The sequence below is a fragment of the Uloborus diversus genome, unplaced genomic scaffold (assembly GCF_026930045.1).
Source record: "Uloborus diversus isolate 005 unplaced genomic scaffold, Udiv.v.3.1 scaffold_13, whole genome shotgun sequence".
Lineage (NCBI taxonomy): Eukaryota > Metazoa > Arthropoda > Arachnida > Araneae > Uloboridae > Uloborus > Uloborus diversus.
Window position 1 is genome coordinate 10,628,976 of NW_026557987.1, and position 59,423 is coordinate 10,688,398.

Here is a 59,423-nt window from a genome sequence, read left to right on the forward strand (position 1 = left end):
TAATGCTCAGGAGTTCACGTAGGGGGGTTTTTCGCGAGAAAATCCGTGTAACGGAATATTTACGCCTATTAATAACAATGACTGAATGTTTGGACCCAACATCTTAAGAGTAATTAAAGCCAATAGAATCAGATGGCTGGGGCATGTATTTAGGCGTGCAGATCTGGACCCGGTTAAAAAGCTAACTTTTTCAAGGATTGAGGGTACAAGGAGAAGGGGAAGACCAGCAACAAGGTGGCTGGATAGGACCTTAAAATTTTGGGAGTGAACAGGTGGAGAAACCTGGCAACGTGTCGTACCGCCTGGAGGAAGCAGACGGAGAAAGCCTTGGCCTGCACCAGGCTGTTGTGCTGATGAAGAAGAAGAAGAATGTTTGGATTTTTAAAAAAAACCAAAGGGATCTAAGTTTAAATTTCGAGTCATAAATTGCTCTTTTCTACTCGTTGCTGAGAAATTTTACTCTATTTTTTTTTTTTTGAGCAATCACATTGCTTATTGTTCTCACTTGACTGTTTTTGGCGTTCCTATGATTTTATTCCCCCCCTCCCCGCCTCCCTCTACAGCACCACCGTCGACCTGCCCATCCCGTCCCGATGCTGCTCCTCTAGCGAAACCCGTCTCCAGGTTGCGTCCATATCCTACACACACACACGCATACACTCACACACCTGCACACACAAATACACACACTCATGCCTGCACACAGACACAAACACGCATGCCTACATACACACACTCTTGAACGCCTACACACACACACACACCAACGCCTACACACACACACACCAACGCCTACACACACACACACACACCAACACCTACACACACACGCACCAACGCCTACACGCATACGCGCGTACATGCACAGCACTGCATACACAACACTCACACACATGCATACATACACTCACGCACGCACACGCATGCGCCTACACACACACACAAGCATACACCATCTACACACACATGCATATATACATACACTTTCGCACACACACATACCAACACACTCATGCTTGCACACACACACAAACACACACGCCTACACACATATACATACACAGACGCCTACACACATATGCACACACACATACTCACACACACAATACAAACACACACGCCTACCCACACATACCTACACACACATATACACATACACATACATACACACAAGCCTACACACACATACATACACATACCTACACACTCATGCCTGCATACAGACACAAACACACACGCCTACACACACATACACACATATGCACACACACATACAAACACACACGCCTACCTACACATACCTACACACACATATGTACATACACACACACAAGCCTACACACACATACATACACATACCTACACACTCATGCCTGCACACAGACACAAACACACACACGTACATACACACACGTCTATACACACACTCGTGATTGCGAAAAACATAATTTGAATTCAAGATGTCAAAATTCAATTTTTTTTTCCATTTTATTAAAACCTGATTGTTGATAATGCGTCACTTGATACAACTTGTATTTTCAAGGTAGACCGTGCAAAGCCGCGCAACGCTGTTAGTAAGTTAAAAACAGAAACATGACTTCATTTAGAACAAAAGGTAGTACTGGAACACTGTAGTCTTAGGAATTTAACTTTATGCACAAATAGCCTAGGAAACTCACGAGCTCCCATGCATCTATAAAGCCCAAATCAGTGGCGAGTTTTTTTTTTTTTAGTTGTGCATGAAACAATTTCGTCAATTTAGTTGGTAAAAAAAAACATCGCGGTCGGCTAGCTGATTGATCGAAAAAAGTGGCTTGAACGACAGTGAAAAGTTCTAAGAAAACTAAGGGGTCGTCCACAAATAATGTCACGCTTACAGAAGGGTTGTGAGTTTGTGACAAGGAGGAGGGGGGAAGGGGTAGCAAAAAATGTGACTCACCTTTTCATAACAATTTGTATGTGAAAAATAGTGTGGGGGGAGGGGGGAAAGGGGGATATATGTGACACTTCAGGACAAAAGGGGGAGGAGGTAAAATAACGAGCTGATCACATGACTTCCTTTTACCCCAATTTAATGTCACAGGGCTGCCACAGAAGTTCAGGAATGAAATTCCCTGACAATTCCAGGTTTTCCAGTTGCTTTTAGAAAACATTCCAGGTTAATGAATGTCGACTTGCGTTATTAAATACCAACACAACATATTTTTTAATGTAAATAAACCTCCTTTATGAATCAAATAATGCTTAAAAAATCATCAATAATTGTAATCAAATATTGTAAGTTAAGATAAACTAAAAATTAAATTACATTGATTACAAATGCTTTAAAATATCAGCAATTTCAAATTGGTACTTTTTTTTTTTTTTTGAAAAAAGACTGAAACTTCAAACGCACTAAGCAATTTTCAGATGCATCGCAGAAAATACTAGTAGTTTCTAGCTAAGCATGGCTTGATTTTTTTAATTTTTTGTCAGAAAAGGCAAAATAGAATGTAATGATACTAAATCAGATCTTTATGATTTTTGCATGGATATTTCTTTATATATATATATATATATATATATATATATATATATATATATATATATATATATATATATATATATATATATATATATATATATATATATATATATATATATATATATATATATATATATAATCTTTGTAGCCTAATCAGAATGAGTCTTCAAAAACGAGCTTGAATTTTCTTTCTCTCGACTATATTAGGAAAATTCGCATATCCGGAATGCGACATTTACCGTACAGCACCATCTTTGCCTGAATGAAGCAGCAGTTTTTCCCATCAGGCGGAAAAATTGGAAAAAAATTCCCTGACATTTCCAGAAATTTCAACCAATTTGTGATATTCCCTGACCATTTTAGCTGATTTTCATTTTCCCTGACAATTCCAGGTTTTCCATGTTTTCCAGGTGCGTGGCAACCATGTGTCATTTCCTTATTAGTGGCAATTTTAATGTAATTCAATAGTTTACTCTCTAAATATCACCAACAGTGGTCAAATTGAAACCAGATTTAGAAAAACAAATCGCCAAATTTGTCGCCAAGTTGGCAACAAAACTTGGCGACCAAAAGACTAGCGATATATTGCCAAGTGTCTTTTTGAGTGAAGAATTTTTCGCGAATACTATACTTCCTTTTTTGTAAAAGGAAGTAAAAAGGGTGACATCATTTATGGAAAGCCTATAAAATAATAAATGTCGAAAACAATTTTACCGCGACAAAACCAATTTTGCATTCCACCATTCATTGTGGCACTCATTATTCAATGTAAATTCAAGGTCAGTTGTAACTCCATTTGACTTCCTCCGTGGTGTACGTTCTTCTTTCTCACATTTGTCTCTCTTTCTTTGTTTATCTCCTTCCCTCTCCTCTTCCAGATTTCTAAGTTTGTCTCAAAATTGCTTCTCTATTAAAGTTTCTTTCAATCAAAAGTTAGAGCGGTGGTGTGGGTCAAAATCGCCTCATCCTATAGAAATTAACCTAGAGTAACTATCGCCCTTTTTTATTTCCTTTTACAAAAAAGGAAATATCGTATTCGCGAAAAAAATTTCACTCAAAATTCGACCTTAATTTTCATTTCGCTCACCCCTGAATGTATGATGTTTTTTGAGCAATCACGATTGCTTATTGCTTTCGTTTGACTGTTTTTGGCGGGCTATCATTTTATTTTCCCTCCAGCACCCTCTGCCAGCACCACCCGTTGCGTCGGCCGCCCTCACGATGCTGCTCCTATAGCGAACACCTTCTCCAGGTTGCATCCATGTCCTACACACACACGCATACATACACGCACCAACACACACGCACACACAAACACATACACAAACACCACCATACACAAACATACCCCTACACACATACACAAACACATACACACACGCATGCATACATACAGACACCTACACATACACACAACTGCCCACACATTCATGCCTGCACACAGACACAAACACATATGCTTACACACACATACACATACCCCGCCCCCACGCACACAAACACTCATACACACAACTACCCACACACTCATGACTGCACACAGACACAAACACACATGCCTACACACATAACACATATGCCTACACACAACTGCCCACACATTCATGCCTGCACACAGACACAAACACACATGCCTACACACATACACATACCCCCCCCCACACACACAAACACTCATACACACAACTACCCACACACTCATGACTGCACACAGACACAAACACACATGCCTACACACATACACATACCCCCCCCTCACACACACACACATACAAACACACACTCGTGATTGCGAAAATCATAATTTGAATTCAAAATGACAAAATTCAAATTAATTTATTTTATTTTATTTATTTATTTTTTTTTTTTGAGAAATCAGAAATTGCTTATTATCTTTACTTTATCATAGTTCATGATCCTTTGATTTCTCAGATTGTCATGACGACGAGAATAAGCTTTTTTGTAGACTAATTTTCTTCGTCACGGTTGCAAATCGTCTCAAAGGCAGGGGTAACTATTGCCTTCTTCTCACCCCCTTAAGGACAGTCCTGCGACCAGGGTTCGATTCTTGGATCGGATTTTTTTTTTAATGATTTTTTTTTTTTTTAATTTTGATTTATGGCCATCTTTTGTTTTCGAATACGTGGCTGTGCAACGGTCAAAAGAAAACTGAGATGGTCGCAGTAGGCCTTGGATACCAGGAGCTGTTGTGTCAATGAATTTAGTTTTTTACATAACATGGATTATTAGAACCTCAAAAAAAAAGTTCTTCTTAAGCCGCTGGTCCCTTTCCCTCAGTTCTTAGAATTTTTGTAATTATAATACTTCCCCCTTTCATGCGAATGCAATTAGTTTCGTGAAGTAGATCCTACTGAGGGATCTGAAGTAGGATGACCATACGACCTCGAATTGCAGAAGCATTCTTCAAATATGGATTTTTCTCTTAATTAATAAAAAATAAAAATAATAAATAAAGTATTTAATTTACTCCACGTTCCAAAATACTACATAGGTACTTGGGGACATAAAGTCGAATAAATTTGCATATTTTGTCACATGCATCGAATTTTTATGTCCCAAAATGAATCCCCCAAAATACTTTCAAGTGTCCTCAAATTATCTCGAACCTGTTGAGTCGTCATCAAGTTCATATTCAAAAGTACGAATTTGATGTCTCTACCTAACTCTAACCTAAAGTCGTTAAACACAATCGAGCCAGAGTCCAACCAAACGGATCCGGGTTCGATTCCGGCTACTATTGTAATGCATAACTACCCAAACTCAACACAACACGCATCCTCCTCCCCCCAACCCGATTTTTCCAGTAAAAACTGTCCACACAATGAGAAAAACCCTCCTTCATTACCACCAAAAACCACTTTCATCGGCCAAATTGCCTTCCATTGTTTTTCAATTTATCACCCGCCTTAAACGAAACGTGAATATCGCGAACTTTGAGCGCCCCCCCCCCCCCCCCAGATACAGGAGCGACACTCCAGAAAGGGCGGGTGCTCCCGAAGACAACACTCCATCCCGGGAGATAAGGCTCTCCGTATAAAAGATAGCGGCGAGATCGGCTTCAATTTATGCTCGTCTGCTCGCCCTCCTCTCTCCTTTTCTAGTGTCGTCTGAAAGCTCTCCGGGTCACCGGTTCGAGACACCAGCCCCTTTAACGTATGTGGAAACTGTATCGTCGTCGCCACCTGTGGCTCGTTCACGTCTACGGCGTCTTCTCCGCGCTTTATGGTAGCTTCAAGGAGGACGGGACAGCTGTTACGACACAGCAATCGCCGCATGGTCAGTAGCATTGTCTCCATATTTTTTCATGTCAGATTGCCTAATTTTATGCATGGTAGAATCTCGATAATCTGGAACTCTTTTATCCGGAACCCCGTTCGTCTACTTCAATGATGCTTTTATTATACTTGCGCCGTGGTTGGTTAATAGAAAAAGCTTTTTTCCGATGACAAAAACAAAAATGTACAGTCGAACCTCCATAGATCGAACTTCCACATATCAAAATTTTCTATATATCGAAATCCCAGCAAATTTCTATGTTCATTATATCGAAAAATTGTTTCTATATATCGAAAAAATCTCTATATATCGATTTTTTTTTTTTTTTTTTTGAGACATTCGTAGATTTTTTTCCACTATAAACTGTTTGTCTCATGAAAAATGAAGGTTAGAGGAGAAAATTACGTTCACTAAAGGTTGCTACGGAACTCAAAAGAAATCTGGGGTTGAAGGGTGTGTAGTTAAGTCGTTGTTTCGTTCTGAAGTTCTTAAATTCCCTCAAAGTTTATTTTAAATCTTAACTGTAACCAGTAACACTGTGAAATCAGTTTAAAATTATCCCTTTTGTTTGTTGATTATCATTTTTAGTCTTCTTATCTTCAGTAAAAATCATTCAGTTTAAGTAGATTGATTTCTTACTTTTCTCTTGATCGCATTGTTAAAACGAAAATCCCCTAATGTTGCGATCAAGTTGAATTGCCGAAGAATATGAAGATGTATGGTTGGCGTAAAACTGTAATTTCTGTTAATTTTTTAATCATTAACTTTCATTTAATCCGATACTCGTATAAATTATAAATTGGGTTTCATACACGAAAATTAGCTTTTATTTTAATGTTTTAGGATACTTTTATGATAAAATAAGATCGTTTCTATATATCGACATTTCTATGTATCGAATTTTTTTCTGGCAATTTGCTACTTCGATATATGGAGGTCCGACTGTATATTCTTTACTAATAGTAAAGCTGAACGTCTCTCTGTCTGGACATCTGGATCTCTCTCTCTCTCTCTCTCTAACTGTCTGGATGACTGTGACACGCATAGCGCCTAGACCGTTCAGCCGACTTTCATGAAATTTGGCACAGAGTTAGTTTGGAGCATGGAGGTGTGCACCTCGAAGCGATTTTTCGAAAATTCGATTTTGTTCTTTTTCTGTTCCAATTTTAAGAGCATTTTACCGAACCAAATTATCATAACATGGACGAGTAAATTACCAAATTATCATAACGTTTAACCGTAACATGGGCGAGCAAATTGGCGAAAAATTCATCATCCGTTATTTTTAAATATACAGGCGAACTAAATGACCTTTTAATTTTCTACTACGGGCAAAGCCGTGCGGGTACCGCTAGTAGCAATTATAAAATAGAATGTTAATAAAGTTAACAAATTAATTATAAGAGAGAGAAACTTGACAAACATGAAAGCAATCCGGGCATTCATAGCTTTCCTCATTTCAATAATTTAAATATTTTTTTTTACCTTATACATGTTTTGTTTCTTTATTTATTTACCAGAAAGTCGTCCGTCAAGGTATGAAAATTGCTTCTACTCTTCTACATTTGAACGAAGCAATTGCCTGTTTGGTGATATTTTGATATTTGAAATTATCTGGAGTTAAAGGTTAACCCTACCCCCAGTGGGTTAACCCTTAACTCCAGTGGTTAGCGTTAATTTTCAACCACTTTTTTTATTCTTCATTCCCCTGAAATGACAGTCTTACTAGTAAAACAATTAAGTGACCGGATCGAGTTCAGCCTTATCACAGTGAAGCTTTTCCCTGCATGTTAAACATTACCAAAACATATTATCAAATGATCATGCCCTGGCGCGAGTTTCATTGTTGAAATACGCGGGTTACTCGATCATCGGCCGAGGATTGTTTTGGTAAGTGAACAACATCACTTCCAGATACAGCCATTCCTATGGCAGGTACTGAATAATCCCTACACTTATATCCTTCTATTACAGCCCTTGTAAATTTTTGAAACATCAACTGATTCCAGTTTTAATAACGCCATTTAATTCAATACCGATCGAATCGGAGAGCAAAGTTTTATTTTATTAATCAATTTCTATTTAATTGCGTTTTTATGTTTAGAATAGAAGAACTAAGAAAAGAGTTAATAAAGATTTAAGTCTGCAACATTATGTTACTTGAAATTTAGCAGTACCCGACTCATTGACTGAAGAAATTTGTTCGCATTAAATGTAACACAGTAAAAAATCCCATGCAGTAGACATCTTGTAGATGTAGTACATTGTATATATGTTTAAACCAGTTTCTTCGATCATCCTCTAAGAGCCGTTTTCGAGTTCTATCTTTTGTACGGTATTTCCGATTTACCGAAGGACTTTCAGTAACGATCAATTCAGTTAATTGAGACTCGGCTGAAAATATATCATAAGCATAGAGCAAAAAAAGCAGAAAATATTTCAGGCACTTGTTTCGTAGTTGTAGCAACAATATCATTATTCTCTTATCACATTGAAAAGGGGGTTCCTTTTAACCCCGAAACACGAGTCTGATTTTCTTACGGCTATTTGTAAAGTTTGTCATTATGTTTGTAACGCATTGCAAAGGGGAACACTGCATGTGTACCCGAATTTTAGTGTACCTTAGCAAGTGTTACATTAAAAAAAAAATGGATGTAGTGAACCCTCGGTAATAGCGATCTCTTAAGCCAATCCACTGAAGGTTCATTACAGCGGGGTTTGACCGTATGTTCGAAGACTCTATAACAAGAGGTTGTACCCTATAAACAGGGGCCACCCAAACTAAAATTTTCGATGAAACTCCGAATTTTACCGAATGATAAAATATGAGAATAGCATCATTATAAATTGTTTAAAAGAATAATTTTGTTGTCTCCAAATTTACCGAGTCGTAAGACAAAATTTGCCGAATAAGAATTTTTTGTGAGGTCACAGTGCCTTCCCATAACCTCCCATCGGGGTGTGAGCCCAGTTCAGAATGCGTCCTTCTGTAACCAAATATTGTTAGAGTACCTAGGCGGTTGCAAAAATAATTCACCTTTAATTTCAAGACATTTCCGAGGGAGGGCCAAGATTCCCCCTCCTCCCTAATGTCACCTTTTCACTGTTCACTCCAGGGTCCCTCTCACCTACCACTACAGTGGGCGCCGCTTAATGTGGTCACGGTTAATGTTATCATTCGCTTAATGTTATCAGAATCACGAAGTCCCGGAACACTTGTATGTTAACAGACGTTAAAAAAGTCGGATATTGTAATCAGCGTCTTCGTTTATTGTTATCACTTTTTCATAAACTTTCATTTTTTCCCCCGTTTTCGTTCCTCAATTAACAGAAATACATAGGCAAACCCTGACGAGACTAACTTTCGGTGTAGCATTTTGTGGTTTTCAATAGCAGTTCAAAATTTTTCTAGGAATGAAGTCACAGAAAGTTCGCCCCCCCAGTGACCACAGACTCCTCCTAAGAAAACTTTCTTTTGCACCTAAAAAAAATTCAGTCGCTGGACATGTTGCGGGCATCGATGTAGAACCTCCATTGTTGATATTTCTTTGTAAGCTGTTAAAGAATTGTGTCGAAATTGAAAACAAAGCGAAGTTAAATTAAAATTGAAACAACAAGCAAAACCATGCTGGAAAAGATAGAAAAGCTGAATGTGCTTTGAAACTGGTTTACGAATGTCAGGGAAAACTGTCATATTTTTCTTTCACCTATTACTATGTGATTAAAAATTGCATAATTTAGCTTTAACTTTTTATAATTTCCATTCTGTTAATTTAATAATTTATAATTTAAAACTGCGTTCAGTTGAGTCATTGTGATTTTAATTTGAGGTTGCCAAAATAAATACACCGTAATTGGAAAAAAAATCATTATTTTGTGTCTCCTGGATTCTTTTCGGTTATTGTTATCAGTTGGTTATTGTCATCAAATTATATTTGTCCCAAAGTAATCACATTAAGCGGCGCCTACTATATTTGTGGTTCCCTAATGTCACCGAAGGTGACTTAAAATTGCATTTTGAGACTTCAATTTTGAAAAACTTCCAGATGGGATCCGCTTATCGTCCCCTTTTCTCTTGAAATGGCTTTAAGATTTCAATCCTGAAATGGTGTTAGGACTTCAATTTCAAACCACTTCTCCTCTCTCCCTGGTACAACATCGCCAAAGTTAGCTTAAAATTGTATATTTTTGTAGGGATTCTCGAAGCGTCCACTCGTTCTTTAAAATCACCAATAATAGCTTAAAGTTGAGTTTGTAGAGCCTCAATATAAAAAAAGGGAGAGAGGAGGAGGGAACCTCTTGCAGCTTATTATTTTCTTAGTTTCAGAATACTATACACTAGTGGTACCCCCGCACGGCCTTGCCCGTAATAGAAAAATTAAAAGGTCTTTTGGTTCGCCTGCATATTTACAAATAATATATGGTGAATTTTCTCGCCAACTGGCTTGTACCCATGTTACGGTTCCACGTTATGATAATTTCGTAATTTACTCGTCCATCTTATGATAATTTTGTTCTTAAAATTGGAATAGAAAAACAACCACATCGAATTTTCGAAAAATATGCTATAAACTAACTTTGTGCCAAATTTGAAATGAAAATCGGCCGAACGGTCTAGGCGCTATGCGCGTCACAGAGATCCAGACATACAGACAGAGAGACTTTCAGCTTTATTATAGGTGGCGGGGGAGGGAGAGTGGGAAATTTCACATCCTCCCTAGGTGGCAGAACTGAATTGATTTTCCGATTATGAATTATTTGTGGACTGACTAGAAAGCACAACCAATCGCGATTCTTAAAGGAATGTTGATTGCAAAAATAACTTGAATGAGAACCTGCCAGGAATTTTGTATATATAACAGCCAATGAACGAGTAACGCTCCTGACGTCATCAAGAATGAGCCTCGCGCCACGGCATGATCATTTGATAATGTGTTTTGATAATGTTTAACATGCGGGGAAAGGCTTTATTGTGACAAGGCTGAACTCGATCCGGTAACCTAACTGTTTCGCTGGTATGACTGTGTCATTTCAGGGGAATGAAGAAACGAAAAAGTGGTCAACAATGAACGCTACCTACTGGAGGTAATCCACTGGAGTTTCAATTTCCTTACCTTCAGAATATTATACACGTGTAAAAAAATATGATACTTTATAGGTGGTGGGAGAGGGAGAGTGGGGAATTTCACATCCTATCCGGATCAATTTTGGAATTTTCACATCCAAAAGATTGGAATTTCACATCCATCCCAGCGGAGCCATCCCATCTGGAAGTTTTTCAAAATTGAAGTCTCAAAATGCAATTTAAAGTCACCTTCGGTGACATTAGGGAATCACAAATAGTGGTAGGTAAGAGGGGACCCTGGAGTGAACAGTGAAAAGGTGACATTAGGGAGGCGGGGGAATCTGGACCCTCCCTCGGAATGAAGACGGTGAAAATACTCTGGGTTACAATTTCAACGATCAAAATTTCCCCAAACAGGCAATGGCTTCGTTCAAATGTAGAAGCAATTTCCACCCGTCATACCTTGACGGGCGATTTTCTAGTTTCGTTCTTAATATTAAAATCAGCATCAAATGAAATTGAATATGTAGTTACAAAAAAAAAAAGAACTGTTCCGTTCTGAAGTAAGCACAAATTGTGAAAAATATGCACTTTAAATTTATTTTATTTTATTTTTATTACTTTTTTTAATTGAAAAAGTGCTGTGGCCTAACACTGCTAAGTGTCCTCTTTGAGTAGGCTTGCCACATTTCTGAAATGTTCAACCGGGACACGGAATGCCAACCCCCCTCTCCTCCCCCAGCGTCGCTAGCACGCAAATCTGTACACACTCCTGGCTGATTTTTGGAGCGTTTTGTAGGGCAGTTTATTCTCAATGCTATGAATAAAAGCCTACTAATTATGAACCTAAAACAGGGGTAATAAAAAATGACATAAGCAGATTAAATTAGAAATTTCACTTCCGATATGTAAATATTTACAATTTATATCAGTCAGAAAAAGACAAACACTTTGAATAAGGAATAAAAAATTGAACAATATTACATATACTTTTCATTTCATAGGACTTTTTGAGTCTTTTTTGGTTTTAATCTTGTTGTAAAACCCCTCACAAGCTAATCCGTTATTAGTGTTACAAGTCAATGATACAAATGATGTACTAATTATCCGAGATAATCATTCAGTTAACTGTTTTTAGACCTTTTTGGTCATTTGTAATCAAATTTGTCTTTTTCCGAAACCTGAAGTAAACCGGCCGGGACACCGGGATTTCGTTTGAAAACCGGGACGTCTGGCAAGCCTATCTTTGAGGAAGGCGCGTATCTGAGAGATACACGAAGATGTGTCATTTCGTTTTAAAGACTTTTTACTTCCTTTTACAAAAAAGGAAGTATTGTATTCGCGAAAAAATTTTCACTCAAAAATCGCCCTTAATTTCCATTTTGCTCACCCCCAAATGAATGTTGAGTTTTTTTTTCGATTCGACCACATGCGGAAAAGTGCCTAAGAATGTATAGACACGCGAAATATCCATTTTGACCATCACCGAGGTAATTACAACGACTTTTCTCGTGACGTCTGTATGTATGTGCGTATGTGTGTATGTGCGTATGTGCGTATGCATCTCGCATAACTCAAAAATGGTATGTCCTAGAAAGTTGAAATTTGGTACATAGACTCGTAGTGGGGTCTAGTTGTGCACCTCCTATTTTGGTTGCATTCGGGTGTTTCTAAAGGGGTCTTTTGCACATTTTTGGGGGGAAATCATTGTTAATTTCGATGCAAACTCAAGTGGTGTTATAATTTGGCGGTCACTTGGCGATATATCGCCAGTCTTTTGGTTGCCAAGTTTTGTCGCCAACTTGGCGAAAAATTTAGCGATTTTTTTTTTTTTTTTTAAATCTGCTTTCAATGTGGCCATTGCTAGTGATATTTAAAGAGTTAGAGAGAGAATCCCATTAAAATTGCAATAATAGGGAAATAGCATTAAATTGGTGTAAAAGGAACTCATGTGATGCACACATCAGCTCGTTTACGCTATGACAACGCTACGAATGTCGGCCTTTCGGTATAATTACACCACTTCTAGACCAACTTTCAAAGGTCATCGGAAATTTCCTCGCGTCAGTAGAGGTCTGCATATCTGTTGCTTGTATCTCAGACATACAAGCGGCTCTTTCATGTAACTTTTTTTTTTGTTCTTGTAACCTGCTTTTTCATATTACAATTCGTCTATTACATTCCGAATGTAATTAGTTGAATCAAAGTATCGACAATTTCATTTATTTCATTTCTATTTACACATTAATAATCCTTGGTCATGTAAAAAGAAAAACTGTGTTTTGTGGAGAATGTCTGTATCTGTTTTAGAATGGAAGCTTTTAAAAGAAATTGCACCGATTAACTGCTAGTTAATTTTAAAATATTTTGGAAATTGAACATCTTGAAAATACTACATTTTACATTAGTGTATCTGAGAAATACGCGCGCCCTTTCATGTTAATACTAGTGATGTTCCGGATATCCGTATCCGTATCCGCGGATATCCGAGGAAAAATAAAGATCTGTGTCCGTATCCGTATCTTTTTTGAACGATCTTGAACGGATCATTTCTATTCTAAAAAAATTTTAATATTTAAATTAAATACTCTTAAATTCCGTTTAAATTAGGTTTTATTCCCTATTTAAATTATAAGGTATCATTTCAGAAGCCAGTTTGTACCCCCCCCCCTCCTCCCCGTTGCAAAAGGGAAGGGGAAATAAGTTTTAAAGGTGTGTATCAGTGTGTCTTTTTGTGGCATCGTAGCTCTTAAACACGTGATTACCGGAGATATTAATTAAAAACCGACTTAACGTTTTTCACAATTATGGTAGTAAAAATTTACCCGTACGTTAAAATTGGTTGCCCTGATTGAAAGAACGAAGTTTTCTGCGTTTGATATTTATTTGAAACTTCCAACTTATATTCAGTAGGAGCTGTAATCTTGTTAAGTAAATTTTAAATCCAATCCCTAGCCTTTATACGCGTGATTAGTAGCGATTTCATAGTCGGAAGATAAGGAGAAAAAACTCATTGAGTTGAAATTTTTACCTGTCGTCAGTTCATATATGTTAACAAATGTGTGCTCTGACCCGCGAAATTCATCTTAATATAAGGTCGGCTCTCTGGGACATTTTTGTTTTTTTAATTTTTTATTTAATATTAGTTTTCGTAATTGATTTGGGGTTTCTGTTATTCATTTTCGTTTCTCTCGGCATCCTTCAAAAAAAGTGAGACTAAATTCTCTATTTACTGTTTGTAAAGGTGTTCCCGGTTCTATATTTTGGCGGTCGAAGTTAGTTCGGTGGAATGGGTCAGCACTGCATTTATGCTGAAATAAAATGCGAAAAGTTATTTCTATCGTGTCCAGTAGCAGCTTTACACTCTTGCTCCTGTATCCTACATCTACCGAGTCAGCTAGCAATAATTTTTCACATTCCATCTAAGCATTAAAGCAGCGCTGGCCCATTTCTTCCAACTCTCCCTCAATTTTAACGGAGATTTCTTTAAAGAGTAAATGGCAGTCTTGATTATATTTTTGTCGCAGTTGACATTTTTTGAAAAAACTGCCGTTATTCTGACGGGAATCCCTTCCGTAACAAATTTTACAGTTGGATAGTTGAATTGGGTAAAAAAAAATGAGATCCGTATCCGAGGATCTTGACACTAATGATCCGTATCCGCGGATATACTTTTTTAACGATCCGGCACATCAATAGTTAATACCAGTGGCCACGCCCACTGGGAAGATTGAAAAAAGAATCGTTTTAAACTCACGTGCGCATAATTCGATTATGCCTCGTAACCTCATTTTTATATAATAAAAAAGATAAACAAAGCATTCATTATCTTTGCCGTATCGGTAATTAAGTGATCAATTCCGTGATAACGTATGCCTCCGATGAAGCTCTTTATTGTAGCCCGCAAGGTAGGAAGAAGGAAGTTAAAAAATATCAACACAAAAAAATACAATTATCGTTTGCACCCAGAACGTGAGGTAGCATCTAAATCTGCCTCGTCATTCCTTTCGTCAAGCCCGAAACTTTTGTTTGGGTTCTAATCTCGCGTTCGGCCATAAAAAGGAACTGGACTGTTATCTCGATGTTTTAGCATACAAAGAAACAAAAAAGTTCATCTCAACTGCACCTTAGCAGGGAAACACATGAGTGGTGTAATAATGAAAATAATGGAAACAGGCAACAATCAAAACAGTATTTATGAGACACTTTTGACCAAAAAGTTATTTCCCTTTTCTCCCCATTATCGATACATTAATAATATAGTAAGTCTTAATAGTACATATATATATATATATATATTATATAATATATATATATATATATATATATATATATATATATAATTCTTGATATTATATTAAACCTAAAAAGTATATTAAGAGTCAGGGGTGCCCCCCCCCAAAGTTCAATGGCGCAAATCCCCCCCCCCCAAAAAAAAAATTCTCAACCCTCTTTCTCCCCTTTTTTTATTTTCTAGCTCTCTTTTTTGTTTTTTAAAAAATGTTAATTAATTTATTTTTTTAATATTTTTTATTTATTTGCTTGTTTATTTATTTTTAATCATTATTACCATCATTTTATTAGAAAAGTTCTGTGATACGCCAATGACTAACACACACACACACACATACAAGCTAAATAAATAAAGGATATGAAATATAAACAGAATAAAATAAAATAAAATAAATAACTTGAATAAAAAATAAATCAATAAATAAATTTAAATAGAAAAATTAAAAAATCCTCCCCCCCCCCAAAAAAAAAATTTTTTTTTTTGATTGCGCAACTTGCGCCATAATCCCCCTCTGTGGGCACCACTGTTAAGTGTTTCGAGATATTAAGTCTAAGATTCGGCAGAAATTTTACAAAAAGCGCCAACTTTAAGGATTGGCGAGAAATGGAATTACCATGCCACTTCACCGACTGTATGTTTTAGGATATCCATCTGCAAAGCGTGCAAAACATGTCTTCCATTTCTCGCCGAAACCTGCTCAAATTTGGCGACTTTTCTTAAAATTCCGGCTGACAGCTTAAGTCCTCATATTCCGAGAACGGAGGCATGAGGGCAAATAGGTTAAGTATTCACAAACATGCATTACTTTGCTTTTTTGGTTGCAACTTGTTTTCGACTCTTTTTTCTTTTTTTTTTTTTTGAGCAATCACGATTGCTTATTGCTCTCACTTGACTGTTTTGATGTCCTATCATTTTATTTTCCCGCCGTCACCCTCCGCACCATTACCGTCGACCGGCTCCTCACGGTGCTGCTCCTATAGCAAAAGCCGTCTCCAGTTTACGTCAGTATCCAACACACACACACGCATACATACACAACTACACACACACACGCACACACACACAAACACATACACATACCTACACACATGCACATACACACACGCATACATACAGACACCTACACATACACACACACAAACACAACTACCCACACATTCATGCCTGCACACACACAAACACATATGCCTACACACACATACACATACTCCTTACACACAAACCCCCAAACACAAACACACACGCCTACATATACACACTCGTGATTGAGAAAAACATAATTTGAATTCAAGATGTCAAAATTCAAATTAATTTTTTTTTTTTACTATTGTCTGGTTTCCTGATTACAAAGAAAGCGTTTGAATTATAAAAAAAAAAAAGCCAATTACGGCGAATTATCTAGGAAATCTTCAGAAGGCATTGCCTCCTCCAGAAGGATTTATAAAGAAGAGTACCCTCTTTTATCATTTTGTTGCGATAAAAAAAGTATTTTTCTCGAACGTGTTACAACTTTTACTGCAAAAATTACTTGCCCATATGCACCAAGTACTGACAATAATCACTCGCCATCCGGCGACTAAATAAAAGTTTGGCGACTAAATGGAATACTCAACTCTTCATTTATTTATTTTTCTCTTTTGTTACTCAAAACAAGTCATTTCTTTTTTATTGAAATTAGCTTTTGATGTAAAAGCAATCCCCAAGTTCTCATTATTATAATATTTTATGTCCCCAACGGATAAGGGGCCGTCCATTAATAAAGCCATACTTTTTTTTCAAAATTGTTGACCCTTCTTTTCTCTTCACAAAAAGGAACATTTCACGCCCCCCCCCCCCTATTCATACATCTCGCTATTTTTCATTAACATATTCTTGTTAAAAAATGCGTGGTGTCACATGTTTTGTTTCCCCCTCCTTCCCCCTTGTCAAGTACTCTCATAATATCATAGCCCCCTCGAAAAGTGACACCATTTGTGGATAACCCCCCTTAGGTCTCATAAAATCATCTCAAATAATGTCGCTTCTCATATCTCAAGCAGATGACTTTAAATATCCAGCCTAAAAACTTTCAAAATTACCGTTTACATTGTATTTACCAGTCATTCCAGTCTTATTTAGTTTCTTCACTTGTATATTAGTTCTTTTTATTTAGTTTTTTTATTGTTTGTTATCTTATTATTGTTATTGGTTTTTGTAATTTTCAAAATTGTTCCAGCGAGTGTCGCTCGTGATCTGTTCTGTTCCCCCCCATTCACCACATCCGGTTAAACCCTCACCGGGGTTGGTACGGTGGTGACTGGTGGGGTTTAAATAAATAAATAAATAAATAAATAGGTCTCATATGACGATATTTTCACAGCTTGCTTACTAGTGGCCTTATTGCTTTGCGGAAAAAAAATCATGGGTAAATATAAAATTTAAAAAATTCTAAAAAAACCCCGACTGAGTCGCAACTGTACAACAAGAGGGTAAATTGAAAATCCTTTTAAAAGCCTAATATTATTAAAAATCAATGTCAAGTATTTTATTTGCTGCTACATAAAAACTGGCAACAGATAAAAATTTTAAATCATTGCGTTTTATTTTCTTGTCAGCCAACAATAAATTCGGTCATCAATCGCGTGAATAAAGGCTTAGCCGTTATTAAAATATGCTTTTAAAAAAACGTTATAATTCGAATTCTACGATACATGGAACTTCCGAACACACTCTTTATCAGACGCGGAAAAAAATTTCTTTATTTTGGTATTAAATTTTAAAAAACATTTAATTATGTTTTCACTGCAAAAATCGCAAAAAACCTTTTAGAGATTTTTAATTAATATCTACGTTAATTAATAACATCCAAAGTTGCAACCTATCTAAGACAGTGTTGCCAGATTGGGGGAAATTTCCCCATTTTGGGGAAATCTGGTGTTCTCTGGGGAAATTTTGGGGAAATGGGTTTTGAAGGGAATTCTTTGGGGGAAAAAAAATTCTTGGGGAAAACCTGGGGAAACCAAGAACCTCGGGAAAAAAAAAAGAAGTGTAATTAAATTTGCGTTTTGACATGTGGTAGTTACATTGTTTGGTTTAGCTTTGCTCAACTTTATGGAATTCTCATTTCGTATTATGTGGAATTTTATGCTATGGAATTTGCATTAATAGTTTTGCGTGAGTTACTAGTTGATATGTGAAACACGCAAAAATAAGTGTGATGAAGAATGTTCTTGGATAAATATATACAAAAATCATATATACAGAAGCAGAGTAGTAAATGCGAGTAGAAAAAAAACATTTGGCTATATCTTATCTCTTCGGTCAGGCGCTTGTATTTATGACTTGTGGCACCCGTACGGCTTTGCTCGTAGTAAAAAATTAAAAGGTATTTTGGTTCCCCTGTATATTTACAAATAATGCATGATGAATTTCTTGCCAATTGGCTTGCTCACGTTACATTATGATAACTTGGTAATTTAGTCGTCCATCTTATGATAATTTTGCTCGGGAAAATGTTCTTAAAATTGGAATAGAAAAAGAACAAAATCGAATTTTCAAAAAATCGCTTAAAGGTGCACACTCTCATACTACAAACTGATTCTTTGCCGAATTTCATGAAAATCAGTCGAACGGTCTAGGTGCTATGCGCGTCACAGAGATCCTGACAGAGAGAGAGAGAGACTTTCAGCTTTCTTATTAGTAAAGATAAAAAAAAAAGATAAAGATAAAGGCAAAAAAAAAAAGCGAAAATGGGAAGAAAAAAAAGTTGGGGAATTTTATAAGAAAATTTGGCTATTTGGGGGGGGGGAGATTTTTCAAGAGAGAAAAATATCAGAGGAAGTCGATTCATTTTATGAAAATATTAGTGGAAAAATAATTTTTGAAAATGGGGAATTTTGATAAAAAACATCGCTTTTTGGGGAAAAATTGGAAGGGAATTGGGGAAATCTGGATTTGACCATCTGGCAACACTGATCTAAGAACACTCTCGATCAACTCTCATTTCGAGCAATTTTTTTTTCTTCCAAAATCGGTCCATCCGTTCAGGGTGCCACAGACAGACACACAGACACGCCAAACTTATAACCCCCTTCCTTTGAGTGTCGGGGGTTAAAAAGTGATTACTTTGAGCTTTTAGGTCTAACTCATTTTTTCCATTCGCAGGTCGTCACATTCTAAGCGTCGACAACTCGACGCCATCCCCGGATGGCGTCGGGGTGGTTCCACAGTGCGTGCCTCCCTCCCTAGAGGAGTTCCCAGACGACTTCTTCACTCAGGAGCAGCGGGAAAAGGGAGGCATCCTCGTCCACGCCCTCATCGTCGCCTACATCGTCTGCATGCTGGCCATCGTCTGCGACAAGTACTTTGTGCCATGTCTCAAGGTCATCGCAGACTGTAAGTACCTCCTCATCCAGATCATTTTCTTTTTGAGTGAAAAAATACCCTCAGGTTTATGTGTTTCACTTTTCAACACTGATCAGGAAATCATACGATAATGTTCAATAATGATAAATATTTAAGTAAGTAGCTATCGAAAGAGTATAGTTAAGCATGTTTCTGGTCGCACAAAGTATTTGCCCTCGTGTCCCTGTTTTCGAGATTTTAGGTCTTAAAGTCGGCCCGTAGTTTTAGCCCAGTATAACGAGTTTCGGCGAGTAATGGAAGACATCCTTCACGTGCTTCGCAGATGGATGTCTTACCACATGCAGACGGTGAAGTTCGTGGTCCTTCCCATTTCTCGCCAAGCCTTTCAATTTGGCGCTTTTCTTGAAATTTCGTCAGACTTTAAAACTTTCACGACTGGGCCACAAAAACGAATAGTTTTTGCCTCAAAAAAAAAAAAAAAAAAAAAAAAAGAAAAGAAAAGAAAACTGTTAATATACTTTTTCGCTTGCTTCATATTTAAAAAAAATTCAGAGTACTTTTCCGTTAGCCGGACGCAAGCGATAATACGCCAAATGATTACGCTCAACGCCAAGTGATTATTCGCCAAATTGATGTAGAAATCCGCCAATTTTCGTACAACCCTTGTTGGACGTGTTCGCTTGGCGGATCATTCGGCGAATTATCACTTGGCGTTGGGCGAAATCATTTGGCGAATTATCTCTTGCGTCCGGCTAACGGAAAAGCACTTTTTTCAGTAACCCTATTTGTGTGATCACCTGATGAGGACGGAATTCTGTCTTTAAAAAACTGGACAGACGGATTTAAGCCCTACCGCAATGACTGCCACGTTGTAGACAGTCACTCAAGTGTGACTATGTCTACATGTAGACAATTGCTGAGACGTTAATTTAGTCATATGTAATGTTAATGTGGTATCAATGGCTCGTATGTCTCCTTATAGACAATCAACGTATTCGTCAAACTGTCTAATTTCTTGAAGTCTTTCTACTGTTGTGTAGCAATCTCTACTTCGTGTAGACCAGTCCAACGAAGCTCAGAAAAAGGACTAAAAAAAATTTCAGGCTAAAAGATGCATTTTATTTTTGTTTTCCTAGTACTTCCTCCCTCAATTTAACTTGAGTGATGGTCATGAGAATTTTATCTGCTTATTCCGCACTGACAATTGAGGACTAATTTATCAAAAAGGAACATTACCATTCTCTAAAAATCTTCAGGAGGTGAGAAAAACGAATTAGAGTAAGAGCAAAATAGTTTTATCAACTTCTCTGGGTACAGAATTGAGCTCGAAAGCACAGCAAATCAGTGTCCAGAGTAAGAAATGTTGGTGTAAAAAAAAAAAAAAAAAAAAAAAAAAAAAAAAAAAAAACAAGGAGCTATCGCCATCTTAATTTTGGATATGTGCCCTTTTCAACGAAAACCTGAATGTTGAAAATTCCAATTTCACCAAAACCCTAATATTTCACCTTCTCATATTCTCTTATCGAAGTGCATGAACCTAAAAGTAGTGGATTAAAATTTGATGATTTTGAACATGCGTTCCTTTGGATCTATAAGTCTTCGCACTACAGATTCTTTCGTTATATGTCCCCTTTTGTTCAAAATAAAGCGTGCAAAAGATGGATTTGTTACCTTTTGATTAAAAGTCACACTTTACCCTTAAGTAAAATAAGGTTTTCCACGTATGGACTTCTTGAGAGTAGGTGATTTGATAAATGTCATCTGAAAGATTTAGAAAATGTCATGAAATGATTTTTCTAAAAAGTGGAGATTTTCCCTTTTGATAAATTACTCCTCAATTGGGTTGTTGTTGGTTTTTTTTTTTCTTTTTTTCCCCCATTTTTCAAAAATATTTTTTCTCGAAGGGCACGGTCGAAAGCAGGGGATGAGTTACTTTTCTACTTAAATTTGACTAATTTTCTCTTTAACAAATAATCTTAAAAGACGTTTAGCCGCTGTTTTCATTTTCGCTGCTGACGTCACAAATGAATAAGGAACTAGGGTTACCAGAATGAAGTTTCAGGACATTGCCAAACTTCGCCAAATGAATACTTCATTTACCTAACAATTCTCGTTCCGTTAATGATTGCTCACACTGAAAAACCTCCAAAAGGAGGTATCTTGTCAGAAAGAAAACCACGCCTTCCGATTTGAGATGGCTTTCTTCACTTGTGACGTCACGCGATAAAAAAAATTGCTTCAGAAATCTGACATTTTAAAAAACTAATTAAAAATTAAATGTTGGAGAAATAAGAGTAGTTTTTGGCTCCATGTTAATTTTTTCTGCTTATTCGATCAATTTCTGTGACTAAAAGTAGTACTTTTGACTGAAGGTAACACCCCCATTTGCTCATGTGCCAAAATGTCTCAATTATGTTCGTGGCTGATCAGAAACTCGAACAATAGATTAGCGGATAATCGGGAGTTTATTAAAAGAAAGAGTGACACGTGATTTTTTCTTCTTTTTCCAGACTTCAAGGTGCCAACGGACATCGCCGGTGCCACCTTTATGGCAGTCGGCACCTCCTCCCCGGAGCTCTTTTCCTCTGTCATAGGTAAGTGTACCCCCCCCCCCAACGTATTTCAAAAAAAGTTCAAAAGTAGAACACAGTGGAACCTCAGAACTCCGTAACAGCTGAGCTCTGTTCAGAATCCGAACACTTCGGATTTACCAGGTGGCACCATAAAACAGACCTGTCTACCTAAAACTGAAAGAAAATAATGAAATGAAACTGGAAATGAGAACTATTCGCAATTTAAATAAACTGCTAGAGGAGCTGCAGTCTCTAGCCAATCGCTGCTGAAAAAGCTAAAACAGAGACCCACCCAATTACACAAATCCTACGAGACATCTGTCTTGTCCAGGCAAAGCCGAAATGTTTCATCTCTTTGACTACTCCCTTAAACTACTGCAAGCTGGCATGGGCGCCCATATGCAAAATTTTAAGGGGGGGGGGGGGTCAGATATTTTTCCCACGGAAACAGATTTTAGTAGATTAGAGTTATTAAAATTTGACATTTTTAATAACTTATTCATTAATGTCTGGAAAAGAAATATTTTTACATTTCTGCAAAGAAGAAAGTACTAAAAGCAAGGTAAGTTCTAACTTCAAAGGGGGGGGGATCAAGACCCCTCTTGCCCCCCCCCCCCCCACACATATGGGCGCCCATGCAAAGTGGCGAATTTGAGCTCTAGAATTGCGAATACAAGCAGTCACATGTCAGTTAAATAACCATTTTACAAGCTACCAATACTAGACAACTTGCAAGTAATGACACACAAAAGTGGTATAATAAAATAAAAACAAATCAATTTGTGGAACTTTTTAGTTGTCAGCCAATGGTCATTGTCGATCAAACGCTAAATTTTGCTAAAAAATGAGAATCGGCACTGAATTTAACGTCCTCAACTTTTAGACAAATTTTCAAGTCTTTTTACATGTGTTCTCATTCTAACACTTCCCTTGAAAAAAAAAAAGTTTCGATTTAAATGTTATAAATTAGAACGTTTAAAGAAGTTGAAATACGGATGAAACGGAATCTTTGTTTCTTAGGTTCCATGAGTAAGAAATTTTACGTAGATAAATCAAATATGAACGAAAAAGGAATTTTTATCTTCTTTACTAATAATAAAGCAGAAAGTCTCTCTGTCCGGAGGATGTCTGTAGGATGTCTGTAGGATATCTGTAGGATGTCTGTGACGCGCATAGCGCCTAAACCGTTCGGCCGATTTTCATGAAATTTGGCACAAAGTTAGTATGTAGCATGGGGATGTGCACCTCGAAGCGATTTTTCGAAAATTCGATGTGGTTTTTTTTTATTCCAATTTTAAGAAAAAAAACTATCATAAATTACGAAATTATCGTAACGTGGAACCGTAACATGGGCACAAGCCAGTTGGCGAGATACGAAATTATCATAACGTGGAACCGTAACGTCGGTACAAGCCAATTGGCGAGAAAATTCACCATACATTATTTGTAAATATGCAAGCGAACCAAAAGACCTTTAATTTTTCTATTACGGGCGAAGCCGTGCGGGTGCCACTAGTGTTAAATAAATATATATACGCCAATTAAGTTTTAATATGTTCTATTTCAAGTATTAACATATACAAAAATGACAGAAATCCGTCTTTCTTTTCGTATTTTGTTCCATAAATACACTCGTAACTTGTAATCCACGCGTTATATTATACCTCGTTTCATTTAAACAAGTACTTTCCCGAATAATAAACATTATTAAGAAACAGAACTAAATTTCTTTGACTCTATAGGTATGGATAGTAACATTGCATCAAGTCTTCTTACTACCTACCTTATTATATCGAATGTGCTTCCACTTCTTCTGTACTATTTATTCCGATTGGATGTTACAAACAAAAAATTACTATGCAAAAGAAATTGATCGCTTTTAATTTAACACAGTCGGCTTGCCTCATAAACTACTTTATTCGATCTAAAACTACTCTTAAATAGCTACTAAAAGATATTTTAAGGTCATACCGTTGAAAATACGGGCAGAAAATATAGCTTAGATAAAACACGAGACATTAAAAGTCGAAATAGTAGGGGAAAGTGCCAATCATGTCAATAAAAAATTTATTAAGCAAAAGTAATTGATGTGTCTTAATTTCAGACTATTGGCTAATTCTTGCGTGATTATATTTCAAATAATAAAACCACTCTTTAGTAACTACTAAAGGATATTTTTAAGGCGACTGATTAAAAAAAAACGGGCAGAAACTATAGCTTGGATTAAAACTGATTATCTATGAGACTTAAGAAACTGAACTTGTGAGAAAAATTACCAATCAAATTGCTAAAAAAAAGTTTATTATGCATGAGAAATTGATGTCTCCTAATATTGGAATTTTGGACTTATTCTTACATAATTTTATTTTACGTTATATAACTACTCGTAAGTGATTACTAAAAATGTTTCTAAGGTCATACCGATAAAAATACCGACATAAAATACAACTTGGATCAGAACTGATTAACTGAGAGAGATTAAAAATTGAACTTGTGGGGGAAAAGTGCCAATCATGTCAATAAAAAAAAAAAAAATATCTCCCGAGAAAGTAAAGAATATGCAAGTCAAAACAATGCTTAATCTACAATCAATGTTTTGATTGCGGTCTTTGATTGTGGTCAAAAAAAAGGAAAAAAAATGGATAAGATAAAAATTTAATTCCTCCATTCAAAACTGGAATTCACTCGTTTGAATTTAATCATGGGAAATGCAATCTGCTGGCGCGATATTTTTACCCCGTTAAAGTTATCTTTAAGCTCGGATGAGGACTGTTTCCAGATAATATCAACAAGTTGTAAGATTATTACGCTAAAAAAGATGATATTGCATGAACCATACAAGTGCTTTGTCATTATCTTAGCATGATACATGTGTTACTGAAAATCATGGCAAATAAGAGTAATCTTAGAGCATCCAATTGCGATAATTATTGTGGTGTGAACTTGCCGAATTTTATCTGAAATTTATGTCAAGTCACAAATCTCGCAATATTTCTGTCATCATTCAGTCGCGAACCTAGCATGGGTGGCACCCGGGGTGGTAATTTGTGGTGCCCCCCCCCCCTACAGAAGCAAAAGAAAAAATAATAATAATAAAATTAATTTGAATTTTGTCATCCTGAATTCAAATTATGTTTTTCGCAATCACGAGTGTGTGTTGGTGTATGTAGGCGTGTGTGTTTGTGTGTGGGGGGAGTATGTGTGTTTGTGTGTGTAGGCATGTGTGTTTGTGTCTGTGTGCAGGCACGAATGTGTGGGTAGTTGTGTGCATGTGTAGGTGTGTGTGTATGAGCTTATGTGTGTGGGGGAGTATGTGTGTTTGTGTGTGAGTAGGCATGTGTGTTTGTGTGTGTGTAGGCATGTGTGTTTGTGTCTGTGTGCAGGCATGAATGTGTGGGTAGTTGTGTGTATGAGTATTTGTGTGCGTGGAGGCGGGGTATGTGTATATGTGTGTAGGCATAGGTGTTTGTGTCTATGTGCAGGCATGAATGTGTGGGTAGTTGTGTGCATGTGTAGGTGTGTGTGTATGCGTTTGTGTGTGTATGTGCTTATGTGTGTGTGTGTAGTTGTGTATATATGAGCGTGTGTGTAGGATATTGACGCAACCTGGAGACGGCTTTCGCTAGTGGAGCAGCATCGGGAGGACCCGCTCGACGGTGATGCTGCGGAGGGTGGCGGGGGAAAAATAAAATCATAGGACATCAAAACAGTCAAATGAAAGCAATAAGCAATCGTGAGTGCTCAAAAATATGTAAGCATGAAATTCGTGCAATTTTCAGAGCTAACTACATTTGTGTCATAACGAAATTTTAAGTGAGCTAATGTACAAAAAAAAAATAATAATAAGGGGGGGGGTCCGGGGGTTTAGCCCCTGAATTTTCTCAAATTTGTAGTCTTAAAAATGCGTTATAGCTTTTTTTCTTTTTTTTTCCAAAAATTTTCAGTTACACTTAGAGAGTCATCTTTCAAACGGGTGACACCCAGGGTGACAATCCACGCCCCCCCCCGTAAGCCCCCCCCCCCACCGCACTGAGTTACTGCATCATTGCAGTACGATGCAAATATCTCATTGAACAATTTTTTTTTTAATTCAATACAAAAACTAAAGGGATTAAAACTTAACGAGCTGTGTTTTGCCAGAAAATAATGATAGAGCTGCTATTAAAATCTCCCGAACTAATATATTACAACGTTTTTATCATTGTTGTTTTCAAGATGAAGCTGCGAGCATCGTGCGAGAAATAACAGAAAATTGTTTCAACCAAGTCTTTTTGAAGTCGCAAAAATGTGGGCAGAAGTTTAATGAAAACATTATCACAATATCTTGCAAACACGTCTCATAATATTTTTGAGCAATCACGATTGCTTATTGTTCACACTTGACTGTTTTGATGTGCTATCATTTTATTTTCCCGCCAGCACCCTCTGCAGCATCACCGTCGACCTATAGCGAAAACAGTCTCCAGGTTGCATCTATATGCTACACACACGCGCATACATACACAACTACACACACACGCGCACACACACAAATACATACACCTACACACACACACGCATACGTACAGACACCTACACATACATACAGACATCTACACATACGCACCTACACACACAACTACCCACACACTCATCACACTCTTGCCTACACACAACTACCCACACACTCATGCCTGCACACAGACACAAACACATATGCCTACACGCACATACACATTCCCCACCACGCACAAACACTCATACACACAACTACCCACACACTCATACCAGCACAGACACAAACACACATGCCTACACACACATACACAAACACATATGCCTACACACACATACACATTCCCCACCACGCACAAACACTCATACACACAACTACCCACACACTCATACCAGTACAGACACAAACACACATGCCTACACACACATACACATACCCCCTACACACAAACACACATAACCCCACACACACATAAACACACACGCCTACATAAAAACACACACTCGTGATTGCGAAAAACATAATTTGAATTCAAGTTGTCAAAATTCAAATTTAATTTTATCGTTATTATTTTTTTCTTTATGATACAGTCAACAAACACGTCATTGATGCAGAAAAAGAGGCAGTTTCTTGTTATTGGAATAGGAAACTGCCAAAATCAACATCGTGTAAAACTGCTACACTTTGTTAAAAGAAGGGCGTTAATATACAAATCTCGCAAAAGTGTCGTTGCTACGCTTTAGTCAATGATTTCAACGAGATTCAATATCAATTAGATCTTACTAAAAATCGCAACGAAAAATCATAATAAGTACAAGTTAAAAAAAAAAAACATTTAACTCTTACCTTGAACCTATGTCGACATCCGGACGATTTGAAAAAAAGTTCTTACGGAAACTCCAAAACAGCAAATGGAACAAAATGATGCAAATAGTTCAGCATACTCCAAGTTCTTATTCCAGCGACAGAAATACTTCCTTTTACGTTGTTCATTGAAACGTTTGTCTTTTTTCATTTATACCGTCAAAACAAAGTTGATTAAAGTTCAGTGATGGGACGTTCATTTTTTGATTGCTGTCAGTCCAAAACGGTAAAACGACAAACAACATGAGGTACAAGTATTAAGAATTTACCTTTAATTTACGATATTTTTTTTAATGTACAGTACTTTAAAATATTACTTTGAAAATTAAATGTCCGAAGTATCGCCAAAAAACACAACAGAATAGTCTGCACCCGGATGTTGCCAAACCTAGAAAATAAAGCTTCTAGTTTGGAACTGATATAGTACTCATGATTATGTCTATCGGATGAAAATAAACATTTGAGGACGAAGAAATTGCAAAAAACTGCGATGACTAAAGTTTTGGCTGATATCTTTTCCTCCATGTGCTTAAAAAGGAATTAATTGCAATTCCATTCCTTATTCGCAACTCCAGAGCTCGAATACGCTACCTTGCGGTGGTTAACAATACTAAAGAAAAAGGTAAAATATTACATTCCACGTGTTTTCTTTGGGGTAAATGACAGACTTCTGACAGTTTGTGGTGTAATGTAATTTCAGAAGAATAGAAAAGAAAACTTCCCACAAACACGATGAAAAACTACTGACATTCACTGCAAGTTATAAGTAACGGCATTCGTTTGTTTTACGATTTTCATCCGCCATTAGACAGTGGCTGCAGCGCCCCCTATAGTTTACTGGAGTTGCGAATAACATATGGATTCAGTCGCGAGCAGCTACTCAAGGGCGCCACGAAGCACAATTTTTAGGGGAGCTCAATTTGCGAAGTAAATTCCAATTTTACCGAACTATAAATCACAAACTTGCACACACATCATACTGTTGAGAGTTCATGATACAACTTCAAACTTTTTTTAAATGACGACACAGTTCTTGAGAAAAGCACAGGAGATTTATTTACAGCTATGTACAGGAAATGTATTTGCAACTGCTAAATCAACCATAGAAATTAAGCAAATATCAATGAACACCGTAAACGCAACGGTTACACTAAATCCTATAGAATTTTCGACAAAATTCGAAATGCTTCTCATATTTTCTTTTTATTCCATTCTCAAATGTTATCCGGGGCCCATATACTTCAGTCGAATGTTAAGGGTTTGTATGCACATTACAAGAAACTATTTACTGGTTACGTTACTAAGATAATTTTAGATAAAAAATAATGGAATAAATGCCAAATTTAGCTAGATTACAACGAATTAATCATGCAAATAATTACTATTTACAGAATTTTTAACAATACATACAAACATAAGATGAGCAGAAGCATTAGATATCATTAAAAAACAATTAAAAAAAATAAATATAAGAACATTAACGTTGCAACATTGTCGCAGAATTTGCCGAATCATCGATCAAGTTTGCTGAAAAGGAAATTTTGGGTGGGTCATAGTGGCCTCCGATGGGAGCTCTGCAGTTACCATGCCTCCATGCGGATGCTTGGAAGCGTTCCCTCCCCCCTCCCTTCCCGCCAGAATTATGTCTAAATTGCAGAGGTGGAGATGAAGGGCTCTTTAATCTATCGGTCGAGACTCAAGTTCTCGGGTTCTCTGCCACAGTAACCACACAACGAATACACTAGAGCTGTTCACTTATCGGCCGTCCGTCCCGTCCATTCCGTTTTTTGACGTGACGGACTGCCGACGAAAGCTGAGTAGCATTCACATACGGTCGCCGTATATTAATCACGTGACTGAATCCACCCACCAGCGAGAAGAGCGCGTTGCTCGGCGGAAACCATTGAAATGCTGTCCTACTTTTGACGGCCGTCAGATATCTAGGCTCTTCTGATCGAAACCGTCCCGTCCAAGATGGCTTAAGGGCAGTTCACTTATCGGCCGTCCGTCCCGTCTATCCCGTTTTTTGACGTGACGGACTGCCGACGAAAACAGAGTAGCATTCACATACGTTCGTCGCACATCAATCACGTGGCTGAAATCACCCACCAAGCGGGAACCAATGAAATGCTGTCCTACTTTTGTCGGCCGTCAGATATCAAGGTTCTTATGATCGAAAGCGGTCCCGTCCAAGATGGCTTGCTGTCGTGGCAACCAGCAAAGAAAACCTGTTTCGGGTGGAAAAACTCGGGATGGACGGAACGACGGCCGTAGTGTGAACAGGCCCTTACCGTCATGGCAGCCAGCAAAGAAAACCTGTTTCGAGTGTAAAAAAGTCGGTGCGGACGTGACGGACAGCCGATATGTGAACAGCCGATTAAACATCAACTTTTGCAGTTGCGTGCCTTTGAAGAGGGAGTTTATAGTTATAGTTTCAATTGCATAAAAATGAGGCACCAAAATATTTTCAAGGACCGACACTGAGCACAGGTTGGAACTGTCAAGTACCTAAAGGTTTGATTTTCTTTGCCCAACAGGTGCCTTTATAACGGAAGGTGACATCGGAGTGGGCACCGTCGTGGGATCTGCAGTCTTCAACATTTTAGCTGTGACGGGAGCGGCCGGATTGGCCGTCGGCACAGCGGTAAGTACCCTCTTTTGTCCTAATATGTGCTGTCTGACCATCGATTACATGGAAAGGCTAATACAGTAAAACCTGTAAAGTTGACCACCCTTGTAAGTTGACCACCTGCCTATGTTGACCGCTTTTGTCAGGAACGGAATTAGTCCTATCTTATATAATGAAGAAAAACCTCTGTAACTTGACCACCTCTCTATCTTGACCACCTGTCTATCTTAATCACTAATGAATACCGAATTTGGTTTGAAGTATTTAAAAAAACCTTTGTAAGTTGACCACTTGGTTTATTTTTTTTAATTTAACTAAGCAAATTATTTCATTTATTTATTTATTTATTTTATAGCTTTCCAAGAATAATTTTAATGCTTTGATGCCAGACCAGTATTTTACCGACTAAATACAACAGCAGCACAGCAGTTACTTATTTCTGGATAGCACATTTTCATTTTCAGCGACCTTTATGAACTAGGAGAGTCCAGCTTGTTGCTTTTTGTGTTATAAGTTTTACATAAAATGGCTTCAAAAAGAACGTTAGTTGAACTTGAGATTGATAAAAAGTATGAAATATTTAAATTAATTGAAAAGGGAGAAAGGCAGAGAAAATTAGCTGACAGATATGGAATTTCTAAAACTAGTGTCTAATATAGTAAAAAAACAAGGGAGATAAAACAAAAATATTTGAATAACATTTTTAATTATTGTTTCAAAGTAATGTTAAACAATAAAAGTGAGTTAAACAGAAAGAGTAAGTGTCAATTAGTCAAAAAGTGAAAATATGGTGCAAGAAATGACAAATAATAATAATAATAAAAAAAAAAGCATTACCAACCACCCTTTGTTAGTTGACCACCTGTGTAAGTTGACCACCAAAGTACTGCACCGCTAGTGGTTAACTTTCACAGGTTTCACTGTATCCGGTTTATGGGCCGAAATGGACCTATCTATTAGTTTATAGGGGTGTTGGTTTGTTTCAGATGTGCACTTTTGCCTCTCTATTATTTACCCTTAGTTTTGTAAAAATGAAAATTTGCTCACAGCAACATTTTTTAAATCCAAACTATATTCGATCTATATCATCACGGCAAAAATTAATTGATTTATTTATTCACAACAAAGTTCTGAGCTTACCATTTTGCTTTTACGTTCCTGAACGAACGAAATGAAAATAGTTTCTTTTCTTTTTGTTGTTTCCATGGTAACTATTTTTGCTTCCCCTTATTTTATTTTTGAGAATACAATAAATGAATAAGGCACTAGTGACATTATACAACGCGTGCATCAAAATCCCATCGTTATTTTCCCTTCTCCCCTGCTAAATTCATTCAGATGGGATCGTCTTTACTTGGCAGATTGCCAAATTACATACAATCCGTGGTCAAACAGTATTTAGTTAATCACGCGATTTTTTTTTTTTTTTTTTTGTAAAAATAGGTCAAAACTATCGAGTATTTTCTCGACAGAAAATGAATAGCTAAGTATAGTACAACTGCAGGCAGAATACCGATTAGTAAAGTAAGAAACGACAACGTCAAAAAACAACAAATTGCAGATTACTGCAGACACGTGTTTCGGCGTTACAGGGAACGCCTTTTTCAATGCAGAAAGTAATGAGCAAATGTCAATAACCGTTAAGGGGTCGTCCATTAATCATGTGATTTTTTTTTTTTTTTTTTTTTTTTTTGAGCAATCAGGATTGCTTATTGCTTTTATTTGACTGTTTTGATGTCCTATCATTTTATTTTCCCGCCAGCACCCTCTGCAGCATCACCGTCGACCGGCTCCTCACGATGCTGCTCCTATAGCGAAAGCCGTCTCCAGGTTGCATCCATGTCCTACACACACGCACATACATACATAACTACACACGCACACACATACACACAACTACCCACACATTCATGCCTGCACACAGACACAAACACATATGCATACCCACACACACACACGCACACATTCATATACACAACTACCCACACATTTATGCCAGCACACAGACACAAACACATATGCCTACACACACATACACATACCCCCTACACACATACCCCACAAACACAGATACCCCCCACACACACTCGTGATTGCGAAAAACATAATTTGAATTCAAGATGTCAAAATTCAAATTAATTTTTCTTTTTTTTTTTTTTTTTTTGACATTTTTAACCCACCCCCTCCCTCTTGGTGGTACACGGTGAGGTAGAAGACTATCTCCCCCCCCCCTACTATATCACGTGTTTTTTTAGTACCTATGAAAAATCTTATTCTTTTTAAATATTTATAAAATACAGGTATAAGTATCATCTAATGATGAAAGAGTACAATAATAACAACAAAGACTATAATAATGAAAGGTATGCGAAAAAAGTATTAAAGTAGAGTATCCTCGGACCACAGATTACAAAGACTTTCTTCCATGCCAACAACCGGATAAGCATCTTCAGTTGTAGTTGTAGGCGCAGTACTTAGTACTTGGAGGTCCACATCGGTTTCATTGAACCACTCGGCGTCGGTTGAGTGTTGCACGTTTGTAGAAAAAATAAGGGCCGTGGTGGCCTGATCGATAAGGCATTGGACTTGGGGTCGGAGGGTTTCGGGTTCGATCCTCGCTGGTCGAAGATCCACCGTCGTCATTAATGGTGACTGGGCGACGTTAAATATGATCGTGGTCACAATGTCCTCCAAGTGAAACGATACCTCTGGGGGTGCCAGACCAGAAAGTTATTCGGCTCCTGGCCTGGTTCTAAATTCTCGAACTGTCCATTGGCGGCACCACCATCTATTATGTTGTCTTCGGAAGGAAAGGTGCCTTGCACTCAGTCCTTCATAGTTTGAGGGCCAGAAGTCCCTTTGATAGTTGATAGTTGTAGAAAAAATAAATACACGTGATGTATTACTACAACCCTCCCTCCCCCTATGTGATGTTTCGTGATTTTTTCTAGACCCCTCCCTCTCTTTCTAGCATCACGTGATTAATGGACGGCCCCTAACCGGTTCACGGTTATTGACATTTTCTTTTTGTTTAAGCTTTGGCTTAATCTTTGTCCAATGGAATTCTTTCTTTCGACTTTACTGTACCTCACAGAGAGCTCATGCCCTTGGTTTGCATTCCTATTGGTTCTTTATTGGTTTATAATTTTTTCATTGGTGTTTGGCTAATCCGCTATTTTTATCTTTTAAGCCCTTTGCTTATCTAGCTCTTGGCTTTTCTCGGATGTCTTTTCATCCATAAGCTCATTACTTTCTGCATTGAAAAAGGCGTTCCCTGTAACGCCGAAACACGTGTCTGCTGTAACTGGAAATTTGTGCTTTTCTTACTTTACTTTTCAGCACAAATGTATTTATTTATCTTAGAATACCGATTGCCGGGTTATGCCATGCAGAGACTGCAGCTTTGTACTTGTTATGAGCTTATTAGTCTGGAATATTCAATAATCGAGCTAGAGGCAGAAGTCATTTCATTGAAGCTGAGAGCGTCATGAAACTGGAAGGCTCGCTTCTAGCTCGATTGTCGACTATTCCAGACTGAGGAGTCCATAACAAGGACGAAACTGCAGTCTCTGGATGTGATGACCGGGCTATCGGTGTATTGCGTGCAGTTCTGCCTTAGCTCAATTGACGAGTTGAAACGCTCCATTGCTGTGGACTCTCGCTGATCTGCTTAATTCACTTTAGCTACCAGTTTGTTGGCACTCTCAGCTTCAGTGATGTGACATAACCGAGCTGTCGGTATGTTACAAGTATAAGTCCGGAATTTTATTTTTCCCAATGGTTTTTTTTTTCAGGCTGTCCACTTGGATTGGTACCCTATCACTCGAGATGTCACCATGTACATAATCACCATTAGTACCCTGGTCTTCATCATTCACGACAATATCGTCACGTGGTAAGTACATTTTCCGATTCGAATGGGCTTGTACAGCTTGACTGGGGAAGGACGGCGGGTGTACTGGAAACGGAACACTTCATTTCGTAATAAGTAGGATCAGCGAGACCGTGCGAGCAGTAAAAACTTTACCGCTTGCACGTTCTATCTGAACCACAAAATGAAGTGATCCGTTTCCACTTCCAGTTCACCCCCCATGTCCCCAAAGTGAAGTTATACTAAAAAAATCTATTCCAGCATTAACAACGAGACTTATTCATTAATTTATTGATTTATTCGTTAATTAGAAAACATTTTTATTGATTTTATGTGTTGTTATCATCAACAATTTTTAGTGCCGGGATGGAATTTCAATAAAGTGTCAAAATTGAAGCTTTTTTTTTCTTTCTTTTTTTTTTAAATCGAATTCGAATATGTTTCAATGCGTAGTACATATATTTTTGACGTAACTGCATGTAGCTTTATTATAAACTAGTGGTACCCGCACGGCTTTGCCCGTAATAGAAAAATTAAAAGGTCTTTTGGTTCGCCTGTATATTTACAAATAATGTATGGTGAATTTTCTCGCCAATCGGCTTGTGCCCATGTTACGGTTCCACGTTAGGATAATTTCGTAATTTATGATAGTTTTTTTCTTAAAATTGGAATGAAAAAAGAACCACATCGAATTTTCGAAAAATCGCTTCGAGGTGCACACCCCCATGCTACAAACTAACTTTGTGCCAAATTTCATGAAAATCGGCCGAACGGTCTATAGGCACTATGCGCGTCACAGAGATCCAGATATCCAGACATCCTACAGACATCCTCCGGACAGAGAGACTTTCAACTTTATTATTAGTAAAGATAAAGATCATAATAAAGGAGCAGACAGTGAAATATTTGTTTAATACCAAAATATGACTGATATTATAGAATTCAACTAACATCAATTGCATACAAAATATATATTATTTCGATTTCTTCGAAGTTAGTCTATTTTCATTTTACGGGCAAGATTTGTAAAAAATATTGTGGTATTCCTAACCCTTGAAAGAGCCCTAAACCACTGTAAAATCAAAGAAAGAAGCAATGATTTTTTGCTTAATTTGAATGCTTTCATCTTAGGATCGAGTCTCTGGTTCTCATCTCCATGTTCGTCTGCTACCTGACTCTACTCTACTTCAACTGCCATGTCGAGGACGTCACCACGAAGACGGTGAGTGTCGCCAACATTTCTCGCCAAATGCCTCCGTGCTCGCACACTGAGCTACGTAACTAACTGGAGTGCCACCTACTTTGTTACCCTTTACCCAAGAGACCATTCATTTCGTGGGGTAAATGCCCTTTAATGTACAAAAATGCATTATTTTTCTTCCTTAACAAAAGACGAAAAAAAAAGCCAGCCCATATTTATGAAGAAAATTAAACTGCGAAAATTAAACAAAACGAGCTGATGTGTGCATCATATGACTTCCTTGTACTCCAATATTGTCATTTTCCCATTATTGGCAATTTTAATGTGATTTAATAGTTTACTCTCTAAATATCACAGCCAGTGGCCAAATTGAAACCAAAAAAAAAAAAAAATCGCCAAATTGTCGCCAAGTTGGCGACAAAACTTGGCGACCAAAAGACTGGCGATATATCGCCAAGTGTCCGCCAAATTATAACACCACTTGAGTTTGAATCGAAGTTAACAATGATTTTCCCGCAAAAAGGAGCAAAAGACCCCTTTAGAAGCACCCAAATGCAACCAAAAGAGGAGGTGCACAACTAGACCCCACTAGGAGTCTACGTATCGAATTTCAACTTTCTAGGATATACCGTTATTGAGTTATGCGACATACATACGCATATAAGCACATACATACTTACGTACATACGGACGTCACGAGAAAAGTCGTTGCAATTAACTCAGGGAATGTCAAAATGGATATCTCGAGTGTTTATGCGTTAGGCAATTATCCGCGTGTGGTCGGGTTGAAAAAAAAACTCAACATTAATTCGGGAGTGAGCAAAATGGAAATTAAAGCCAAATTATGAGAGAATTTTTTTTTTTTCGCGAATATAATACTTCCTTTTTTGTAAAAGGAATTAAAAAATATATTGAAATTAAAAACGAAAGAAGGTTATTTTTCGCATGGGCACTGACGATTTTCTGCATGTTGAAAAACCACCGACTGGCCATTTGAATTGCGCGTTCAAAACCCTTGACCAAAGGTGCATGTAGCCAACGCCACCCAGCAGACGCATGCGTAAACGATGGGTAGAGAAATATCCAGTCGCATTGGTTAACCAAATCGGAATTGAGAGTAATACAATCATTATCGTGAAAAATTTGACAATAATGGTTGAATTCTAACTCTTAGTCGTCGAAAAATCACCGAATTATGTTTTGGATACATATTTTGACTATATTCTGTTCAGGAGAAAGATAGACTAAAAGTGTGCAAATGGGTTGCTAGATAGTTGCCCCTTTTTGGATTTGATCCGCAATTTTAAAAAAATAGATAAATTTAAAAAAGAAAAATTAATTTTAATTTCGACATTTTGAATTCAAATTATGTTTTTCGCAATCACGAGTGTGTGTATGTAGGCGTGTGTGTTTGTGTGTGGGGGTATGTGTTTGTGTGTAGGGGTTATGTGCATGTGTGTGTAGGCATGTGTGTTTGTGTCTGTGTGCTGGCATAAGTGTGGGTAGTTGTGTGTATGAATGTGTGTGTGCGGGAGTATGTGTGTGTAGGCATATGTGTTAGGGTCTGTGTGCAGGCATGAATGTGTGGGTAGTTGTGTGTATGTTTTTCTGTGTGTATGTGTTTGTATGTGTGTATGTGTTTGTGTATGTATGTGTTTGTGTATGTGTGTAGGTGTATGTGTGTGTAGTTGTGTATGTATGCGCGTGTGTGTAGGACATGGATGCAACCTGGAGACGGCTTTCGCTAGAGGAGCAGCATCGTGAGGAGCCCGTCGACGGTGATGCTGCAGAGGGTGGCGGTGGGAAAAATCAAAAGACGCCAAAAAACAGTCATATGAGAACAATAAGCAATCGTGATAGCTCAAAAAAAAAAGTAATAATTGCCGTCTGTTTGGCGCTGATTTGTTATTGTCCACGCCAAGCCCGTGGTTTACGACGCCAAATGACGTTATTTATAAACCACAAACCCTGCGGCACGACAGCTCGTGAGGGCAAATGCCTACTGTGCCTAACTCAGTCTTCCTAACCATTGGCTCTGGGGTGCAAGGCAAATGTTCCGGTTAGGGGGGTCAGCCTAACGCGGAACCCCCAGAGTTTGGTTCCCGAGGACGCTTGGTACTCATTTTATCGACCCACTGAAGGGATGAGCGGCTGAGTTAACCACGCCCAATCCTGGAATAGAACGCGGGCCTGTGGCGAGGGAGCGCATGGCTGCCACTGGGCTTCTTTATTTATATGTGGCTTACATTTACCGTACACGCTAGATAAACTCTGTTAGGGACCATTCATTAATTAGGTAAGGGTCCTGAGGGGGAGGGGGTTGAAAAAATCTCTACATGCCCTTACTTGGAGGGGGGATTTCGACCAATTCTTACGTAATACTTTCCAAGTCGATATTTTGAGTTAGAAATCGCGCGGTCAAGTGGCTTGGCAAAGATCGTATTTCATTTGCTTCTGGAAGGTAAAAAACGCATTAGGATCAGCTGATTTTTTCTTGTTTTTCATGAATAAATAGTGTAAAATATAATAAAAAAAATCACACTGTGTATCTGCATGGTATGTCTTATTTTTAATAAGTATCGCGTTATATGCAAAAAAAAAAAAAAAATGTCGAAAAACATTGTCTAGATTTCTTTTAGTAAATATTTCTTTACCCAATAAGAAAATTCAATAATAGTGAATTTAAGAACTATTCCAGTGATGTAAGATTCGTAATTTTATTATTTTGAAAAACGAAATGGAATCTTACGTAAGATGGGGAGGGGGGGAATTCTTACTTACCCTTACATGGGGCATGGGGGAAGGGATGTCAAAAACACACTCCTATACACACACACACTCATGCATGCACACCTACGCACACACACTCATGCATGCACACCTACGCACACACACTCATGCATGCACACCTACGCACACACACTCATGCATGCACACCTACACACACACGCATACATACACACACCTACACACACACGCATACATACACACACACACGCATACATACACACACCTACACACAGGCATACATACACACACCTACACACAGGCATACATACACACGCATACATACACACACTTACACACAGGCATACATACACACACCTACACACACGCATACATACACCTATACACACACACGCAGACATACACACACCTACACACACACGCATACGTACACACACCTACACACACACGCATACGTACACACACCTACACACACACGCATACGTACACACACCTACACACACAGGCATACACACACACTTATACCCACGACAATCATGCCTGCACACAGACACACACACACATACTTACAACACTCATTCCTGCATACATACATACACCTACACACACACGCATACATACACACACATATACCCACAACACTCATTCCTGCACACACACACACACATACCCACATACTCATGCCCAACACACACACACGCCTACATACACATAATTGTGATTGCGAAAAACATAATTTGAATTCCATTATTTTTTTTTATATCTTGTGTATATTTGCCTTGAACGCAATATAAACTCCATTATCATCCTCCCCCCAGGCAAGGAACGTCCACCAGTGGTGGCAGCGAAAGCGGCGCATCCAGCTCACCGTCCTCCCCACCACCGTGCTCGACGAATCGACGGGTCTCCTGACCTCCGACCGCCACCACCACCACTACCACCGCTACAACAGCGGCAGCCAGGACTCCGCCTGCCCCTCGTCTGCGGCCTCCTCCCTGATGGCCTCCGCCGAGATGACCTCCTCCGGGGAGAGCGACACCCTCGCCAAGGAGAGCGGCCACTTCGAGAAGCCCCCTCTCCTGGTGCCCCAGGTCATCGCCGAGAAGTACATCATCGTCAAAGACCTCGACTATGGCTCGGACACCATCAAGAAGAAGCGTGAGTGGGGATTTTTTTTTTTTTTTTTACAAGTTTGCCCTTGAAAATACACTTTGTAATACCAATGGAAAGAGCGTATTCTTCTGCGCAAGATTGAAGCTTTTCTTTCAGAGCTTCTAAGTTAATTAGAACTCGAGTTATACCTCTTTTGTTAGCACTGAGGCTTTGCCGTTAAGATGCGTAAGTGCGGATTCATGCTTTTGAAGTTGAACACTGAGATATTAGTTAGAAAGTTCTATTGTAAATTTGGTGGTGAAAATACACTCACACATTTAAAATTTGTGATACCAATCGAAAGAGTGGAATCTTCTAAGTAAAATGGAATTTGTTCGGAGCTTCTAAGTTAATGAGAAGAAGTAGTCCTTTTTGTAACCCAGAATATGCGGCTCCCTTGCAAGAACAAATTGTAATTTTCACCATCATCACCTGCCATTTATTTTTCATAGACTATTAATATTACTCATTGATGAAAATATTTTTAGCTACCGTTCTGCCTAATGTGTTAGCTAAATAAACTTCAACTTAAGGTTTGAAAATTTTCCATTTAATTTTCCGCCCTTTCCTTCGCGTTTGACCAATTTTGTACTTTTACTGAATTCTTTCAGAACGTTATTTTGCTTTAAACACTTAGATACGGTCATTAATGAAATTTGAATATTCTTTGTCTAATTTTCATTTTGATTTTGTCTGCTAAAAAATTAATGTTTTTTTAAACATATATTAATGCGTCTTTAACATTTTCTCCACAGTGCCAGAAGATTTGGAAGAACCCGCCGAGGAGATCCACCTGTGGACTCTACCCGAGGGGGGCTCCTGCCTCAAATTCTTCTTCTTTCTGATGTGGATCCCCAACTTCCTTTTCGCCATCACCGTCCCCCGATGCGACACCAAGGGGAGGACGCTCTGGTTCCCCGTCACTTTCTTCACTTCGATTTGCTGGTTGGCCGTCCTCTCCTACATGTGCTTCTGGATGGTGGCCGTCATTGGTAGGTGTACGCTCAGCAAACTGTTGGCCATGAACATGACATGATAACAAGACGCTTGACCTTCAGATAGCTTATTTACTCTTTGGGGGACGGAGATATTCTTACATTGGCCAACGATCAATGGGAATGGCAGTACGTTAGGGGCTGTGCATGAATGATACACACTTTTTTACTGCATATATGAACCCTTTTCTCCTAATTTCATAATGTATCACATGTCACCTAACCCTTCCCCTCCCCCTGTCACACTAATTTTATTAACATATTGTTGAAAAGTGTTATGACGCACTTCTTGTTACCCCCTCCCTCCCCCCTTTTAAAAATTATCCCTCCCCTCCCCTCAAGGCATGACTTCATTTGTGGATGACTCCCTATTGGCGAAGCGAAATTTTCCCGTTACGTGTACTACACTTAGCGCATTTTCTTTTATCTTGGCCGTATTTTTTCATTTTATTTATTGTCGCCAAGTGGCATGGGAAATATTTGGCGATGAATCACATTATTTATACAAAAAGAAGGCATAAATGAAATTTCAGCTCCGTTTAAGTGAAAAATTATTCGCCAAATAATTAAAGGAAGTCAGTAAAAGTAAAATAAACCTCTAAAAAAAAGATCTAAGCTTTTCTATTGTTTGAGATCCCTCGACTCTAAAATAGCATCAGTTGGAGTCATTGGAAACAAAATTTTATTGCTTTAATCATCAACATTGCACCCGCCTCTTAGATGAGTTTTGTGCTCAGAATTTTATCTCTCTGAGAGTAACCTGGTGTAAAAATGTTGACCATATGATTATTTGGTCACGAAATTTAGTTCAGTGGAGCAGTAGCATGAGAGATCGTCCTTAAAAATCACCACGAGTGTGGTACACAATTGAGGACTCATTTATCAAAAGAGAACATATCCATTTGCTAAAAATGATCAGGAGGTGAGAAAAACGAATTAGGGTAAGAGCAAAATAGTTTTATCAACTTCTCTGGGTACAGAATTGAGCACGAAAGCACAGCCAATCATGGCCCAAAGTAAGAATTCCTATTCCTATTCCGAGTCACAACTGACTACAACTGTATTTATGTCGAGGACAGCATACTAAGTACCTTGCCTCCATTATTTTATATACCGATAGATGGCAGCACCATCACCGGATCGAACAGTTAATGAGAATTTAGAACCAGGCCAGGAGCCGAATAACTTCCTGGTCTGGCACCCCTAGAGGTATCGTTTCACTTGGAGGACATTGAGACCACGAGCCTATTTAACGTCGCCCAGTCCCCTTTAATGACGACGGTGGGTCTTCGACCATCGAGGTTCAAACCCAGGACCCCCGGCCCCGAATCCGACACTCTACCGATCGGGCTACCACGGCCCCAAAGTAAGAAATGTTTGCGTAAAAAAAAAAAAAAAACAAGGAGATATCGCCCTCTTAATTTTGGATTTGTGCTCTTTTGAACGAAAACCTGAATGTTGAAAATTCCAACTTCACCAAAACCCTAATATTTCACCTTCTCATATTCTCTTATCGAAGTAATTGAAGCTAAAACTAGTGGATTAAAATTTGAGGATTTCGAACATGTGTTCCTTTGGATCTAAAAGTCTTCGCACTAAAGATTCTTTCAGGATCTGTCCCCTTTTGTTCAAAATAAAACGTGCAGAAGACGGATTAGTTACCCTTTGATCAAAAAGCCACAATTTACCCTTAAATAAAATAGGATTTTCCACGTTTGGGCTTCTTGAGAGTAAGTGATTTGATAAAGGATACCTGAAAGATTTAGAAAGTGTCATAAAATTATTTTTTCTTCTAAGTGGAAATCAGGGAGTAGAAGGCCCCCCCTGGTAGAAATATTCCCTTTTGATAAATTACTGCTCAATTCGTAAAACACACCGCCAGCTCAGTCATTTCCAGCCGAGGACTGCAGTTTCGTGCTTAGAAAGCACGTTTTCTCAAGCACGAAACTGCAGTCCTCGGCTGGAAATGACTGAGCTGGCGGTGTATTTCACTTATTTCTGCCTCAGCCCTGGCTACAGGGAGGTAACTTACTGAATACTGCTCAATTCGTTTTCACTAACCCAACTGGCTCAACCGCCACGCATTCCAGTGGATTGAAATGTCTAAGCGTAAATGTCCTACCAAGAATAACAGATTTTATTTCTCCTCAACAGGTTACACCTTCGGAATACCGGATACCGTTTCCGGCCTCACCATTCTAGCGGCCGGCACGAGTGTTCCAGAACTGGTGTCCAGTGTTCTTGTCGTTCGAAGCGGTAAGCACATTCATAGAAGTTACCTAACCGTACTTTACGTGTTGTTGATATCATTTAGTGGATAGTTCTAGTTTTGCACTATTGTTGATTTAAATTTTTTGGTCGTTATGTAACAGATAGTAAAAAATTATTTTACTGTTTTTCATACCGATTAAGAATTTGATTTGACAGCAATATAATTAACTCCTACAGCAAATGTCCTTCTTTGTATTCCTATTCCTATTCAGAGTCACAACTGACTCAACTGTATTTATGTCGAGGACTGCATACCAAGTGCCTTGCCTCCATTATTTTATATACCGATAGATGGCAGCACCATCACCGGATCGAATAGTTGATGAGAATTTAGAACTATACCAGGCGCTCATAGCTACCTGGGGCTAGCACCCCCAGAGGTATCGTTTCACTTGGAGGACATTGAGAGCACGAGCCTATTTAACGTCGCCCAGTCCCCTTTAATGACGACAGTGGGTCTTCGACCATCGAGGTTCAAACTCAGGACCCTCCGGCCCCGAATCCGACACTCTACCGATCGGGCTACCACGGCCCAGTCCTTCTTTCTAAACAAAACAGAATCCCAACGGGTACAGTTTACTACGGGATGTTTTATATTGAACTAGTGGCACCCGCACGGCTTCGCCCGTAATAGAAAAATTAAAGGTCTTTTGGTTCGCCTGTATATTTACAAATAATGTATGGTGAATTGTCTCGCCAATTGGCTTGTACCGACGTTACAGTTCCACGTTATGATAATTTCGTATCTCGCCCATTGGCTTGTGCCCATGTTACGGTTCCACGTTATGATAATTTCGTAATTTATGATAGTTTTTTTTTTCTTAAAATTGGAATAGAAAAAGAACCACATCGAATTTTCGAGAAATCGCTTCGAGGTGCACACCCGCATGCTACAAACTAACTTTGTGCCAAATTTCATGAAAATCGGCCGAACGGTCTAGACGCTATGCGCGTCACAGACATCCTACAGACATCCAGACATCCTCCGGACAGAGAGACTTTCAGCTTTATTATTAGTAAAGATGAGACAAAAAAGAAGGCACTTCGGTAACCGCCGTAATTATTTCATTTTAATAAATCAAACTTATAGTAAGACTGTAGTTAGTCAAGTTTCTATAGCTGTTCTATTTGTGGCTATCTGGTTATGTGAGAAATATCTATACGGTGTTCTTGATCCTGCCAAACTCCGGATATAGAACACGCTGATAATGATCTAAGCTAAGCACTTCAGTTATTGGTTGCTTCATTGTTTGTGCCTAAATTACCCGGGGAAAAGCTAAATTTCTCCTGGATTTTCAGGAGTAAGTACTAGAGAAATGGAGACGCACACACTATGTATCTAACAAAATCCCATAGGAAAAAAGCAGAAAGGGTTAGATCTGAGGATCTTGGTAGGCCGCACAGCAGCGGGATATTGTTTGGTTCAACAGGATCAATCTAACAAAATGATTTACTGGTAAGACTCATTTCAAGGAAATGAAGAAATGAAAACAATTAACGTTATCTACTGGAGTTTCATAGAGTAAAGAAATAAAATAGAGAGGTCCCGCTATACAAAGAAATTGAAGCCGGAAGTTGAACCGCTGTATCCCAAGATCCTTAGCTTCCTGCTAAATATCTTCAGATGCATTTTGATTCAAAACATCCCAATACTGAATCTCAATTGGTTGTTAATTTAAACTTAGATATTGATACAAGTATATAAAGTACGTTTGCGAAATTGCATTTAAACATGAATTAAAATGCAAACCAATCCGCCAGCTACTTTATTCGGTCTCTTTGCGAGATTGGTGAAAACTACTCTCGCGAAGCGATCATGCTATCATAACCCCGCTCATCATTGCACCGCTGTATCCCATAATTCCTACTTCAATTTCATCTCCTTTCTACCATAGACGGAACCTCTCTATGTAATTTTTTTTATTCTATGCGGAGTTTAGGGTTAATTCACTGGTGTTAGGGTTACCATCAGAGCCTGATTACCGCAGGGGCACAAGCCCCTCCTCTTAGATTTCAGGGGGGGGGGCCAAAATCCTTTTAATTTATCATGCTAATTAAAAATAAAATAATGATTTCTCTTAGAAGCTAGAGTACAATGATATCATTGATATTTTTGCAAATGCCAAGACGAAAATCTCTTATTTATTGATAAAAATTCCCCTTAAAAATTTGATCTCTTTGCAAATCTCAAAACCACTCCAAGTTTAGTCTGTATTTACTATTAAAAGTTATATCATTAATAACTTTCATATTTACGGTAAACTGCAACAGGCAAAGTTTTACCACATCTTATATAATTATTGTATACTATATCTCTTTTAATTTTTAAATGTTGTGATATGAGGTACCGCCAAATTTAGCATGGTTGTGTTACTGTCTGACCATCGATTACATGGAAAGGCTAATGTCCGGTTTAGAGGCGGAAATGGACGTATCTATTAGTTTATAGGGATGTTAGTTGGTTTATTTCACATGTGCACTTTTGCCTCTCTATTGTTTAGCCTTAATTTTGTAAAAATGAAAATTAGCTCACAGCAATATATTTTAAATCTAAAGTATATTCAATCTTATTCTCACTGCAAAAATTAATTCATTTATTTATTCACAATAAAGTTTTGAGCTTACCATTTTGCTTTTAGATTCCCGAACGAAATGAAAATATTTTATTTTCTTCCCCCCCCCCGTTTTTTTTTAGAATGCAATAAATGAATAAGGCACTAGTGACATTATAAAATGCGTGCATCAAAATCCTATCGTTATTTTCGCTTCTCCCCTGTGAGATTCATTCAGATGGAATCGTCTTTACTTGGCAGATTGCCAAATTACATGCAATCCGTTTTCAAACAGTAATAGGCAATGTATCGAAATATTTTATAGCTTCTGAATAAGCGGGAATAGGGGGAGGGGGCACAAAATAAATTTCATGCAAAGCGTCTTTGAAAATCTTAGTCGGGCTCTAGGGGGCCCTGACATAGAAATGTGCCCCATGTCCAATATCAGAATGATCGGGCTCTGGTTACCATTTCAAGTATCAAAATATCAGCAAACAGGCAATGGCTTCGTTCAAATGTAGAAGCAATTTTTACCCGTTATACAGGGTCCATTATGAAAGTAATGAGCATTTACTGGCAAAATATATTTATTGATCGTAATTTCTACGAATGTTCAATATTCTTCAAAATACATTCCTCCTGCGAAGACGTGTTTGCCACGCTTGAAAGGCACCTTGAAACTCCTTGACGGGAATGCCTCTCAGGAACGTTGTAACATGGTGTTGGATGTTTTCCACGGTTTCCCAATGTTTTCCTTTCATCTCTTTCTTGAGTCTCAGAAACAAAAAGAAGTCACATGGAGCTAAGTCGGGACTGTAAGGGGGTGAGGGATCACCGGGGTGTTGCTCCGGGCCTGGAAGTTGGTAATGATGAAGGCTGTGTGGCTTGAAATGCAATCGTCCTTGAAGGCTTCTTGCAGCATCTGGAATGTTTCGGTTGCATGTTTTTCGAAGCCTCACGCCAAACTTTATGGCGATCGTTGTTCAAGCGAACGTTTCATCGCGATATGTTACAAGCGTTGAAAACACACTTCAAGCGGAGGCACGTATCTCCGCTCACACTGCTCGAACTCAACTGACGACCGGATGCATTGAAAGGTCATATCCCCCACCACATTTCCCAGCCGGTTTTACCGTGCTGCCATCTATCGTCGCGTCGCAATAACATTATGCTCATTACTTTCATAATGGACCCTGTACTATAGTGCCTAGAAAGAGTAGTGTGCCGATCGACGGGGAAAAAGTGAGGTCAGATCTGAGGAAAAACCAGATGGCGCTGCGCTCGAAGTGTACGTTATGCTCCGCAATCAGACTCGTTTTAAATCAGCGATTGCATGCTCATTTCGCAGTTTAAAATCCCCGTTTTTTGGATTGAACTTATTTCTGCGCAAAAGACAAATTCTGTAATAAGTGCTATTTGTTACATGGGTGTTCATTTATTTTTTGAAGAATATAAAATGACCTTATGCTAATTTATCTTCAATGAAAATAGTAGACTATAAGGGGCCATTCATTAAATATGTAAGGGTCCCAAGAAAGAGGGGGCTTGGAAAAGCCTCTACGTACCTTTGGGGGGGGGGGGGGGTCAAACTCATTCTTACGTAATATTTACCAAGTCGGTATTTCACATTAGAAATTGCGAGGTCAACAAGTGATTTGGCAGAGATTATGTTCCATTTGCGTATGGAAGGTAAGAAACGTGTTAGGATAAGACGTTTTTTTAATTTGTTTTACAAAGAATGAATAGTCTTTACTAATAATAAAGCAGAAAGTCTCTCTGTCCGGAGGATGTCTGGAGGATGTCTGTAGGATGTCTGTGACGCGCATAGCGCCTAAACCGTTCGGCCGATTTTCATGAAATTTGGCACAAAGTTAGTATATAGCATGGGGGTGTGCACCTCGAAGCGATTTTTCGAAAATTCGATGTGGTTCTGTTTTTATTTCAATTTTAAGAAAAAAACTATCATAAATTACGAAATTATCATAACGTGGAACCGTAACATGGGCACAAGTCAATTGGCGAGATATGAAATTATCATAACGTGGAACTGTAACGTCGGTACAAGCCAATTGGCGAGAAAATTCACCATACATTATTTGTAAATATACAAGCGAACCAAAAGACCTTTAATTTTTCTATTACGGGCGAAGCCGTGCGGGTGCCACTAGTGTAAAATATAATAAAAGAGTCACATTATGTATGGCAAGTTTTATTTTTAATTAATATTACATCAAAAAAAAAATGTCGAAAAAGCATTCAGTTTAGATTCTAACTTTTCAGTAACTATTTCTTTACGCAAAAAGTTAAATATAATAATGTGAATTTAATAACGATTCCAGTGATGTAACGATTCCAAGATTTGCTATTTTCTCATTTTGAAAAACGAAATGGAATCTTACGTAAGAATAGGGGGGGGGTGAAAAATCTTACGTACCCTTACATGGGGGGGAGGGCAAAAAATTTCAGTCAATTGTGTAAAAAATTTTTCCACATAATTTTCATTATATACAAAAACTACAATATTAGGAGATTTTTTAAATTTCCTACAAACCCAATATTCGTTAGGCAAATTAATATGAACAATTTCATTTATAATAGAATTATACGTGGTTATTTCAGTTTCATCTGCGGAAAGATCACGTTTTATTTTTTTCAAACAGGGAACATTTTTCTTAACTGCATAATTCCTGATGGACCTTTTCTTTGGTAATTTTTTAGTAAAGTATATTAGCAGACTTGGGGAAAATTCTCGGAATTGCCTCATCTTTAAAAAAAGTTTTTCCCCGAGGAATCAAAACTTCCTCACCATATATCAAATATTTATCAAAAACTTTATCTAACCTGGGAATTAACGAGTTCCACTTTAGATTTTCTTCATCTGCTGGAGCTTTAAAAAGTGTAACTTTTTCCTTGCATGTTTTGTACTCACTTTTGCACCCTGGTACTAAACAAGATGAAGCTTTATTTCTTCCAATGTTCAACTTTGATGCCTCCATTAAAAGCCTTAAAAGATGTTTCATGAAATATTCACGAAATCAAGGTAAAAAAGAGAAACGCGGAACTAAATTGTAACAAAATCCCGCGTCTATTAATGTAAGCACGGCGAAATTGAACATACATCTCGACCGCACTGCCATCTAGCGGTTTTCATACAATTTGTCTTCAAGAATCGTGGGGAAAAAAGCGCCGGTCGGCACACTACTCTTTCTAGGCACTATACCTGTACCTTGACTTTCTAGTTTAAAAATAACGCTTTGCTCCCTGCAGGTCTGGGCAACATGGCCCTCTGCAACCTCATCGGCAGCAACATCTTCGACATCCTCTTCTGCCTTGGAGTGCCCTGGCTGGTCAAGACGCTCCTGAACGGGGAGACCCGGTCCCTGGTCATCAACAGCTCGGCCCTCACCTACACAACCCTCATCCTGCTGACCGTGGTCATCCTCTTCTACCTCACCCTGGCGACCTGCAAGTGGCGACTCAACTGGCGATACGGCGTCGTCGCCTTCGTCCTCTACGCCGCTTTCCTCGTCATGGCCTCCATCTTCGAGAGCAACGTCTTCGGGGACTTTAACCCTCCCACGTGCGCCAGCTGACGAAGGTAGATCTCCGCATGCGCAGTCAGCATTTATCGTCGCGGGTTTCGAGCCACGTGTCCAGATTCGTGTGTCCAGACCGGGTAGAAAAAGGTTTCCAGATGTACCGGGGGGGAATGGGGGGAAAGTTAAAAAAGTTACCTTTCACAAAATGAACACATTGAAAATTTATTTTGAACATTACAGCACATAGAAACGGAAAAAATCTTTATAATAAAACTTGCATTGAAACATTATTATTTTTTCCTTTCTTAAAGTAAATTTGTAACTTTAATTTTTAAAAAAAGTGGAATATTTCCACTTAGCCGCATGTATGAGGCTAAACGAAAAATAAAATAATTTTCTAACTAAATATTTTTTTTTTTCTGTTTGATTTTTAAAAATATTTTTCGGCAAATAAATAAACGAATAAATGAGTAAATAATAAAACAATTAACGAACAAATTAATGTGGGAGAAAATAAAATAAATGAGTTAACAATTTAGTGAATGAATAAGAAAAAATTCGCATGAATGAATAAATAAGTGAATTCAAAAAAGAATACGTTACGGATTTAATAAATTAATAAATAAGTAAACGAAATGTGCTTTTTCACTTTGCCCCGCGTGTACTTCACAAATTGTATTAAACGTTTAAAATCAAAGCATGCACAATATTAATTTAAAAAATACATTGCAGTTATTTTTCGTTTATGCAATGGACACCACTAGGTCTTAATTAATACTTGAAAAATAATTCAAAAACGTAATCATTTTATAATAGCAATAATAGATAAACAATTATAGATAACACAACAAAATATAACAATTTATGTGTCAAATTTTGAAAATATTTCGTGTTACATATACAGTAGAACTCCAACTATCTAACTTCGACCACCCGAATCAACAAATTGAAGTTCTGGAAATCAGACGAAATGAGAAGTAGGAAGAAGTCACGACCGCAACAATCCGGTGCTTGAATTTTATGGATGTATGTTTGGTTTTAGCTCTCTTACGTTGTTTGTCTTTCTTGCTTTTTGTATGAGTTTGTGGTGAAATAAATGTTACATTTTTTGCAAACGCTTTGACTATCTTCATTTACACTTATTTATGCAGTTTTTAAAACTTTTTTCATAATGATTTTTTTTTTTTTTTTTTTTTTTTTGAGCGATCACGATTGCTTATTGTTCTCATTTGACTGTTTTGAATTCCTATGATTTTATTTTCCCACCACCTTCCTCTGCCAGCACCACCGTCGCGTCGACCGGCCTCACGATGCTGCTCCTCTTGCGAAAACCGTCTCCAGGTTGCGTCCATATCCTACACACACATACACATACTCATGCCTGCGCACACCCACAAACACACACTCCTACACAAACACACACACACACACACACACTCATGCCTGCACACAGACACAAACACATATGCCTACGTACACACGCACGCGCGCATACATACACACACAGCACTGCATACACAACACGCACATACATGCACCTACACAAACACACACACGCATTTATACACACACACGCTCGTGATTGCAAAAAACATAATTTGAATTCAAGATGTCAAAAATTCAAATTAATATATATATATATATATATATATATATATATATATATATATATATATATATATATATCGCGCTGAATGCTTACCCTTGCTGTCTACCGCGTTTCCAGGTTATGATAATTCAGAAGCGAAATTAATATTGTGCTCTACGCTTGCTGTCAACCCTATCGTTGCCAGTACATGTGAATAAAGATGCGAATTAAATATTACGCTCTGCGCTATTGGCATCAGTGAATGGCATTTCATCACTTGTGATGCCATGCGCAGAAGTGTAATAAATGAAACTGAATCTGCGCAGCGATTACAATAACTGTTAAAAAATATTAAACCTTGTCAAATTATTTTAAAAAATGGTCAAATGCCATGTTTTTAAGCATGCCCTTTCAGAAAAAAAGTATTTTAAAATTTCGCAAACGACCCCAATGGTACCTTCAGGTTATAACTTGGTCCATCACTGATTTGCCGCCAAAATGAGGTGTCAAATCCAGTGTGAGCTTGACGATAGTTTCTGAGTTGTTTTATCTTGCTTGTTTAGATGCGATTTCTTCCGACAACCTATGTAAAACTGTCTTTACAGCATCGAACGGCAGCATTGCAGAGCGCATGTCTCACTCTGGGTCACAAAGGCGCCCATATGAGGAGGGGGGGGCATTTGGAGGCTCAAGCCCCCCCCCCCTTCTCCCTTAGAAATTAGAACTTAATTGCTTTTAATACTTCATTCTTTGCAAAAAATTTAAAAACATTTCTTCTCTATTAATTAATGAATAAGTTATTAAAAATGTCAAATTTTAATAGCTCTAATCTGTACTGAAATTGATTTCTATGGGGAAAATATCTGCCCCCCCCCCTTAAAATTTTGCATATGGGCGCCCTTGCTCTAGGTGCTGATGCTCCCTGGGGTGCCGTGCCATAGGAAGAGGCGAGGGATCGCGCGAAGTGTCCATTGTATCAATATACAGTCGAACCTCCATATATCGAACTTCCACATATCGAAATTTTCCATATATCGAAATCCCAGCCAATTTCTATGTTCATTACATAGAAAAAGTGTTTCTATATATCGAAAAAATCTCTATATATCGAATTTTTTTTCGAGACATTCGTAGATTTTTTTTTCCACTTTAGACTTTGTCTCATGAAAAATGAAGGTTAGAGGAGAAAATTATGTTCCCTAAAAGTTTGCTACGAAACTCATAAGGAATCTGGGGTTGAGGGGTGTGTAGAAAGGTCGTTGTTTCGTTCTGGAGTTCCTAAATTCCCTCAAGTTTATTTCAAATCTTAGTTGTATGTAAAATCAGTTTCAAGTTATCCCTATTGTCTGTTGATTATCATTTCCAGTCTTTATAGATGCAGTAAAAATCATTCAAGTTAAGTAGATTGATTTTTTTACTTTTCTCTCGATTACATTGTCAAAACGAAAATCCCCTCATGTTGCGGATCAAGTTGAATTGCCGAAGAATGAAGATGTATAAAGACTCAAAAATGTCATTTCTATTATTTTTTTAATGATTAACTTTCATTTATTTCGATGCTCGTATAAATTAGAAATTGGATTTCATTCACGAAAGTTTTAGTTTTAATGTTTTAGGAGATTTTTATGATAAAATAAGATTGTTTCTATATATCGAAATTTCTATTTATCGAATTTTTCCCCGGCAATTTGCTACTTCGATATTCGGAGGTCCGATTGTATATTTAAGATGGGTGTCAAAAATAAGGTCATTTTCACCAATAAGGTCATCCCCTCAAGGATGTAGCATAGTAAAATTTGCTAGATCGTGACTTCATCATCATCAGAAACATTAACTGATGACAAAGTGTAATCAACAAGCAGTTTCTAATTACCTGGTAACAGAAACCAGGTAACAAAAGTTATTACAGAAGAGTGATATCAAAACTAATTAACCTTATTTTACGGTAAGTTTCATTTCTACATGGATTACTGTAGGTTACTGGTATGAAAAAATTATTTATCGTTCTTGAAGCTTAAATTATGTTTCAAATAAGGCTAAAACGGCTTTCTTTGTTAAAACTGTAAAAAACATTTAAATTTTCAATTGTTCAATTTAGTTTTTAACTAGCTGCATTGCCCGGCGTTGCCAGGTCTACCTTGAAAATAAAAATCAAGCCGTAAAAAAATAAATAAAAAAAAAACCATCATGATTTCCCTTCCAAACAATGACGACAGATATTAAAATACTTTTAAGAAATTAAATCTAGAAAGATGGATTTAAAATACGTAACCATGGAAACACAAAATAAAATAAGTTTAAGGAATTAAAATGCGAAAGAAAATGGTTCACAATTTGAATGCAATCGAGGTTTCTTAAACTTGATTTAAAAAGGCTTGTAACTTTTTCTCCTTTCGAGATAAAAGCTTATTTTTTCGACCAAAGGTCGAGTTAGATCTGGAGTAAAAAAGGTCGCTTTTTCCAATGGTATCAAAAAGAAAGCAGTGGGACAATTCCTTCACTTTTTGTTGATTTATTTAATGAAGAAAGTAGTGCCTAAATTTCAGCTAAGCCTAAAAAAATTCGAGCTAAAAACGCAAATAGCTCCCGCTTTAATAAAGTTAGAACGTTGAAACAAATTGCGTAGAACGCGGAAAATTCTACCCTTTCTAACGATATGTAATATTAATATGTACAAGTCATTTTTCACCCCCATATTTGAGAATTTATGTGAAAATTGGACGTAAATTGGAATAAAAGAACTATTCATCGAATTTTATTCGAACTGGTTAGCAAACCTTTTCAAGACTTAAAGGAACAAAATGTGAAAATTTCAGCGAAATCGGCCGGGTAGTTCTCGAGTTTTGCGAGTTCAAACACACAGACGCTTTTTGGGGACTTCATTTTAGACTATGTAGAGATGATTAATCTGGTGAGCATGTAAAAGCTGGAGACAGTTCAATTATAAACGAGCGAGATACTAGGTAATGAATCTCAGGGTCGTCTTATTTGGTGCATCTTCCTTATACAATAGGGATAGACTGGGGTGCAGTAAGGAATTTCTAATTTTTCAAAGGGTGCCGCTATTCGAAAACATTTGAAAACCCTTGATTATAGCTACTTCCACACAATTTAACAGATAACAGTTAAAGAGTTAATCATGCTTTAGTTTCGAAACAGCTACTTTTTTGTAAAAATTCATAACTATTTTATTTCGTAATTTTCTTTTCGGTTTCTGCCATGATTCGTTGAAAGTTTGCTATTCTCCTACTGGTAGCACTGGAACGAAATGTTTTGAATCTTTAGATTCGACTGCGTTTATGCGCTTCAGTGACCAGAACCATGAATATAAATGAAGCTGTGCAATGGGCTGTTTCCTTCACTCAAAAGTACTAATTTTAATCACTGAAATTGACAGAAGAAGCAAAAAAAAAAATTAACATGAAGCCAGAATATACTTTTACTTTCCAATATTTAATTTTATTTATTTATTTATTTTTTTAATGTCAGGTTTCTAAAACAAAATGTTTCATCGTGTGACGTGACAAGGGAAGACAAACATCTTGAACCGAAGCGCGTGGTTGTCTTTTTTGGCAAGATATCGCATTACGGTGAATTGTCATTGCCAAACTTCATCAATATCCATTTGATAAAGTTTGGCAATGGCCTGAAACTTTGTTCCAGTAACATTAGTGACGTCAGCAGCGAAAATAAAATCAGTGACTGAACGTCTTTTGAGATTATTTTTTTAAGAGAGAAAATAAGTCAAAATTAAGAAAAAAAAAACTAGCTGATGTGTACATCACATGACTTCCTTTTGCTCCAATTTAATGCTATTTCCGCATTACTGGCAGTTTTAATGTGATTCAATAGTTTACTCTCTAAATATCACCAACAGTGGCCAAATTGAAACAGATTTTTTAAAAAAAATCGCCAAATTTTTTGCCAAGTTGGCGACAAAATTTGGCGACCAAAAGACTGGCGATATATTGCCACGTGTCCGCCAAATTATAACACCACTTGAGTTTACATCGAAATTAACAATGATTTCTCCACAAAAAGGGGCAAAAGACCCCTTTAGAAACACCCGAATGCAACCAAAAGGAAAGGTGCACAACTAGACCCCACTAGGAGTCTACGTACCAAATTTCAACTTCCTAGGACTTACCGTTCTTGAGCTATGAGACATACATACGAATATCCACACATACATACGTACATACAGACGTCACGAGAAAATTCGTTGTAATTAACTCGGGAATCGTCATTATGGAAATTTCGCGTGTGTATACGTTCTTAGGCACTTATCCACGTGTGGTCTAGTCGAAAAAAAAACTCAACATTCATTCGGGGATGAGTAAAATGGAAACTAAGATCGATTTTTGAGTAAAATTTTTTCGCGAATAAAATACTTCCTTTTTTTTGTAAAAGGAAAGAAAAAGTAACTCACCCCATGTTTTCGACCATGTTCTTTCAGAAAAAAATATTTTTGAAAAATGAGAAATAACCCTATTCCACGGTTAATTGACAGACCTTTGCAATTCAAAATAAATGTTTTGTAATTTTCAACTCAAAATTTAAACATTTTCGACTGGTTTATTATTTTTTTTTAAGTGAAATTCAGTGGCATAATGTAATTTTCAACATATCTTTTGAATTATTTCTAAAATTTGATTGAATACATGGTAATTGACTGACATGTAGGCGGGGGGGGGGGGAGAGGGACACCTGGTTGGCCCGGGCCCGAAATTTTAAAATGAGAGGTGAAATGTATGTAGGGACGTAGGGGGTAATAAATATGGAGGGGGGTTCTTAAAAGTCATTTGTGACGAACCCCAAAATTCCTGTGCACGCCCCTGCATGTAGGTTGCATTAATGTTAGCCGGCTATCACGTTTTCAACTATTTTCAAATCATCAAAAATGAATTTTCATTAAATTCAATTCAAAAAAAAAAAACATAAAGCGGAGGAAAAGATCTTGGAAATGATGCAAATGCGTAATGAGTTGAATGTTACAAAATGCTTGATGTTTTGCTTTGTTTAATGTTAGTTCCCTGTGGAATTTTTCGATCTCTATTGTTAAAAATTCACAAAAACAGATCGAAATTTTTGAAGTGCAACTTCTTACCCATGTACATGAGCACACGCGTATTTCTTTGTTTTTCTTTTTTTTTTTTTAATTTTATTTGCACGTGTTTTGCTTTTTTTTTTTCTTTTATTATTATTAAAGCAATCACGATTGCTTATTGCTTTCATTTGACTGTTTTAATGTGCTATCATTTTATTTCCCCACCAGCACCCTCTGCAGCATCACCGTCGACCGGCTCCTCACGATGCTGCGCCTCTAGCGAAAGTCATCTCCAGGCTGCGTCAATATGCTACACACACGCGCATACATACACAACTACACACACACGCACACACATACACAAACACATACACACACAAACAAGCACTCAAACACATACATACACACACGCATACATACAGGAACCTACACATACATACAGACACCTGCACATACACACACACCTACACACAACTACCCACACACTCATCACACTCATGCCTGCACGCAGGCACAAACATATATGCCTACACACACATACACATTCCCCACCGCACACAGACACACATACCCCCCCCACACACATAAACACACATGCCTACATACACACACACACACACACACACTCGTGATTGCGAAAAACATAATTTGAATTCAAGATGTCAAAATTCAAATTATTGTTTTTTCAATTGCGCTCTTTTTCTTTAAAAATCTTTTACAAAAATGACTTGAAATATACAACTTTTACACAGATGCATTCAAAAACCCAATATTGTTTAGGACCAATATTGTTGATTGTTGAGTTTGAAAAATAAAAACTAAAATCACTGTCCTAAAAAATCACTATGTAGCACTATGTAATGTAGCATGAAAGAAACAGGCAGAAAGGATGTTTTCAATTTACTTTTAATTCAGTGTTAACACCATTAGAGTAATGAACGTTGGCTCAGCCAAAATGAAAACAAAATATCGGAACACACAGAACCGTCAAACAACGTAATCAAACCCACCCAAAAGCCACCCCTCACCTTACCCCGGATGACACGACGTATCTACTGACCATAAATGAACTACCATAAAAAAAATATCCCAAAAAAGAAATACCGAACGGCAGGAAACCATATAGATAGTATAATAATGGAAACAGTTAAACAGATGCCAATCGAAAGAGCGTTTGGAGACATTTTTCGACGCAAAACGCATTTGCTCTCGCGCCCTCGTTATCGAGATATAAGTCTTGAAGTCCGCCAAAATTTTCAGAAATGCTCCAAATTTACAGACTTGGCGAGAAGTAGAAGGTACCGCAAAATTTCACCATCGGAATGTAGTAGGACATCAACCTGCAAAGCGTGTGAACGTTCCATCACTCAGTTGCTAAGTGTGGCGACTTTTCCCACAATTTTGGCAGGCTTTAAAACCTCCTATTTCGATAAAGAGGGAACGAGAGCAAATAATTTATGCGTCTGAAAATACGTTTTACTACTTTCGTTCGTTTGATATACTAACACAGGTTTTTTTTTTTTTTCATTTTTACACTATCATATTATTTTTTTTTTTTTTTTGCTTGTGAGAAACAAGAAAAAAAATTTCCAAAAAATCCAATAAACAGGGTGCCCCCCCTACCCCCTCCTCACACCTTCATTTCCTTGATTATGTTAGTAATACATAATTGAATTTTTGCTATACACAGAATTCAATCATTACTAACATGAAGTAAAGAGCCATCAACATCGGTAAGATTAACATCAATATTGTAACACAGCTGAATTCCCGCAGATGTTTTGCGGATCTAGAGGGGGGCCATGGGGCCATGGCCCCTCAAAAAGCCTTGTTGTTGTAGAAATTTTTTTAAGGAAAAAAAATATAAAAATATTATGAGAAGATAACAAAATTTAACACATGTATTTTACTGAAAAAGAAGTATAGGCCTTAATTGGGAGATAAATTATATACCTATCCTTAAAACAAAACTTTTATTTCCAAAATTTTCTCCATCTTTTATATCATTTCTTGATTCAAACTACAGACACTTGGAGGATTTCTAAATGCTGCGGTTCTCAGAGTATACCTATTGTTCACAAGACCCATTTTCGTTTTAATGGCTTTAATTTCGGAACTAAGAAGAGAACCCCCTTTTCCCATGCCCTTTCACAAATGCCTTGACCTGTAGGAAAAAATTGCATTTTCAGTCTTTTATTTGGAAAAAATGTCAACGGAAACTAGCTTATCCAGCTCTTATCACTTAACTTGCTTAAAAGCAACTTAAATGAATTTTTTGGGGACTTCAATTACAAACGAGTTTTGATAGGACTCCCTCCCTCCCTAGTTTATTTCGTGATGATAGCTTTAAAAGGAGGTTTTTTGGAGGAGCTTACGAATCTTCCATCCCTTTCTAAAATATGTACAAATATAGTTAAAAATCGAATTTTTAGAGCCTCAAAGGCAAAATGTTTCCAGGAAGGAAGGATTCTAAGCACCTTCACACTTCCTTTAATGTAAGCAAACATTATCTAAAGGTGCATTTTTAGGCTGGACAGCTGAAGAGCTAGAAGAGAAGCTTCTAACTTCTCAATGTACAATGACAGAATATTTTGGTTTCTAAGCTTTATTTTCAAAAAGTATTTTGGGGTCAGCGCTCGAAACCTGACCTTTCTCCGTTCATCGTCAAAAGTAGACAAAATGCGTTTTTAGTTTCCTGATTCCACCCCCTCACCTAATGTCTCGATACCCCGAAAATAGAGTTTTTAAAACTTCATTTTAATAAAATTTCTGAGGAGTTATCAGGGCCCAATTTCCCAATAGGCAGAGTAGGCAGCTGCCCAGGGCGGCAAACTTTTCAGGGACGGCAAATTTGCTATTATAATACACTTTTTTTGAATTAAATTGTTATTCTTGAAAGTAAAATATTAGCATTCTTTCCTTTTCCACAGAGACAATTTTTTCTTGTAATTTAATAATGATTACTTTCACACATCTTCTGAAAGTCAAATGTTTTTCAATCATGGTGTTTGCTGAATCGTCAGCAAAATTTGCCGAATAAAAAATTTTTCTGGAGATCACTGTGATCATTTCATCGGGGAATGTGAAACGCCATCAGTTCTTCATAATTTTGACAGTTTTAATCTGGGGAACACTTTTTTACTTTTTTTACTGGGAACACTTTTTTTTTTTTTTGAGTTTTTGAGTGAAGGATATTTTGTTTCTTTTGGGGGGAGGGAGCGGCAGATTTCAAATTTGCCTAGGTACGGCATGGAGCTAAATTTGGCCCTTGGAGAGTACAAAAATTTCGGATGGCCCCTCCCAAAACAATCGGCTGGATCCGCCACTGCCCTCACCCTCGATAAAGCGCGGATTTAAGCTGTGTTATCACATGGATGGTGTTTATACCGATGTTTATGACTCCGAACGCTTCAAAGTAACTTCATATAACAAGCATTCAAGCATAAAAACATAATTTTTATAATGAAGGAAAGGGGGGCGTCTTCTTCCGGACCACTCTGTTCAAGGTAGTCTGACCAGTAAATGAGCTTTTGAACACGATTTCGTGTCCCAAAGTTTAAAAAAAAAAAAAAAAAAAAGACATTAACTTGTTCCTTTTGCTATATGAGGAGTTCCAGAAGGGAATTAGTTTTTTATGACTTTGAGGGGGAGTGGGTTAAAATGTTGAAAAAAATTGTTGCATCATTTATAGATGCCTCTTGCTATAATATTAAATGCTCTTAATGTGCAATGGTTTTATTTTTAAAAAAACTGATAGAATTTCCCGGAACAAAAGCTATAAGATTGCTCCCACTATATTGAAGGTAGAGTAGAATGGAAAGCAGAAACCAACAGCGCAGTAACAGCATTCAGAGACGACAGTTTCCTCCTAATTATGAACCCGTCAGTCTAAAAAAGTTACAACCGATCGGCATGCAAAAACCTCAAATAAGTGTTGAATATATCCTCACACTAGTTACTAAAATAACTTCAGCACACCAGGGCTACGTTCGGAAACAGGCACCGGTCACACCGGTGCCTGTTTCCGAATGTAGTCTAACCAGAGATCCGCAAACTTGGTACAGCAATCTCTAGATGCTGTAACTAACTACCAAACGGCACGACCTAGAGGGTCATGGATTTGGACAAAATTCTAGATATAGGTCGATTTCCACTAGATATGAGCCCAGGTATAGCGGTTTGGCTGCTACGGGGGTACAAAGTTGATAATTTCGACCCAGAAATGCAATGGAGTTTCCTTTAAAATTACCATTTTTATCGCTTTTTTCTGCTATTGTACTGCAGAATGAGTCGTTTGCCTGCACTTACCTTTGAATTAATTACGTTGAATGCTAATTTTGAATAAGCGGTTCTCAAATTCAAATTGGCTAGTAC

General features: G+C 37.7%; 1 protein-coding gene across 1 annotated transcript; it reads left to right on the forward strand.

The window, feature by feature from the left end:
- The first annotated feature begins 5,642 nt into the window (after positions 1-5,642).
- LOC129232594 (sodium/potassium/calcium exchanger 4-like) lies at positions 5,643-49,495 on the forward strand. Its single transcript, XM_054866727.1, has 10 exons — positions 5,643-5,821; positions 19,324-19,554; positions 22,035-22,118; positions 29,994-30,100; positions 33,880-33,980; positions 35,088-35,178; positions 38,724-39,063; positions 39,813-40,049; positions 42,207-42,308; positions 48,143-49,495. Exons 1-10 carry the CDS (start codon positions 5,701-5,703, stop codon positions 48,466-48,468), a joined length of 1,740 nt encoding a protein of 579 aa, XP_054722702.1. The 5' UTR covers positions 5,643-5,700; the 3' UTR covers positions 48,469-49,495.
- The last annotated feature ends 9,928 nt before the right edge of the window (positions 49,496-59,423 follow it).

What these genes read in the sequence shown, in the direction of transcription:
- LOC129232594 (XM_054866727.1), top strand. Translation starts at nt 5,701, where the DNA reads ATGTGGAAACTGTATCGTCGTCGCCACCTGTGGCTCGTTCACGTCTAC. An exon ending in GATTGGCCGTCGGCACAGCG is followed by an intron (nt 30,101 to 33,879) that starts GTAAGTACCCTC and finishes TTTTTTTTTCAG; the next exon opens with GCTGTCCACTTGGATTGGTA. An exon ending in AGGACGTCACCACGAAGACG is followed by an intron (nt 35,179 to 38,723) that starts GTGAGTGTCGCC and finishes TCCTCCCCCCAG; the next exon opens with GCAAGGAACGTCCACCAGTG.